Raw genomic sequence first — 68,191 nt, forward strand, 5'->3', positions numbered from 1 at the left:
TTAAAAGAGTGCTCAGCTTCCTTTTGCCCTGTGGTATGTCTGGGCTAAGGACATTAGCGGAGACTGTAGAAAGACTGGGTGGTACAGAGACCAAAAGCCTGGTGTTCTTTACAGAGATGTGTCACTAAGGTAGAAAAGCAAAATGAGGAACAGCAAAATTACCAACCTTAATTGTATTCACTTTCTCCTGTCTAGTTCTATTTTTTTATATTATTATTACGACTACTACTATTATTATTATTGCGTTTTTGAGATGGGGTATAGCCCTGGCTATCCTGGAACTAGCTCAGTAGACCAGGCTGGCCTTGAATTCACAGAAATCCATCTTCCTTTGCCTCCAGAGTACTAGAACTAAAGGTGTATTCCACCATGCCTGCTCATATTTTTTTTTTTTTTTTTGAGACAAGAACTCACTGTGTAGTCTGCCTCTGCTTCCCGAGTGCTAATATTAAAGGCATGTGCCACCACTGCCCAGCCATTAGGAAAAATATTATTATTACTTTGTGAGACAGGATCTTGCTATGTAACTCAGGCTCTCAAACTCAAAATCCTCCTTAGCTTCTATGTGGTGCATATACATGGAAGAAACAAAAATGTAAATATTTTGGTCTTTTGTAGTAGTAGTAGTTGCTACAAAAGTGGGTACACACATTACGCGAAGTGTTTATACAGTTAAAATGCATACAAAACAGTTGAAAGCATTTATTAAAACGCTGATGGCCAATGACATTAGGGTAAGAATAATGCAATTTTTACTCTACGTGGGACTGAAGCTCCTAAAAATCCACATTCTCTAGGGAGTGAGTGCGGAGTTTTCCTTTAAAAACAAAAAAACCTCAGAGGTTCAAGTCTGGTAGATCTTCACTCAGCAGCAGACACGCAGAATGGGAGGGGGAGGAAGGGGGCGGAGATTCCTAGAAATCGCCGCCTTCCGTGGTTCACACTGAAAAGACCTGGGAGAAGCAGCAAAGGACATTGGGGAGGAGCCGACAACAAGCCTGGGATCTAGGGCGTGTGCGTGCGCGTGCGTGTGCGAGCGCGCATGGGCGCATACCAGTTCAGGCTCACTTATGGACACTAGCTCCTCTTCCGGTTTGTCTAGAGACTGCGCATGCGCCTCGCTGGCCTTTAAACGTGCATCGCCGGTTCATCCGGTAAAAGGTTCCGGCAAACACATTACAGTTTTGTTCCTCCGCCAATTAGATGAACTATTTTCTTTCAGCCTGAAAAATGTTTTTAAGAAACCACTTTTAAATCGGGGACATATCCAACCCGATTTGTTTCGGTCATCATAGGGTGAAGGCTTCCTAGGGTTTTTTTCTGACTCAAAGTAAACGAAACTCGGAGAGACACCTTGCGGAGGGATCTGGTTTGTTGTGGTGAGGTACAGAGGTGTGGGGGAGGAGACGCTGACAAACCAAGATGGCGGTGGCAGCGGTGAAACCTGCCGCGACTGGGACTTACCTGTAATAGTGAAGGCTTCAATAGTTGGGAGTTAGCGGTTGGGTGTGGAAGAAACGGAACAGGACTAAGAACCGGTAATCGGAACCTCAGCTTGAGACTTTTAGAGCACGGCACCCGCCCCCCTAAGCCCTAGACGGGCGGTGGCCGTCCTGCTTAGGGCCTAGACTCCGAGAAGTGCCTCGGTTTCAGACAGCGGCGGCGCCATGAGTCCTTAAGGGCGGCCTGAGACCTCCCGATCTCTGGCCCAGCCCTCGGGCCCACCATGGAGCTGGGGTCCGACGATTTCCTACCGCCGCCGGAGTGTCCGGTGTTCGAGCCTAGCTGGGCCGAGTTCCGAGACCCTCTTGGCTACATCGCGAAAATCAGACCCATCGCCGAGAAGTCCGGCATTTGCAAGATCCGCCCACCCGCGGTAAGGCCGGGAGCTGATGGTCGCCAGCGGCGAGGTTGTGGGTGGATCCGGGTAGCCAGTGGTGAAGTCCCGGGCGGAGGGCAGCAGGTGTGGGAAGGATATGGGATGGCTGATATTTTGTGGGTGCCTCGCGAAGCGGAGAAAGGGTGCTGGGGTCAGGGGTCCTCTCGTTTTGTGGCATACAAGTGACCTGGGTTCTGAGACCCACTCCCACCCTGCTCTTGAGAATTTTTCTTGATTCAATATACAGATGCTTGGGGAGAGTTCGCAGGGAGGCACAGAGAATACCTTCTTTTAGTTAGTATCACCCTGGTCTAGGCTATTACAAAGCAACAACTACTATCATTATTCCCTTTAAAGCAAGCTGTGTGGTGTAGTGGAAAGATCACATCTTGAAAAGGAGTCAGACCTGAGTTTAAAAGTACTCAGAAGGTTAGCAGCTGTATGACCTTGGGCATGTAAAGTAATCCCTGAGCCTGTGAATTGTGTGCTAGGAATAATTAGATTAAACCAGGTAACGTAGTACACTCTGGGAAGTGGTAATTACTGTGACTGTGAAGGTGCTTGATGTGGTCATTGGTTTGCTTCTATGTGTGTTGACTCATATTTACTCACGCTGTCAGGCCAATTCATCTCTGATAATATCCTGGCCTGATGGACCAGTCAGGAAATCATTCTCAGAGGGAGTGCTCTTTCTGGCTCCTCAGAGAGGAGTTTAAGAAATTGTTCCGTTTTCTAGTTGAAGGCAATGTTAAAACCTTCCTGCACATGGTCCCCACAGCTTTTCTATGGAGAAGTTTAGACCAGTTAGCTTGGTATGTCCCTCTCAGAAGCTTTCTATTCTACCTCTGGCTCAGAATGTAGATGATCCTATAAAGATTAGACTTTTTTTTTTTTTTTTTTTTTTTTGGATCTCCAGAAACAATAGTGGAGATAGGGAAATCTTCCCTTGATTCCCAAATGTTCAGCAAAAAGAACCGTGTCATTGTTTCTAGTCCTGAGTAGACCAGAAGTTTTCTAAAGGCCGTGAAAGACAGCTGCCTTGCTGACACGCTGGAGGCCACGTGGGATTCCTGGGCCTGTTTGAATTTGCGACAACGTATCTTCGAGGAGGTGATTGAGGATGTGGAAGCCTTGTTTCCAGTTGAGGAGAGCTCCTCAAGTCTTCTTACCCAATTCACTGCTTTTGTTGCCCTTCCATGGGCTGACTTTAGGTGGATCCTCTAGTTCCTAGAGTCTAGAGTCCTTGTTGGAGCCTGGTCACGGGTTCTATTGTGAGGGAGTCATAACTGCTAGTGACCGGCCAGGAAGGCCAGCAGAAAGGAAAGGTTGGATTCCTGGATGGCCTTAAGGAAATCTTCCTTGAAGTGGTCAGGAGAAGCCTATCTGACATGGGGATAAATGAGGTCTGAATTTCCCTTTTTTTCCCTTGGGCTTTTGGGCAGGTTGGCCTTATGTAGGTGCTCTGACAAGTACATCTGTGTGTGTGTGTGTCTCCCCATCTGTCCTTAGGGGACTGTTCTTTGGTAGGCTTTTTTTTTTTTTTTTTAAGATTTCTTTTATGTAAGTACACGGTAGTTGTCTTCAGACACACCGGAAGCAGGCATTGGATCCCATTACAGATGGTTGTGAGCCACCATGTGGTTGCTGGGAATAGAACTCAGGACCTCTGGAAGAGTGGTCAGTGCTCTTAATCGCTGAGCCATCTCTCCAGTCTGGTAGGCTTCTTTTTCCTATCCCAATAGCATGATTCTTTCTAGTCAAAGAGACCTGACTCTTGTTTATGTTCATGATTTTGTGGGCATGCGCACACTCTTAAACCACCTTTAGACCCTAAAGTAGTTGGCTTTCTTCTGTTTGGAACTTAAATTACTCACCTAAGTGATTCTTAGCTCCACAGTGCAAACCTGTGTGTGAATAGATATTGGAGTTTGTCTTAAGAGGGTAGTTTTGGGTTTGCATTTCAGAGCATGTGGCTACTTGCTACATTTGGCATAGGTGGATGGAGGGCAGGGTAATATAGGGTATCTATCACACACTTCCTGAATTAGCCATCCTATTTGTCAACACGTTCTAAATGCCGTCATTTTGAGCATTTGTACTAGTATGGGACTGAGGTTTGTTGAACCTTCCCCGTTGACTGTTGCACCTATAGCTCCTGCTGTAGCATTTCAGTTCAATCTCCTGTCAGGTTCTTGATGTTGCATTGATTGTTTAGAACTTGGCTGAGCAGGGAAAACAGGTGCCTAGAGTTTGGGGTTTGAGCACCTTTCTGGGTTATTTGTGTTGAGAGGAGTGTTGTCTGACAGGAGGTAATACGGTATGGAGGGAGAGCTTTACTAGGCTTAAGCCATACCATTTTTGCCTAAATGTTTTTTACCACTCCTGCTTCTACCAGCCTTGAGTGTTTTCTGTCTACTACTATGAGTTGGGGTAGTCCAAAGAACCAGCAGTTAGAGGACTTGGATTCTAGTGTTGGCTCTACTGCTAACTAGCATGTGATAGCCTCTCATAGCCTTACTCTCCACATTTGTGGAGTGAAAACATTGATCTAGGTTATTCTAGGGTCTTTTTTTTTTTAACCATTTCTTAAGCACCAGAGCTCCAGGGGAGAGAGGACTCTCTGAGGAAGTATTCCTGAGGCTGTTGGGAAGGAGAGTCTTCATAGCTATCTTTTGGTTAGGACAGAAAAGGCTCCAGCTTGGCAGAGTAAAGCTTTCCCTGCTTTCATTATTTTCCTGGCTTCCCCTCCGTAAATTCTTGTATCCTTTACCACCACCTTTGGGCTTTCCACTCACTCCCGGACTTCCTTCCCTGCCTCTTATACCAGGCAAGTATATGACAGGATCCACAGGAAGCCTTTCCGACCTGGGGAGTGAATAAGAGATGTAGATTCATGTTCCTTGGTCTTCCCTGCAGTGTCTTCTATGAGCCTTTAACATTGCCGGCCTAAAGTGTTAATCCCTTCCAGAATCAGAGCTGAGCTACCCTGCATGTGTAGTCACTGGTGGGGTCAGATTTAGAGAGCACATGTCTTGTGAGCAAGAATTCATATGCCCGTCCACCTTACAGATGAGAAAACAGATTCAGAAAGGTAAGATCACGTAGCTAGTAGGTAGTAGAGCTATAACATGAACCCACATCTCCTGACTCCAGGTCCTGCGTGGTTGCTAGCTTCTGTGTCCTGCCTAGGGAAGGGTGACAGTGCGGATGTGAGGAGGGTTTGTGGTTAACTGTTTTGAGCTTTTAATATTTCTCAAAATCCTAGTACTGTACTGTTGAGAAAGACTTAGAAGTTTACCAGGTCATGTACATGAGGCCTTGCATATGGGACTGAGGGGCGTTTATGCCCTATTACACGCCTTGGGGAAAATTGGGAGTGGGTCCATTTGGGTGTTTCCCAGGTTGATAGATCTAAGGTGGCTAGAAGTTTTAGGAGGTATTAATGGAACATGGAACTGCTTTTGATGCTGTCTGATCTTGCATTAAAGTGGGATAACCCAAGTTCTTTTTCCCCTTTTTATTCTCCTAGGACTGGCAGCCACCCTTTGCTGTTGAAGTGGACAACTTCAGGTTTACTCCCCGAATCCAGAGGTTGAATGAGCTGGAGGTGAGATTAGCAGCTGGTGATGGGCTTTGGAGAAAGGATAAGTGTGCCCAGGACATAGTAGAAGCTTAAGAGCTCCAAATATAAGGGCAGGAATTCACTTTTTTGATTTGATAGCCCAAAGGCTGGGGATGCTCTTTTCCCTATCAAACTTTGTTACTTAAGAATTTTCCCTATCAATACCTATCTTACCTGGATTAGCAAAAGGTAGCTACATGGCTGGCTGAGACCTTCCTTCCTTGACTAGCTCAGTGTGGTCTCATATATCTAATTTTTCCATGGCTTTGTGCTTCTTACCTTTCTTCTTTGATACTTGGTAGAGTGGGTAGTAAGGTACAGGAACACAAGAACTGGTCTTTGTAGAGGCTGGAATGGTTAGAGATATGGGCAGGGGTCAGGCTTGAGACAGTCCTGGGATGATGAGAGTAGGTATCCTAAAGCTGGCTTTAGGTAGAGTTCTAGAGTTTTTCATAGAAGATACAAGTTAGATGCATGTTGCTTTCCCACTGGTTAATTCCCATTAATATGTACCTTTAAGCCTTATTAAATATTCTAGTAGAGTACTGGGCTCAACTAAATACCAGTACTCTTAATATATGTGTGTGTGTGTATTATATATCTCATAGGGTAGGTATGTGGGTAAACATGGAACATAGAACAGAATTGTTCCCCATTAAGAACTACTGCTCTAAACTCAAGTCTAGATATTATTCAAGTCAGAACCAGAGTTATCTGTTGTATATGGTGTGAGTTCCTTGGAGAAATAAATGTGACCAGGTCTGTGGCTGGTACAGAGATTTCATGATAGTTAATAAGGGGAGGAAGGAGCAAGTTTAGAAAGGTAAGGGGTTCAGATGGAAGGTGTTCTTTGCCCTTTAAGGGTTTTCACAGCCAAGGAGCTATAATTTATTTCTTACCCTGAGTAGACCTTAATTCTACTCAACTAAGACTCAAAGAACTCTACAACTAACCTGCTTCTCTAGAAAAGGGCCTGGGACTCAAGTGATAAAAGGTACAGACTTAGGACCTTTGGGAACCCTTCTTAGGCCAGTGAGATTTCAGTCAAGTATGGACAGCTTTGCTTTCTTCCATATCAGGTCTTGAGTTAGGCAGTGTGCCATTTTAGTTCTTCAGGCCATTCTCATAATGCAGCCACCACGAAATACTTTGTGTGGTACAAAAGGAGATGAATATGCTCTTTTGGAGCCCTATGTACAACTTAGATATAATTCTGAAGTTTCCAGATGGTCCTCACTACTCTTCTTAATTAAGTCCATATCTCTGGGGTAAGTGTACTATTTTCCTTTTCCCATTGTTGGTTTTCTGAGACAGTGTCTCATGTAACCCAGGCAGGCCTCAAATCTCCTATGTAATAGAGGCTAGACTTGAACTCATTTTCCTGCCTCTCCTTTTCAAATGCTGGGATTATGGGTACGAGCTACCATGCCTGGCACTTATATTCCCCCCACACACCTTTTAAAGATTTATTTATTCATTTATAAGTACACGGTAGCTGTCTTCAGACACACCAGAAGAGGGCACCAGATCTCATTACAGATGGTTGTGAGCCACCATGTGGTTGCTGGGATTTGAACTCAGGACCTCTGGAAGAGCAGCCAGTGCCTTTAACCACTCAGCCATCTCTCCAGCCCCCACTTTTTTTCTAATAAAAATGATGGGGATGCAGTGAATAGTGCTCATTTGTTCAAGTGTAGCAAGTCAGTAGCAGCAGAGAGAAAGCAGAGCTTAGAGGTATTTGCTATTCATGAATCTTGGGGCTTGTTAGGTGGATTAACTCTTTTGGCCCTGATTTTTCATCTGTACAAGATACATAGAGAACCTTGTCACAAGAATGAGAGGAAAGATGTATAAAAACTATTATGACCTTCTCCTGGGAAATGAGAGAAAACTGGGGCCAAGGACTGTCTATAGAGTCCAGAGTTCATTTCATTGGGAGAAGTCTACTTTGTTCCCTTTCTATTCCTCTGAGTTTAAGCCAGAAGACGGGTCACTGTGGAGTGTTGGGGGGAGGGATGGGGTGGGGTGGAGTTTGATGGTAATGGATGGGTGGTGGTAGGAGGTGGTGGCCGGTGTTTTTGAGCCATTTCTCCTTTAGGCCCAGACAAGAGTGAAACTGAACTATTTGGACCAGATTGCCAAATTCTGGGAGATCCAGGGCTCATCCTTAAAGATTCCCAATGTAGAACGGCGGATCTTGGACCTCTATAGCCTCAGCAAAGTAAGAACAGGTTTTTCTCAAATATTCAATAAACCTATGCTACTCTAGGACCCCTTTTGGTTTGTTTACTGTGTCTCTGGGCTCTAATGGAAGGGGTAGAGTGGTAGCACATCAGCGTGTTTTGCCACCTCTTACAGCAGTTTGACATTGGGAGAACGGGTAGCTCCTGGTGAAGTGAGAGGCTGCAATTGTCCTCCTTACCCTTCCTGTAGGCCTACTTCTGCATAGTCACATACACAGTGCATCATGTCCCTTCCTGCTCTTCTTTTCAGATTGTGGTGGAAGAAGGTGGTTATGAAACTATCTGCAAGGACCGTCGATGGGCCCGTGTGGCCCAGCGCCTCAACTATCCACCTGGCAAAAACATTGGTTCCTTGCTACGCTCTCACTATGAACGCATTGTTTATCCCTATGAAATGTACCAGTCTGGAGCCAACCTTGTGGTAAGGATGCCAGGCTATGGTGAAGTAAAGAGGTCTTTATCTGTGGGTACATATTGGCATACTTCTTTTTTTGTTTCTTTTTATTTTTTTATTTATTTTGACATAGGATCTTAGTATGTGCCAGGCTGGCCTAGAAGTTACCATGTAGTTAAACCACTGACCATGTAGCTCACACTAGACTTAAAACTCCTATTTGGTGGGGAGTCTGAACATGACTTTGTTATTTGTAATTTATTATAGTCCTTCAGTTCCCCAAGTATGGATTTCAGCTACCATGCCCTGTTGTCTTAGATTCTCTTTTCTTTTCAATTAAGAGTCCTATAGCCCTGGCTGGTCTGACACTTTGTAGGCCAGGACAAGCTTAAACTCTAGATCCTCCTGCTTCCACCTTCCAGGTCACTGAGATTAGCGACATGTACCACCATGCTGAGTTTGTCCATGTTAGGTACATACTAACTGAGCTGTATCCCCAGATCTTGAACTTTATAGCAGGTATTCACTGAGCCATGTTGCTGGTCCCTTATAGCCTTGAACCCTTGGTCCTCTTTTTCTCAGCTTATTAAGTCCTGAGACTGTTAATAGGACTGGTTCCATGGATTGGCAACTGGGAAAACTAGACCTTACCTTTTCCTGGTGATACTTTCTTATCTTCTGATAATGTGTGTTGTCAAAGTCCTATAGTTATTCATCTGTAGAACCCTGGGTTCAGTCACCAACATACACATACACACTCCTCCTCCACCGGAGGGAATGGGGGAAGAAAAAGCCTCATTAGTGGCAGGCAAGTGACTCATTGGGTTAATGTGCTAGCTTCCAAGCTTGATGACCTGAGTTTGACCAGGAATGTACATGGTGGAAGGAGAGAACTGACTCCCTGGGGTTCTCCTATGCCCGCTGTGGAATGAATGCCACATACATAACACACACACACACACACACACACACACAGCTGAGTAAATGTTTTAAAGAAAAAAAAAAAAGAATGAAAGTGGAGGAAAAAGAATTCCTAAAGTATGTAAAGTGTCAGGGATAAAGACCAGTTGAACGGGGACTATTGGTGTTGGTCAGGGGTATGGGCCACAACTTTGTTCATTGGCCAAAGGAAGGTTTGGGGGCTGAAGTTCTGTACCCTGGGCTTATCCCTGTACTTTTCCCTAGCAGTGTAACACACGCCCATTTGATAATGAGGAAAAAGACAAGGAATATAAACCCCACAGCATCCCCCTTCGACAGTCTGTACAGCCTTCCAAGTTCAACAGTTATGGACGACGAGCAAAGAGACTACAACCTGATGTGAGTACTTTTCTTCTTGCCACTTTTAGGGGCTATGGGGTGCAAAGAATCATGTTTGCTGACCAAAGCCTTGTACAACACTGTTGCAATTCTTTTGTGCTCTTAAGCATTAGCATGCCCTTCTTCTACTCAGTTGAGTTGGAGATCTATTAAAACTATACTTCTTGTATGTCTGACCTGTGTGACTGTTTGTTCCTTTTTTCAGTCTGCTCATAGAGTAAAAATCCTTTTTCTTTTCTTTTTTTTGAGATAGGATTTCTCTGTATAACTCTGGCAGTCTTTGTACTTGCTTTGTAGACCAGGCTGGCCTTGAACTCAGATTTACCTGCCTCTGCCTCCCAGAACTGGGATTAAAGGTTCACGCTCAACAATAATGTTACTTTATTTATTTAATGTTTTTAATTGAAATAGACTTAATTACTTCATTTCCTACCTCCCTTTCTTCCATCTGCTCCCAGTTACTCTCCCTCAAACCCCTCTCATAGGTAGGTAGGTAGGTAGGTAGGTAGGTAGGTAGGTAGGTAGGTAGGTAGGTAGTTTCAAAGCTGATCACTCTGCATTGGACAACCAAATAAAGAGGCTTATCCATGGGAGAAGCTAATTCTTCTAGCAATCAATATTTGCCTATAGTTCTTTATTTAGGTATGAGACCTCACAAAGTCCCCTCCTACCTCGTGTTAACATTTTCATTGACAATACTATTGTTCTGGTCTTATTTATGCAGCTATTTTTAGAAGAGACTTTCACAGCAGACTTCTTGGTATTCTGGCTCTTTAGAATCTTTTCAGTTGCCTCCATGGTATTTCCTGAGCCATAGATGCAAAAGCTATGATACAGATTTATTCACTGGGGCTGGGCTCCACACAATCCATTGATCTCTGCATTATGTCCAGTTGTGGTTTTCTGTGATGGTCTGCATTTGCTGTAAAGAGAGGCTTTTTCATGAGGGATGGTAGTTACATTTATTCAGGAAAGGTGCCTCAAACACCATTTTACTTCTTAAAATATATATTATCCCTAAGCTATAAGGTAGAAGTTAATATTTTTATTTTGTAGTTGGTAAAACTGAGATTCTGTTTTTAATTTCTTTTCATTTTTCTTTTAAATTCTTTAAAAGCTTTTTTTCTTTTAGAGTTTTACAACCTTTTATGAGTATGGGTGTTTACTTTCATGTATGTCTATATATCATGTATGTGCCTGGTGCCCATGGATGCCAGAAGAGGGTGTTGGCTTACCGATGCTTGTGAACTGCCATGTGGGTGCTGGGAATTGAACCTGGGTCCTGGAACAATAGCTCACAGTGTCCTTAACCACTGAGTCAGCGCTCCAGCCCCAGACTTCTTTTTTTAATTATGTGTATGCCATGTGTTTCATAGAGGGTAAAGGAAGTTTGATTCTTTGGAGCAAAGTTACAGGTAATTTAATTGTGAGCTGCTTGCGTGGGTGTTCTTTAATAATTCAGCCATCTATCTTTCTAGCTCCTGAAATTTTTAGTTATTTGAAATTTTCATGTTTGTTTCAAGTGTATCTTGTTCCATATACACCCTTCACCACCACCCCTTACTTCCTCCTGGATCCTCCAATTACATCTCCCAACTTAGGTTTTTTAAAATATTGTTTAGTTAAAGTTTGCTCTACTGAGTTTAGTTTGTGTTGCTCCTTATACACGGGTGTGTGGAACCCACCAGTAGCCACTCCTAGCCCTGGCAATTGCTTATAGCTCCTCACCTAGAGAAGGGACCTTAGGAACCCCTAATTTTTTTTTATTGTTATTAGATTTGTTGTGTGGGTGTGTTCCTGTGTGTATCTGTGTTTTTGCTTTGGTGAGCATGTAGTAAAGGACAGTTTAGTAGAGTTGACCCTTTCCTTCTACCACCTGGGTTCCAGGGAGTCAGCTCAGGTTGTCAGGCTTGATGGCAAGCAAGCATCTTAGCCTGCTGAGTCATCTTGGTGGCCCTTTAAAGATAAGACTGAGGACTTACCTCTAGTCTTCGAAAAGCAGCAGCTCTGAATTCTTGCCCTGGCCCATTTGTACATGAGTTCTTGGCATGAACTTGGTGATGTGTCTGTGTGTGTTTGTGTGTGTCTGTGTCCATGTCCATGTCCTGAGCTTTTTATCTTTTAGGATTGGGCAGTCTGTTCCAAATACTAATCTTGACTCATTATATTTCATTTTGTAGCCGGAACCCACAGAGGAAGACATTGAAAAGAATCCAGAACTGAAGAAGCTACAGATATATGGAGCAGGCCCTAAGATGATGGGGCTGGGTCTAATGGCCAAGGATAAGACTCTGCGGAAAAAAGGTGAGGCCCAAGATACTAAGGTTGGCTTCATATGGAGGTAGGAGACAGGACTGTAAATGTCTCAGATTTAAATTTAGAATCACTTTTCTCTCCTACAGATAAAGAAGGACCCGAGTGTCCCCCCACAGTGGTGGTAAAGGAGGAATTAGGTGGGGATGTCAAGATGGAATCAGCCTCACCCAAGACTTTCCTAGAAGGCAAGGAGGAACTGAGTCACAGCCCTGAACCCTGCACCAAGATGACCATGAGGCTGCGAAGGAACCACAGCAATGCCCAGTTTGTAAGGACCCAGCCCTGACTTCCTAGAGCTCTGCTTCTCATCCCTTCAGTGAGCATTTCTCCAACATGGCACTGGACTAGGTTGCATTAAGTAGAAAAGTGGATCTAGAGGACCCTGCCTCCAGGCAGTTTACTTAATTGGGGTAAACAAGGGCAGCTAATTTGGAACAAAAAACAAAACAGAGCAAACAGTTACATGACATAAAGTGCTAGGGGGAGACTCCTATTGTCCAGTGCTTCAGGATAAAGGCTAAGATCTTCATTATTTTCATTATCATGCATGATCCAGTCCCTGCTGGCCTCTAACCTCATTGTCCAGGACTGCCTACCTCACTTTTCAGCTATTGTTGTTCTGAACTACTTGTTGGTATATTCATTTTTTTTCTTCAAGAGATGTACCAGTATTTCTTTTATAATCTTATATTCCTTGCACATAGGATTTTTTTTTCTGCTCCAAAGAATTTCTCTTTGTGCTCTGCTCCAATTGTCAAGTACCAGTATGCTTTCAAATTTCAGTCATTCCAAGTGTCCCCTTCAGAATGAAGTACTTCTTCTCTGCAGTCACCCCTCATCTCTAAGTAATACAAGTGCTGCTTCTTTCTCTGGATACCCACAATATTTCTTATGGGCTGTTTGTTATGGCAGTTTTTAATTTTTATGAGTATTCTAGAGTACTGTGCGCCCTTTGAAGGCAGATACCAGATTTTCCTCATCTTTGCTATAGAACACTGTTTATCGAATGAATAAAACTGAGAAGATTGAAGTCTAATAGACTTTTCAGATGTGTTTTTATCTTGGGGAACAATACATGCATGCAAATGAACTCCAGGCTTTGAATGACTAGCCTGTTTAGGGCCATGAACAACTCAGACAACAAACACCTCTGGCTTCTAACAGAACTCTCTGGAATAGGATATTGTCTGGAGGGGCCTGGTATTTGAAGATCAGGTAGGGCCTGTGTTCATAACCCTTTGCTTTTCTCTGGCAGATTGAGTCATATGTGTGCCGAATGTGTTCCCGAGGAGATGAAGATGACAAACTCTTACTGTGTGATGGCTGTGATGACAATTACCACATCTTTTGCTTGCTGCCTCCTTTGCCTGAAATCCCAAAAGGTGTCTGGAGGTGTCCAAAGTGTGTCATGGCGGTAAGGCCTTCCCAGTCCCAGTCCACATGGCTTATCTTTGCCTGCCTTTCTATAGTCTAAGGGGAGCCGTCTACCTCTGCCATAGTATTACTTGGTTTGAGACCTCAAGCTCTGCAGAACTTTGTGAAAAAGAGGAAGAGAAGATATAATTTATGCTCCTGTCTTCTGGGAGCTCCCAGACTATCTATAGGGTATTACAGTTAGATGGACTGTGTGTGATGAGCTATGTGTACTGACATGTAAGTAGATAAATGTTAGAAACCCTGAGTTGTAGTTGACCAGATAGGAAAGGTGGTTGGTTTGTTGGTTAGTTTGGTTTGTTTAGTTGAGATAGGGTCTCATTCTGTAGTACAGGGTAGCCTCAAAATTCCATCAGTCCTTCTTTCTCAGCTTGCCAGAGCCTGAGATTATGGGTATGAGCCACCATGCCCAGAATTAAGGGTACTGATTAGAAATGAGCTTTAAATGATAGGATTAACTAGCTATAGATAGACCATCTTTCTATTTATTGAACTTAGGGTTTTGAGCATGCTAAAGAAGTGCTCTCTACCACTGAGCTGTATCTCCAGCCTGTGTTTTACATTTTTATTTCTGTTTCAAATTCACTTTGTGGCCCAGGTCCTCCCTCAGTCTCGCAAGTAACTCAAATTGTAGTCATACACCATCAGTCCTGGCTAGAAATTTTTAAATGTTTTTTTGATTCCCAAGTATTTTCTTTTTTTCTGTTTTTCATATAATTATCTTTAAGACACTTAAAAATCTTGTTCTATAGTTTACAAATATTTATGACTTCATACCTTTTCTGTATTAAATGAATTAAAGATAGGAAGTTTTATCAAATAGATATGATTACTTGCTTTCCTCCTATTATGATATTTAGATTTGGTTCATGTTCCAGGTAGAAAAACAGGATTTTTCAGGAAAGAATTTGCCTGGAGCAGGTAAGTGAGGGCCAAGTACCCAAGATGTCTAGGGTTACAGATGGTTGTGAGCACTGTGTAGGTGCTGGGAATTGAATCTAGGTCTTCGGCAAGAGCAACAAGTGTTCTTAACTGCTGAGCCATCTCTGCAGTCTCTGAAACAGTTTAAAGCAAAAAACATTTTGGCTCACAATTTTAAAGGTTTCAGCCCATCATGGTGGGGAGGTGCTTAAGGCTCAACTCACATTATGACAGCTAGAAAGCAGAGAGAAAGACAAAGACAGTGTGAGACTGGGCAAATATACTGCCTCCAAGGAACTCAACCCACAACCTACTTTCTACAACTAGGCACCACCCCCTGAAAACTGAACTTTCCAAAATAGCACTACCATCTCTTGCGGCCAAGTCTTTAATACATGAACTCTTTGGGAAGCATACTTCGTATCCAAACCCTAACAATGAGCAGAAGTATGAGAGAAATGTCTGTGTGGCATGAATACATGCGATAAGCTGATGGGAGAAGGAGGAAAGGCAGAGCTTTTAAAGCAGGGCTTGCCCTACGATCCTTAAAGGCAGACCGAAGACGGTTCTTCCTCCCTTTTTTTTTATTCCATATTTCAGTTCCACTTGAAATGATTTTTCCTTTGCCTCTATTCTTATGATTTGATCTCTTTTGGGTTTTAGGAATGTAAGCGGCCCCCTGAAGCTTTTGGCTTTGAGCAAGCTACCCGGGAATATACTCTGCAGAGCTTTGGAGAAATGGCTGACTCCTTTAAAGCTGACTACTTCAACATGCCTGTGCATGTAGGTGATGGAGGGCTGCGGTAGTGCTGGGGCTAGGTTCATAGCTACTGATACTGTACAGGATAAGACGTCATTTACTATCCTATTCCCCCAGATGGTACCCACAGAACTTGTAGAGAAGGAGTTCTGGCGGCTGGTGAATAGCATCGAGGAAGACGTAACTGTGGAGTATGGGGCTGACATCCATTCCAAAGAATTTGGCAGCGGCTTCCCTGTCAGTGACAGTAAGCGGCATCTAACCCCAGAGGAAGAGGTGAGTGGATGATTCTCATGGTTATATGTCAGTTACATGAACTTGGGCAAGTTATTTAATGTCTGAAAGACACTGAAATCCCTTTTTATGCCTGCCTCTAGTAGTTTGAAGTGTAGATGAAGTGCTGTAGAGCAAAGAACACAGCCTAGATAGTATCTGGAATGTGCATGCACGAGATGCTATTTTAAAAATTATTCTCTCATACATTTTATTCCAACTACTGTTTCCCTTCTTCCCAGCCTCCCCACCTCATGTTCTTCTTCCCCACATCCACTCCTCTTCCATTTCCCTTCAGAAGAACAGACCTTCCAAGAATATCAACTGACCTTCTGAGCCCCTTTCCTTATGTGTAATACGGAGATATTCCTGTCTTGATTTTCTTTTCTGGTTGTTTTGTTTGAGTTTTTGGCTTTTGTTTTTTTCTAGTAGCTTTCTTTTTTTTAAAAAAAAAAAGATTTATTTATTTATTTTATGAATGTGAGTACATTGTCACTGTCTTCGGACACACCGGAAGAGAGCATCAGATCCCATTATAGATGGTTGTGAGCCACCATGTGGTTGCTGGGATTTGAACTCAGAACCTCTGGGAGAGCAGTCAGTGCCTTTAAATGCTGAGCCATCTCACCAGCCCTGGTTTTTTGTTTTGTTTTGGTTATTTGTTTGTTTGTTTTTTCCAAGACAGGGTTTCTTTGTGTAGTTCTAGCTGTCCTTGAACTCACTTTATAGATTAGGGTGATCTCAAACTCACAGAGATCCTCCTGCCTCTGCCTCTCAAAGTTTTTTGGGGTTAAAGGTGTGTGCTACCACCACCCAGCCTGCGAATTTTTTACAAGAATTATGTGAGAAGTAGGTAAAGTGACCTAAGGAGTGCCGGGTCCTCTCATACATGTTCTGTGAGGTGGATTGGCATATACAGAGAGTCCAGGCTTAACCGAATGCAAAAGTGCATTTGGGTTCAGATTTTTGTTTTGCTTGGGTTTTTGTTTGTTTTTGGCTTGTTAGGTTTTAATTTGAACATCTGAAAAATTGGTGCAAAAATATTAAAATTGTACATATTGGGGCTAGAGAGATGGCTGCTTTTGCAAAAGACCCAAATTTGCTCCAAGTACTCACAGGGAGCAGCTCACTACTGGCCGTAGCTCTAGCTCTAGAGTAACATTCTTTTCTGGCCTCTACGGGTACTTATGAGGAACACATGCATACACTTAGTTAAAACTAAAAAATGATCTCAAGAAATAAATTATTTGCATTTATGGCATACCATGTAATGTTTCTAAAACATAAATATATTGTGTGAGCCAATGCATATCTTCTGAAACATTTTTTTTGTGAAAACATTCAAAAATCTTTTCATAAAACGTAAAAGTGTTTAGTACATAATTTTTGTATTTAGTCATCTCACTGTGCAATAATATGCTAGAATGTCCTGCTTCTGACCAACTTTAACTTAGTATTCATTAATCAATCTTTTTGTGTATCTCTCCCTCCCGTTGCACTTCCCTGTTTCTAGGTACCAACCTTTTACTTTAAATATCTTAAGAAATCAACTTTTTGATACTCCACATTTGAGTTCACATGGTACCTGGGTTATTTCACTTAATGTAGCGATCACCAGTTCCATCTGTGCTGTCACAAATTATAGGATTTTATCCTTTTTAATGGCTGAGTAGCATTCCAATGTGTATATTCTACATTACATTTCTTTAGTTGATAGATATCTTGGGCAGGTTTCATTATCTTGGCTGTTTAGTAAATAGTGTTACAGTAAAAACGGGAGTGTGACCATCCTTTCAAAATGCTGATTTTGATTTTGTTTCTTTTTTTTTCCCTCCTTTTTCTTTCTTTCTTTTCTTTTCTTTCTTTTTTTTTTTTTTTTTTTTTTGAGACAGGATTTCTCTACCTAGAACTGAGTGTCCTGGAACTCACTGTGTAGACCAGGCTGGCCTCAAATTCAGAGATCTGTCTGCCTCTGCCTCCTGAGTGTTGGAATTAAAGGTGCATGCCACTGCTGCCTAACTATAGTTTTAAGACTTACATTTAAGTTTTCATCTGTTTAGAATTTACTTTTGTTACTGAGATAGGGGTCTATTTTTTCTTTTGCGTATAGCTTCATCAGTTTATGTAGAATTATTTATTACAAAGTCTACCTTACCCCAGTATGTGTTCTTTTATTTATTTGTTGTATTGTTTTGGTGAGATAGGACTTCACTTTGTAGCCTTGGCTAGCCTAGAGCCCACTATGTAGACCAGACTGGGCTTGAATTCACAGAAGTCTATCTGCATCTGCTTCTTGAATGCTGCAATTAAAGGCATGTGCTGCTGCATCCAGTTTCATTTTGTTTTTTGACAAAGGCTATTTCAATGTAGCTCAGGCTAGCCTCAAATTTGTGAACTTCTGTCTCAACCTCCCAGTTGCTAACTGGTATGTATTACTTCAAGTGCCTAGGACTTGCTAAAAAACAGTTGGCAGAGCAGGCCTTAAGGGTAGATACATACCCATAATCTTTGTGAAATTAAAGTGAATTGAATTGGAAATTTCTGTGTGTGCATTTGAGGGGGAAAGCAGAGAAAACTTATAAATTGTTTGGTATGATGCCAATATTAAGACTTCCTATATAAAAGCAAATAACTAAGTTTTTGTTGAGTGCAATCACTCAGCATCTGTAATCTCAGCCTTTAATGGGCTCAGGTGGCTTACTGTGACATTGATGTTGGCCTGAGCTACAGAATGAGGTTTTGTCTTAAAAAACATGAGACAGAGGAAATGGTTTAATTGGCAAACTTCTGTAAGCACAAGGACCCAAATTTGGATCCCTAGAATCCACATAAAAGCCAGGTGTAATTGTTTGCTTCTTTAACCCTAGTGCTAAGGGAAGGCAGACAGAGCCAGATTAGACAGTTGCTGAACTCTGGGGTCAGTGATAGGTCCTCTCAATAAAATGACGAAGAGTGATAGAGGAGAATACCTGATGTTGACCTCTGACTGGCACGTGTATGTTCACACATGTGTACCCACACAAACATACACTGAAAATACACTATACTCATACATGCACATCATGCATGTTCAAGTAAATAAAACAAACAAAAATGTTGGGCTTGGCAGTTTTTACCTATAATCCTGGCTGTTCTGGAGGTTGAGGCAAGAGGATCATAAGCTCAAGGCCTGCCAGGCAGCTAGTGAGACCATGTCTCAAAGTAGAAAGAACTCAGGTTACAGTGACAGAACATTTGCCTAGCATTTGTGAGGCCCACAGTTCAAGTCTCAGACCTGGGGGGAAAGCTCAGTTCCTTAGTCTAATCCTCATCCTTCTGTACAAACATTTGACCTGACAGGAGTATGCTACAAGTGGTTGGAACCTGAATGTGATGCCTGTATTGGAGCAGTCTGTACTGTGCCACATCAATGCTGATATATCTGGCATGAAGGTACCGTGGCTGTATGTGGGAATGGTCTTCTCAGCCTTTTGCTGGCATATTGAGGATCATTGGAGTTACTCTATTAACTACCTCCATTGGTAAGTGGGTCTATGGCAAGCTGGGGAGGCAGGCAGAGTCATCTTCCTATATGACTATGCATATGACCATTCTGTATCCCCTTTAACTTGAATAGGGGTGAGCCAAAAACATGGTATGGAGTTCCATCGCTTGCAGCGGAACACTTGGAAGAAGTAATGAAGAAGCTGACACCTGAGCTTTTTGATAGCCAGCCTGATCTCCTTCACCAACTTGTTACCCTCATGAATCCTAACACACTCATGTCCCATGGTGTGCCGGTGAGTACCAGAGAACCATAAGCAAGGTATAGGAATGATGTACTGATGACTTTTCTGCTGGTAATTGTACACTTGTGATTTATCCCTGATTTTTCTTATTCCTGTTCTGCTTTGATTGGGCTGTAGGTAGGGTTGTTTTGAGATCTGTGATCATCATGGTTGCTTAGATATGCAATGTGGTAGTAAGTTCTTTGGGCCGTAGGTTTGAGGGAAGTACCTTAGGGATAGCTTGTTATCTCTACATTCTAGCTAGTAAAAGAAGGGAAATGGAGGAAGGACGGGGCTAAAAAAGTCTTTTTACTTTTCTTTTTAATTTTATATATTTTTTGTGTGTATGTGTGTGCCTATGTTTTTGTATATGTACCACATGCGTGCTGTGCCTATAGAGGCCAGAGGAGGTGTTAAATCTCCTAGGACAGAGTTAGAGGTGGTTATGAGCCACTATGTGTTAAGAATTACACTTGACTCCTCTACAAGAGTAGCAAGTTCTCTTATCCAATGAGCCATGTGGGTGCTGGAAATTGAACTTGGGTCCTCTGGAAGAACAGCCACTGAGCCATCTCTCCAGTCCTTGTCCTCTTCAATATCTCTAGTCTCTTTGGATTGACAGTATTCTAATCTAAATCAACACTTTTTTTTTAAACTTGGCAGATTATAACTTTGTGTGATGATTTTTATTTGTAAGTTTTTTATAATAAAGTTTTAGTAAATTAAAAAAAAGACAAATAGACAAGGGATGAAAACAGGTGGTAGAGCACTTGCCTAAGATGCACAAAGCCTTGGGTTCAGTCTCAGTACAGCAAAATGATAATAAACACTAGCAGTGATGTGGGAAGCCACAGATATTGTAGTGAAAACATCAGTCAGTACAGCCATGCTGGAAAACAGTATGGAAGTTTTTCAAAACTTTGGAAATAAAACCACCATATGATGGAGCAGTTCTATAATAGGTTATATAACCAAAAGAAACAAACGGCATTTTGAAAAGATGGCCGCACTCCCGTGTTTACTGTAACACTATTTACTAAACAGCCCAGAAACCTGCCTAAAATATCTATCAACTAAAGAAATGTAATGTAGAATATACACATTGGAATGCTACTCGGCCATTAAAAAGGATAAAATCCTATGGAACTGGTGATCGCTACATTAAAGCTTTAAGTCTTTGTGTCATGTCTGTGTGTGTCCTTCTCTCCCCTTCCTTTGGGAGAGTCCATTTCTTTTTTAAAAATTAGTCACATGGCCACTGACCATTTCAAATGTGTCTAGTCTCACATCAGATATACTGAGAGTATAAAATGGATGTTGTAATTCAAGATTAATGTATTGTAATGATTAATGTAAATCAAGTATTAATGTAAAGTATAAAGTATCTTATGAATACTCTTGTATACTACCTCAAACACTGAGACGGCAATATTCTGACTTTTTAAAATAAAATGCATTACAATTATTTTACCTTTAAAAAATTTATTTACATTTTATTTTTTTAACATGGCTACTAAAGATTTTAAAATAGCCAGGCTTGATGTAATGTTCCTTATAACGTGAGCTTTTTGAGAATCTTAGTCAATAGGCTCCTAAGTTCAATGCCTGTAGCTCAGTAGAACATTATCTAACATTCACAAGGGCCTGTGTTCAGTATCCAGTACCAGTCAAGGAAAGAAATTTTTTCTAAGTACCTTTTGTACCTGGTATATCTCTCAGGACAGTGCTGGTCTAGTGTGGTTTTATAACTATCATTGTATTTTTTAAAAACAACTTTATTGCGATATGACATGCATTCTGTAAAATTCATCCATTTTAATTATATAATGTGGATGTTCTTATAGAGAACTTTGCTGTCGTCACTGTAATTCAATTTTAAGACATTTTTTTTGCCACACCAGATAAAAATCCATATTCACAGTCACACTCCATTCTATCTTGTAGGATTAGGTGACCTTTTAATTTAGTTTCTGGTTCTATATTTGCCTTCCTTGCTTGTTTATGCAAGTAGAATACTGTTTGGTCTTCGGGGTGGGGGGCTTTTCTCAGTTGGTCTTACAAACCTGAGTTTGGTCTCCAGGGCCCATGTGGTAGAAGAGCCACCTTTTTTTCCCCCCCCATTTTTAATAGCTGTACAATAGAATGACTACTACTTGTTGTTGAGTTACTTTTTCTATTGTGTAGCCTAGGCTAGCCTTAAACTTGTTAGGTAGCTCAGGGTGGCCTCAAACTTGTGATTCAGCCTTCCAGATGCTGAGATTGTCAAAATGTACTACCACATCTGGATAGGGCTGCTTTTTTTTTAAACTACCACAAAAGAAACAAAAGTAACACTGGTAAAATAAGCATAAGACGAAATTAGGAACATTATTTTTCTGGTTTGCTACCTGAGGTTTCTCTGGAACTTGTTTTTTTCATCTATGAAATTACAAAATAGATATTGCTAAAATATTTCCTATATCAGTAAAGTTTCCTGTCTTGGGTGTGTACCCACACTGAAGAAAGAAAATTAATAAGTTGGGGTACGCCATAGAACAGCAGAATGAGCCATTTAGGACTGGTGTTATCTTGACCAGGTTTATCATAGTATTTATATGTTTAATTTGTTTCTTCAAACAAGAAGTTTCACACATTTTTTAAAGATTTATTTATTTATTATTTATTTATTTATTTATTTATTATAAGTACACTGTAGCTGTCTTCAGACACACCAGAAGAGTGCATTGGATCCCATTACAGATGGTTGTGAGCCACCATGTGGTTACTGAGATTTGAACTCAAGACCTCTGGAAGAGCAGTTAGTGCTCTTAACCGCTGAGCCATCTCTCCAGCCCCCATCACACATTTTTAAAAGATGAACATTTGATTTTATCTATTGCACAGTCCCATTTAAAAGAGTAAGAATTTGCCTGCTAGACTTTATCTATATAGCCATGGAATTTATTCCAAAGGGGCTTGGGTAAGCATGACATGGTCAGACTTGTTTTTATTATTATTATTATTATTATTATTATTATTATTTACAAAAAAATTCTGGTGATTGGAAGCCATAGCAATAATAAAGCAGGAAATGTTTTGAGACTGACTCATTTAAGAAAAAAATGTGATTGTGATACATCATTAATGGGAAGATTTATGTTAGTGATATGACAAATTATTCTGGAATTCTAGTAGATTTACTGAGCTGAAACAAACTATGTTCTTGATATGTATTAAAAGGTTAGTAAGATGGTTATATAGCTCAGAGATCATGACTTTAATTTCTAGCACCAAGTAAATAAATAATAAATGAAAGAAATAAAATGTACTTTTTAGGGAGAATTTAATTCTTAACCTGGCACTTATCCTTTCACTGTGCATTCACTAGCACTGAATGTTCATCTTTAAATGATTTATAAAACTTCTTGGTTAAAGAATCAAATTAGGGCTGGAGAGATGGCTCAGTGGTTAAGGGCACTGACTGCTCTTCCAGAGGTCCTGAGTTCAAATCCCAGCAACCACATAGTGGCTCACAACCATCTGTAATGGGATCTGCTGCCCTCTTCTGGTGTGTCTGAAGACAGCTACAGTGTACTTAATACACAAAATAAATAAATCTTTTTTAAAAAGGAAACAAATTAAAATGTAAATAGCTACTTCTACTCCCTACCCAGTAAAATGACAAAAAGCTATTTAAAAAGATAAGTCATAGAGATGGAAAAAATAGGACACAATAATAAAATTATTTTTTTAATCGACATTAAAAATTATTTTTAGGTTTGGGCATGAGTGTTTTTTCTACATGTATATATGTGTACTATGTGTGTACCTGATGCCTGAGAAAGTCAGAAAGCATCAGATACCCAGAATAGACTGTAGTTACAAATTGTTGGGTGCCACCATGTAGGTACTAGGACTCAATCCTGAGTCTTCTATAAGAGTAACAAGTGTTCTTAACCACTGAGCCATCTTTCTAGCCCTAACAATAAAAGTCTTGATCCTAAAAAGCAGATATTATAAATCAGTCTTTTTTTTTTTAAAGAAATTAGATTTTACTTTTATCTATATGTATATGTGAGTGTGTGTGTGAGCATGTGAGGCATGGATGGGGTGTGGGAGAGCTGCCCTTGGAGGTCAATAGATGACTAATCCCCTGGTCCTGGAGTTACAGGAGGTTATGAGCTGCCTGATGTGGGTACTGGAAACCAAATTCAAGTCTTTTCTAGAGCAACACGTGTTCTTAACCACTGAACCATTTCTCCAGCCCTAATCAATTGAATCTTAAGCCAGTACTGAGAACACATAGGAACTTTGTGATCACCTGGGATTCTGGGGGGTAATGGTGGTTGGTTTCATGTCTATATAAGAAACTGAGATTCCTATCATTTTATCTGATACGTCATATTGCCTCCCTCTCAAAAGATTTCTTTCTGAAAAGAATTAGAACAGAGGATTGAGATCTCTATGGTACAGCTAGCATAGTTAAAACAGTAGGATTCATCTTTGTGTACATACTGGATACCAGCCACTTTCCTCATTTGGCTAGTAGCTTGTTGACAGCTGGGTGTTTCCTACAGACAGAAAGTATGAGTATTTTTTAAAAGGGAAGGGGAATTTGGGAATCTACTGTAAGAAGAAAACAACTCTCTAGAATTTCCCAAATTAAATGATTTACCTAGATCATCCTGCAGTGAAGCTCACAAGTGATACATGTCACCTATGTACTTTTTGGAGTGGAGATTTCATTCGGGTTTTGTTTGTTTTTTGTCTCTCTCTTTTTTTTTTTTTTTTTTTTTTTTTTTTTTTGGTCTCTTGCGAATCTTAAGTAGGGAGGGCTGGACAGATGGCTCAGTGGTTAAGAACACTGACCTGCTCTTCCAGAGGTCCTCAGTTCAATTCCCAGCAACAACATAGTGGCTCACAACTGTCTGTAATGAGACCAATGCCCTCTTCTGGTGTGTCTGAGGACAGCTACAGTGAGTCACATACATTAAAAAAAAAAAAAAAAAAAAAGAGTAAGTAAAGAACCCCAGATTATCAGGTAATCAAAATGAAACAAGCAAAAAACCGTAAGAAAAAAAAATGAGCCAAATAGTAAAAAAGCAACTTGGAGAAATAGGCTTGACAGGGAGGAGTAAGCTTTAAAAGGGAAACATACCCCATTAACATGATCACATATTCATTATTTTGCTTTCATTGATTGTTCTATGGTCAATTGCAGCCCAAAAAGATTTAGTAAGAAATTCCAGAAATGAACAATTGCTTTAAAATGATATGCTATTTTATGTAGGGTGGTGAGCTCTTATGTTACTATACTCTGTCCTAAGGTCCTTCCTGGGGCATTAATCAATCATTCGTTTGTTCATTGCAGCATGCCCATATTGTTAGGCACTGAGTCTGTCTTGGTTAGTAGATTGACTGCCAAGGTATGGTAGTGTTTGTTGTCAAACAACTCTTGACCTACATAATATCCTTAAGTGTAAGAGTAGTGATGTTTGGAGATCAGATATGACAAAGAGAAGCTGTATTTTTATTTTTCTGTTTTTTTTTCCCCTTAAGTTGAAACTTAAGGAAAAAAGAAAAAAAGAGTATATGCTAGGATCTATAAAAGGGGAAAATGGTGCCAGGTTTGCCACACTGCAGACTGCAAAAAGTACATTGTTAAGCTGAAACAGTCCTCATCAAATTCCCATTACATGTCTGTAGGAAAAGCAGTGTTACATACAGGGTTAGGTTGTTTCTGGAACTTCCACAGAGAGTCTTGAATAAGAGGGACTGCCTATCTAAAAAAGGTATGCTGTTTCAAAATGCACATAGAGAACCTATTGAGCTCTTGGGACATTGAAACTTTGATAGCAAAGTGAAATGGGGGGGGCAGAAAATAAGTACTTGAAATAATAGGATGAAAAGATAAAAATGAAGAAAGGTAGGAAAAACGGTACCAAATCTGTAAGTATCATAATAGAAATCACAAAGAATAGATAAATGGTAGAGTTATTAATAAAATTTTAAAAATAAGGTTCTTATTTTATATGTATGTCTGTCTTGCCTGCATGTATGCCTTTGTACCATGTGCATTACTGGTACCCGTGAAGGCCAGAAGAAGGCATTGCATCTCCTGAAAGTAGACTTGCATAAATTGTTAGTCACCATGTAAGTATTGGATCTGGATCCTCTAGAAAAGCAACCAGTTCTTTTAACCACTGAGCTTCTATAGCCTTAAAAAATGTTCCTTTGAAGGAGCCTACCTGATATAGGAATAAAAATAGATCCACACAAGATGGATCTGGTGAGCTCTTTTTGTTAAACACTGAGAGCCGAAGAATCGCATAAACATTTCGAAGAAGCAGGTTTAAATCAGAAATCTTGTAACAGCACTGAAACCTTTTAAAAGACTTCAGAAAGAGTTTAGGATATCTATAATCTCAGTAGTTGTGAGAATCAAGTAGGATAATTGCCTCAAGTTCAAGGCTACCCTGGCCTGTATACCAAGTACCTGGCCAGCTAGGGCCTAGAGTCTTAAACAGCAAAAACCCTTTGAAATGATTTTCATTTTGGAATTCTATATGCAGTCAACTGTAAGAATTAGACTAAACACCTCCCTCCCAAATAAGCTTTCTGACTATGTTCAGGTACAGCAAAGTAATAAATCAACAAAGAGAAGAGCATAGGATCTAGGAAATGAGATCTGTCACAAGATTCAAGGAAGATACACGGTACAGATGAGAAAGATATGAAATCTGCATGAATCTGGATGTGTTGATACACATCTATAATCCCAGCACTAGAGTGGCTGAAATAGGGTTGTGGGTTCAAGGCTTGCCTGGGCAACACATGTAATACTACCTTATTTTCAAAAAGCAAATAACCCCACCCCCCTAAAAAAATAAAAGCAAAATCTGACTTACAGAAAGGTAAAAAATGTACAGGAACAAATGTTTAAACTCTTATCAGAAAGTTATGGCTCAAGTTAGTATATGTATAGAAAACTAAGCAAATTGTAAAAGTGGATGTTGCTTTAACTTTATTTTAAAAAACAAAAATAAAAGAAAAATTTTTAAGCATTTTTGCATAAATGTATACAAATACAGTTTTGTCAGTGCTTGGCTTTTTTTTTTCTTCTTTTTTTTAAGGTTTGATACTCTGCATTAAGGTCTTACTAGTTACAATGAGCAAAAAGTACATGTAAAACAGGATGTAACCCAGAATTAGTCAACGTTTTCTTGGTGTGTAAGGATTGAGCATGACGGGGGTTTTTTTTGTTTGTTTGTTTGTTTTTTTGTTTGTTTGTTTTCTTTTTTTCTTGAACTTCACACAGTCTGTGAGTTGTTTCTGGGGCAGTCCGAGCCTCTGGGGTTAGCATCCCACTATCAGTGACTGCATATTATGTCTGTTCTTTTGTGACTGGGTTATCTCACTCAGGATGATATTCTCTAGATGCAACCATTTTCTTAAGAATTTGGTTAAGTCATTGTTTCTGATGGCTGAGTAGTATTCCATTGTGTATATGTACCACAATTTTTGTACCCATTCATCTACTGAAGGACATCTGGGTTCTTTCCAGCTTCTGGCTATTATAAATAGAGCTGCTATGAACATTGTGGTGCATGTATCTTTGTTGTATATTGGAGTGTCTCTGGGGTATATGCCCAGAAGTGGAATAGCTTGGATGTTGCTTTTTTTTTTTTTTTTTTTTTTTTTTTTTTTTTTTTTTTCTGTTTTAAAAAAGATTTTTGTGTGGGTGTGTGTTTGTGAGTGCAGTTGCCGAAGTTATAGGTGGTTATGAGCCACCCAGTGTGGGTACTGGGAACTTAACACTGGTCCTCTGCAAGAGCAGTGTACCAGTTCTCAACTGCTGAGCCATTTTTCTAGCCAGCTAATGCTGCTGTTAATTTAATCCAGATCCATATTGGGTTGGTTAAAGCTAATATTCAAATAATCAGAAGACGTGAATATGATTGGCCCTGGGAAGGAGAGAATAGGAACACCTGATGGTTTTATAATTAATATTACAGATGTGTTGACTCTCAACTATAGTAAAATGAATATTAAATGGAAAATTGTAGCCATCTTAGTAAAAAGTTATAATTTTATTAAAATATTACTAGGAAAGTTGAAGTGATTAAATGCATATATTTTCTGCCACTTGTGACTCAAACTACCTTTCAGAGCAGAGGCCTGGGGTTTTGTTGTCATACTGTTTCCTGAAGCATTCCCTTATCTTGTTTTAGGACCCTTCTTTTAGGTCAGGTTGTCTACAACTTGAAAGCCTCAATTTATTCAATGGTCTAACCCTTTATTCCCCTACCCCCACCCCCTCTTAGGTTGTTCGCACAAACCAGTGTGCAGGAGAATTTGTCATCACTTTTCCTCGTGCTTACCACAGTGGCTTCAACCAAGGCTACAACTTTGCTGAGGCAGTCAACTTTTGCACTGCTGACTGGGTGAGTCTAGAGTGTGGTGGGCTGGTAGGGAAGAGCGGAATGGTGGGGAAGCCAATACACAGCTTCCTTCAGGCTTGGTCAAGTTCAACTTTGAACCTGTCCACAGCTGCCTGCTGGGCGCCAATGCATTGAGCACTACCGCCGGCTACGGAGATACTGTGTCTTTTCTCATGAGGAGCTTATTTGCAAGATGGCTGCCTGCCCTGAGAAGCTAGACCTGAACTTGGCTGCAGCTGTACATAAGGAGATGTTCATTATGGTGCAGGAGGAGCGGCGTCTACGAAAGGCTCTGTTGGAAAAGGTGAGTGATGGTGCTTTTGATCAGGGATCCTAGCCTGGTAAAGTTTGAGGTAAAGTAACTTCCAGGGATAGATGTAGCCTTTATTCTTGACGTGTAATGAGAAGAGCTAGGTACACCTAAATTGAAAAGCACGTTTTATTCTTAGTCTTTACAGTGCCTGACAACTTTACACCGGTCAGTTTACTTCACCAAGGGTGAGCTTCCACATCTGAAAGATGGGAATTCTGTTTGTCTTTTTAGGTAGCTGAGTGAGTTAAGAGTATTTGTTCAGTAATTTCAGGCTGTAGCTTAATAGCTATTACCTTTATGCAAAAGACCCACTAAAATAGACAAGTATATGAAACCCCTGTTGCTAATCATTTTGGTCCTTTCAATTTACTTGAAATGTAACTGATAGTGTCACTTTCCCACCTTGTAAAATGATAATAAATACTTAAGCTTGATTTTTTTTTTGTTTGTTTGTTTGTTTTGTTTTTGAGACAGGGTTTCTTCATGTAGCCCTGGAGCTCACTCTGTAGACCAGGCAGATCTCAAACTCAGAGATGCTCGTGCCTCTTCCTCCCAAGTGCTGGGCTCAAAGGTATGCGCCAGCATGCCCAGCTTAAGCTTGGTATTTGTAATTGTAGTTGTAAACCCTAAATGATTGGCTATTTGTAAAAGAATCTATTAAAACCCTTGCAGGATACTAGCTGCTGGTGTCCATAGTACTAATGCATGAAGAAAGTGATTAAAATATGGAGTCTTTCTTAGGAACTTCTATTTTATTTATTTATATTTATTTATTTATTGAGACTTGGTATCTTTTGATCCTTCTTTACTGTTTCCTGAAGTCCTAAAATTAATAGGCATGCTCTATCATACCTAGCATTTTTTTTTTAATTTTTAAAGATATTTGTTGTTATAATTTATGGCTGACCATAATGGTGCAGACCTTTAATCCCAGGACTCCAAAGGCAAAGGCAGGTGGATATCTATGAATTTGACAACAGCCTGGTCTGCGTGATGAGTTCCAAGCAATCCGAGAGTATATAGTAAGACCCTATCTCAAAAAGGAGGGAGATTTTTATTTACTTTTTGTATATGAGTATTTTGCCTGCACATATATACCCTGTGTATATGTGTTTAGCCAAAAGATGGATGTGAGATCCCCAGGAACTGAAGTTACAGTTGTGAACTGCCATGTGGGTACTGAGAACTGAACCCAGGTTCTCTGGAACAACGACAAATGCTCTTAAACTGCCTTTTTAGTACCCTCAGCCATATTCTTAATTTTCAATTGTCCTTTAACTTGGATAGAACAATGCTGTCAAGTAGAAAGTGACCCTACTTCAATAGATTTTCCATAAGTATATATAAGTTGTGTGTGGCCTAGTGGCTATTATTCTACCTGCCTAGCTAAAGAACGGCTATAATGAGGATCCTCCATGAGATGATGTTAGAAATTTAGTATTATAGCTCAATGGCAAAGTGTCACCTAGCATGTGGAATATACTGGGTTTAACCCCCAGCGTCACAAAAGAAAGAAAAAAAAATATTACAAAGAATGCTGTTCCTAAAGGATCCTGAGTGGCCTGTTTTTGGGGGCAATGTATTTTTAGTTAAAAGTTCATGTACAGGCTAGTTATGGTGGTGCATGCCTATAATCTCGGCATTTAGCAAGCATATAGAATAGGATTGCCCTAAGTTTCAGGCCAGCCCAGACTACATAGCAAAGCTTGTCTTAAAACATACACACATAGACACACATTCACAACTTTGCTGTGAGTGTCAGATCTAGGCCAAGTTTCAGCTATAGTAATGTTGGAAGTCTGGGGCTTCTCATTTGTTGTATTAGTTGGTAAATTTCTTGGCTTTTCCATGTATCATATCTCTATATATTACTAAATTATGGCCCTGTGTTATGCCACAGTATGAAAGGAAAAAAATTAGGTTTGTAAGAGTAGAGACCTACCTTTCCATTTGGACAGAATTCTGAACAATTGGCACTTAACTCAGGGATGAGTTCTGAACACCTTAATCATGAGATCTTTAAGAGATGATATGTGTTTTTTGAGTATTTTTATAGAGATGACTCAGTATGTACCCATGTCTGTGATCTGAAGAAATCTAGGTGCTTCATCTTTCTAACATTCTCTAGCTTTTGATTAAAAATTGTCTATAGTCAGATCCTCAGTTTGACAAGTTGCTGGTTTTCTTCTGTTATCCTTTAGTAAAATAAGACATGCTTATTAGATGCATATTCTTACCTAAGAACTAGAGTAATATTTAAGTACTTTCTAATCCATAGTGTTAGCACACTAAATTCTTAATTGAAATACTTAAAACAATCCAGCAAAGGCGATAGTTAATTAAAAAATAAAAAGATATGGTAGCTTCCTCAGCACCGGTCATGAGGTTTAAAACTGGTGTGTAAGACAAAGCTCAGAGCCAACATTTTTTCTTAAAATTTCTTCTGAGACTCCAATATATTTGTATATTTGGCTTTTTATTTTTAGGCATGGATTGTGGTTTTTTTTTTTTTTTTTTAAGTCCAAAACAACAAAAAACAAAGCACAAAGTTAGTTGTTCCTCTGTAAGCCCTGTCGGTGCACAGTGTTTTCATTTGCTAAACAGGGACTGTAGAGGAACTGAAGCCATTGTCTACTAGGACATACCTCGTATTTCCACCTCTCTACTGCCTAAGTCTACAGTCTTCATCTCTCTCACTAAAAGACCATTTGTTCCCATTTTAATCTTTTTTTTTAAACACTTTAATTATTTTTGGGTGGGTGGTGCATGTGCAATAGTGAGCCTATGGAAGTAAGAAGACAACTTTGGGGAGTCCATTTTCTCCTTCTACTTTAACATGGGTTGTGGGAATTGAATTGAGGCCACCAAGTTTAAGCAGCACCAGCCTTTATCTGCTGAGTCATGTCGCTTGTTTTTGTTTTTAGTCTTGAGAACTATCTAGCTACATTACCCGGGCTGGCATTGAGTTCACAATAATCCTTCTGCCTCAGCCTTCTGAATGCTGGAATTACAAGCATTTGCCACAGTGCCCAGTTTTAAATCTGAATCTAATCTAATTTAATCTAATCTAATCTGAATCTCACCCAGATTTTTTTTTCTTTGTCCTGAAGTTCACACTGATCTTGTCTGTTGTGATCTATCTGAATCCCTGCTTTGAGATTGTAGACTTGACAGAATGCAGATGTGATGTGAAGCTTGGCTTTCCCATCTTCACAACCATCATCAGAGATTTAAGTTACTCTGATAATGAGATAGGATTTCTGCCATCCTGTCTGGTTCTGAGTAATGTGTGGGTTGTATGCCCCAGGGAATCACCGAGGCTGAGCGAGAGGCTTTTGAGCTGCTTCCAGATGATGAACGTCAGTGCATAAAGTGCAAGACCACATGTTTCCTATCTGCCCTGGCTTGCTATGACTGCCCAGATGGCCTTGTCTGCCTTTCTCACATCAATGACCTCTGCAAGTGTTCCAGTAGCCGCCAGTACCTTAGGTAAGTGTAGGGCCTATATGGAGGAAGTAGGGGGGGTGTCAAGTTGGGCTAAAGTGTACTATGCCCTGTCCTTTTCCAGGTATCGGTACACCTTGGATGAGCTCCCTGCCATGCTTCATAAACTCAAAGTTCGAGCTGAGTCCTTTGACACCTGGGCTAACAAAGTACGAGTGGCCCTGGAGGTGGAAGATGGGCGGAAGCGCAGTGAGTGATTGGGGGTGGGGTGGAGGTGGGGGTGGAGCGGTTGAAGGGACTCTACACACAAGTTCTATTCTTGTTTCTTCTATATCCTTGGCCTTTTTCTTCTAACTTGACTTAATATCGCCTAATCCTTCTTACTCTCTTTCTTTCTCCAGGCCTGGAAGAACTGAGAGCACTAGAATCTGAGGCTCGTGAGCGAAGGTTTCCTAACAGTGAGCTTCTGCAGCGACTGAAGAACTGCCTAAGTGAGGCAGAGGCTTGTGTGTCCCGGGCTCTAGGATTGGTCAGTGGCCAGGAAGCTGGGTATGTTGGTGTGAGGTGTTGCAGCACCAATAGCTTGCTGTTGCTGAAGAGTATGTTACAAGGGGTGGATTCTGAATACAGTGGGGTCCTTGGAACATTAGCAAGAAGTTGCCAATGTGAGATGGTAGCCTGGGAAGTACTGCAGAGTACAAGTACAGTCAACTTTTCATGGAGAAGGAGAGCCTTGGCAATAAGAAAAGTTAGAAGTGTTTATTTTATAATCAGCACCTATAGATTTAAGAGGCAGGTTGAGGCAGTTTGTGGGCAGGGAGGAGTGTGGGAGGTTTAGGGGCTACAATAGGACACAAACAAGAAAAGCTGAGCATAGTTGTAGTAGACAGTTTATTGTAAAGTCTAGGGGCTTGTGATGTAACTTCCTCTTTATCTAGTATATGAGGCTTGGGGGTTCTATCTCCGGCTCCATGCAAGTTAGTAGGGATGTAAGAATAAAGTCTGGCTTCTGTTAGCATCACTAGCTTATAAGCTCCTTCACCCTCCAACTGTTTCCCTCTCTCTAATCCCTTCACCCTCTGAATAGGCTTAGATTTAAAAACCCTGCCTATAGCCTAGGCAATTGTGGGAACATTGAGACACAAGATCGAAATTGAACACATATGGTGAGAAGTAGTTTTGGCACACATGAATGGAGGGACATGGGTTTGCATCTAAAATCTCATACATGAAACTCCATAGCCCCGACAGGGTGGCTGGTCTGCAGATGACCCTGGATGAGCTACGAGATTTTCTGGGCCAGATGAGCAACCTGCCCTGTGCCATGCACCAGATTGGGGATGTCAAGGTGAGATGAGTTTAGGTAACACAGGGTGTATGTGTGAGAAAATAGTGCAAAGTATGAGCAAGGTTTTATGTTTGGGATTTGGGACAAGGAGCAGAGATAGATATGAATCCATGCTGTTGAGACAAGGGAAGGTTTACCTGAGGAAGTAACAGGGTGCTTGTTGGGCCTGAAATGATGAATAAAGTTTAAAAAAAATAGAAGTAGGATGGAGAAGGCAGGGGACCCCAGAATGAGCATGAGGGTTTATATAGCATAATATTTCTTAGGGTGGGAGATCTCTTAGTCCTTTGAGAACAGAGTCCCATGTAGACATAGGTAAAGTACAAATTTATGATCAATCATGAATAAAACTGCCTAGGAATGTGCATTTTAATACATTCTGTAGGGCATTGTAATGAGCAATGAAATGTTAACAAGAACTACTGTTTCAGAGTTCAGAGAATGAAAGTTCAGTCTATGTCAGATTTCCATTTCTCAAAATGTTGTATTAGGAGGTGCTAGAACAAGGATGTGTGATGGGTCCTCTTAAGTGGCCTCATCTGAAGGGTTTATTCTTCCTTCATTCTGGTAGGGTATTCTGGAACAGGTGGAAGCCTACCAGACTGAGGCCCGTGAGGCCCTGGTCTCACAGCCCTCTAGTCCAGGGCTGCTGCAGTCCCTGTTGGAGAGAGGGCAGCAGCTAGGTGTGGAGGTACCTGAAGCCCAGCAGCTCCAAAGGCAGGTGGAACAGGCACGGTGGCTGGATGAGGTAAAACGCACACTGGCTCCCTCTGCCCGAAGGGGTACCCTGGCCATCATGCGGGGGCTATTGGTTGCGGGCTCCAGTGTAGCCCCTAGCCCTGCTGTGGATAAGGCCCAGGCAGAGCTTCAGGAACTGCTGACCATCGCTGAACGCTGGGAAGAGAAAGCTCACCTCTGCCTAGAAGCCAGGTAAGTCCAGCCCTTCCCCTCTGTCATTCTTGATTTTCAAATTTTAATGGAGAATCTGAAGAAAATAGCTGTGGGTGGTCTTGGGCATCACACCCCTGTATAGGTATATTGAGTTTCTCTGCTCTTTTGTTCCTTGTATATAGACTGATATTGTGTGTGTGTGTCTCAGAACCAATAGGTCAGCATGTAAACATGCTCAGAAGCACAGGAAACAAGCAGATGAGTGGGTATTTATAAAAAGATGCCACAGGATGCACAAATGATCAGTATGTAAACTTCCAGCAGGCTGACAGAGTGGCAAACAGGTGCAAGAGCTATGGTAGAGGATATATGGGTGCATGCAATCTGAAATAAGCAGAACCTGGCAACCATTTTTACCAACATAAAAGCACAAAAGTGGCAGAAAGAATAACAAGAGCATAGCTGTGTACAGCTATTGATCAGGCTGACTCTGATCCATAGACCAAACTGGCCTGCTTCCCCGTTCTTTCTTTTGTTGTTTTTAGGCAGAAGCATCCACCAGCCACACTTGAGGCCATAATTCATGAAGCAGAAAACATCCCCGTTCACCTGCCCAATATCCAGTCTCTCAAGGAGGCTCTTGCTAAGGCCCGGGCGTGGATTGCTGATGTGGATGAGATTCAAGTAAGGACCACACCTCTTTCTATGTAGCTGGAAGAAATGATATACAGGCTTGTGCTGTACTGCATGGCTGTAGAGAGAAAGATAAGGTACCACCTATTGTGAGGAGGTAAAATGTTTGCAAAACAATATTAAGGGAGGGTCTTCTGAGGCTGGCCTGAAGGATGTGGGGTGCTGGTCGGGATGGGGATGGTAGAGCAAGGAGACAGATGTCACAAGAGTAGAAAGGGTAGAAAGGGTACCTGGCAATAGGTAGAAAAGGAAGACCACAAAAGCATAGTCCAGTTTTCCCAAAGACTGACTGGCTATCTGAGCTGAGCCAGTTAGTAGATGTAAGTGTCGTGCATGGTAGAGGGTACTCCTGAGGACAGTGTCAGTTGTTTTTGCTTTAAAACTATGGGGACAGACCATCTTCCCAACTCAGACCAGACATGGAGAATTAGTAGACATTTGCAAGTTCAACTTGACTTTTTTTCTCACCTCTGCTCAGAATGGTGACCACTACCCTTGCTTGGATGACTTGGAGGGCCTCGTAGCTGTGGGTCGGGACCTCCCTGTGGGGCTGGAGGAACTGAGACAGCTAGAACTGCAGGTACTGACAGCACACTCCTGGAGAGAAAAGGCTTCCAAGACCTTCCTCAAGAAGAACTCCTGCTACACATTATTGGAGGTGAGACCTAGCACTTTTACCTATGGCCTCTTCTTATCTGACTGGCTATTGTGAGGTAGTTTATATGAGAATATGAGTTTTTGAGGGGGCATGGGTGAGGGGAGGAAAGAATATGGGGAGGTAGGGAAGCCTGGTCATTTGCCTCTGTCTGCCTGCCTCAGGTGCTCTGCCCGTGTGCAGACGCCGGCTCAGACAGCACCAAACGCAGCCGGTGGATGGAGAAGGAGCTGGGGTTGTACAAATCTGACACAGAGCTGTTGGGGCTGTCTGCGCAGGACCTCAGGGACCCAGGCTCTGTGGTAAGAAGCTTAGATACAGATGGGTAAAGAGCCTGGTGATGATTGTCTGAACCCTGTGACCATGGGCAGACCATTTGCTTCCTGAGCTCAGTTTTCCTGGTTTGGGAGTGTGGGGTATTGAGTCCTGAGAAAGAAAGGCTCAGATTGTTTACCTTTTCTTCCCCCTTTCCTGGGCACGGCAGATCGTGGCCTTCAAAGAGGGGGAGCAGAAGGAAAAGGAAGGAATCCTGCAGCTTCGTCGTACCAACTCAGCCAAGCCAAGTCCACTGGCATCATCGACAACAACCTCTTCTACAGCTGCTTCTATCTGCGTGTGTGGGCAAGTGCCAGCTGGGGTGGGAGCTCTGCAGTGTGACCTGTGTCAGGACTGGTTCCATGGGCGCTGTGTGACAGTACCCCGCCTCCTCAGCTCCCAGAGGTCCAGTCTTACCTCATCCCCACTGCTGGCCTGGTGGGAATGGGACACCAAATTCTTGTGCCCTCTGTGTATGCGCTCACGGCGCCCACGCTTGGAAACCATCCTGGCACTGCTGGTAGCCCTACAGAGACTGCCTGTGCGGCTGCCTGAGGGTGAGGCTCTACAGTGCCTCACAGAGAGAGCCATCAGCTGGCAAGGTCGTGCCAGACAGGTTTTGGCCTCTGAGGAAGTGACTGCTCTGTTGGGACGACTGGCTGAACTCCGCCAACGGCTACAGGCTGAATCCAAGCCTGAGGAATCCCTGGCTTACTCTTCAGATGGTGGAGAGGGCACTGGCAATATGCCTAAGGTAAGCTTCTTAGCCTGCTCTTAACTTCAAATTCCTGTCTCCCTAGCCTATCCATAGGCTCTTGCTCTGCCCCTGTTCTCTAGTTTTAAATCTCCTTTGACCCAGCCTTTTTGTTCCATCCTATTATCTGTCCAAATTCCTCTCTGCTGACACCCCATGTTTGCCTTCCTCCAAGAGATAGAGTCTTCCAGGTTTGGCATGGGTGAAGGAAGAATAGGGACTGGCTCTTCAGTTCAGTTACCCCTTGCCTTTTCCTGATCTTGATATTTGATAGGTCCAGGGGCTGTTGGAGAATGGGGACAGTGTGACCAGTCCTGAAAAGGTAGCCACAGAGGAGGGCTCAGGTAAGAGAGGTAGGTCTAGCTGTAGTGTGAGTGGGATGTTGAATGGATATTATCAGTGTGGCCCCTGATGTCCTCAGCTCTGTTATAGTGGTGTAGGATAAGACCAAGGGCAGCCTCTAATCCAGCCTTTGTCTCCGCATCTTCCAGATCTGGAGCTGCTATCCTCGCTATTACCACAGTTGACTGGCCCTGTGTTGGAACTGCCTGAGGCAACCCGAGCCCCACTGGAAGAACTTATGATGGAAGGGGATCTACTTGAGGTGACCCTAGATGAGAATCATAGCATCTGGCAGCTGTTGCAGGCTGGGCAGCCTCCAGACTTGAAGAGGGTCCAGACACTTCTTGAGGTAAGGAGAGGAGTCACTATTGATATGGCTGGGTCAGGCCAAGTAGGCAGAGAGCTCTCAGGCCCTGACTACTACTTACCTGTACTTGTGTCTTGGGAGTGGGGAGGTGGGATAGGATCTTGCTATATGGTCCAGGCTGGCCTCAGAATTCATGGCAGTCTTCCTGCTTTAGCCTTGCAAGTGCTGGGATTGTAGTCATCCACCACCACATCCCACTTACAACCTATCTTTTTGCCTTCGGTGTTCGCAGCTGGAGAAGGCAGAGCGCCATGGGAGGACACGAGGCAGAGCCCTAGAGAGGAGACGGAGGAGGAAGGTGGATCGGGGTGGGGAGCCCGATGACCCGGCACGAGAAGAGCTAGAGCCAAAGAGGGTACGCAGCTCAGGACCAGAAGCCGAGGAAGTCCAGGAGGAAGAGGAGCTAGAGGAGGAGACTGGGGGTGAGGTCCCTCCTGTACCCTTCCCCAACAATGGCAGCCCCAGCACCCAGGAGGACCAGGATGGCTTAGAACCAGTGTTAGAGCCTGGTTCAGACACCTCAGCCCCTTTCTCTACTCTGACTTCCCGGCTGTTGATGTCCTGCCCGCAGCAGCCATCTCTGCAACAATTGTGACAGTGGCTGAGCCTAGCACAGACCCCAACAAAGATCCTTCCTTGGCCTCAAGGATCCTTTCTGACCATCAAGCCTGCTTCTTGGAGGTGGGCGGGTAGGTGGAGAGACTTCCCCCCTCACCACCATCCCCAAGACCGTGACTTTTATATTCTGACTCCAAGGTATTGTTCAGACCTCAGCTCCTGGGGGCCGGCCCCTGGAGTCCTGCGTCCCTGGTAACCTCTAACCAGCATTCCCAGACACCAGAGGCAGATAGACAGGTGGGCAGGGGATCTACTGGGGCTAGGCCAGCACCATTCCAGAGACAAATCCAGGGCACGTGCAAACTGGGGACCTCTCCATTATCCCCAGTTCTGACCCTGGGTCAGGCCATGCTACACTAACCTTCCCTCCCCACCTCACACTTTTGCCTCCCCCTCCATTTTACTTCTTTCCTCTCCCCTTCATCTTTTCCCTTCCCCTTACTGTTCCACCCAGGAGGAGGAAACTTCACATAGCTGTCCTCACCTTTTTATTTTAAATGAATTTTGTTGGGGTTGAGCGGGGCTGCCTATGGTCTGAAGGCTTTTGGTGCTTGTCCACACACCCACCTCAACCCTTCCTGCCCATCCTCCCCTATCTCCTTTCCTCCTCCTGGGTTCATGCTGTAATAAAGAAGATTGTTGGTGTGTAATTAATTTGTTCAAAAGGAGAAAAAAAAAAAGCAAAACAAGAAACTTTGTTTCAACTAAAGCCTATTTTAATTTTATTTTATTATTTTCATTAGAAATAAAACCCTTAGGATTTTTTTTTTTTTTTTGAAACATGTTTCTGAAGTGCATTTCTCTTCAAAAAGAGAGCAGAACCTTACTCACCTGTTAATGGAGCAGTTGCAGTGCTAGTTAGTGGTAGTGCCAGGGCCAGGGAAGCAGGGCTCTGAATTTGAATCTTACCAACTTCTCTCTAATTTTGGAAAACATAGCCTGTTCCTCCCCCAAGCCATTTCCCTGTCTTTAGACTGGTGGGCACTGGTCCCTTTTGATAATTTGCACAACAGCTTCCCCTAGCTCTGTGCTCTTAATTTTCTGTTCCCTGGGGGACTTTTTCTTCATGGCTTTATCGAGGTAGAGTTTCCATGCTATAAAGTTCAGCTGTTTTAAATAGGTAATTTGGTGAGTCAGAACATCCTTGATGTTTCTCCATTAGTTCTTTCTGCCCTTAATGAATGTGTGGTTAATTTGTAATTTCTGCGTTACTATTAAACTGCTCTATTGAGATGAAATTTGCATAGCATACAGTTCATCCACTTAAAGTATATAATTCAGTGACTTTTAGTATATTTCAGTCATTGAATCATCACTGCAAAAAATTTTAGAATGTTTTTACAACCCTCAGAAGAAACCCCACGTTGCCTAGGTATTCCCTCCCTACTTCCATTTGTCTCTTCTGGACATTTTATATAAATGAAATTATACAATATGTGATCCTTTTGTGTCTGGCTTCTTTGACTTGGCATAGTAGCATCAAGCCTATTAATAGTCCTACAGTAGTTATATTTTCACCCTTCTGAGCCTGAAACATGAAGGGACTATGCTTGATCAGAGACTGACCTCCTGAAATAACTTTATACATGTTTTTGTGGGTATCTTTATGCATTTTGCTCAGATTAAGACCCACCAGATTGCATCATATTTATAAAGGAACCATAATTCTCTAAAGACTAAGAAACATTCTTGTGGTTCTGAGAGTTCTGTGTCCAGAGTTTTACCAAGGAGATAGAGGAGGAAGCAAAAGCTTGGAGGCTCTGCTTCACTAGCTAACTCCCAGGCATCCCTGGCTTCTCCAAGGTTTTCCCTCTTCTCAAGGTTGTATAAGGTATTACAGGCTAAAGTTAAATCTTGATCCCTAGCTCAGGAACTCAGCACACCAGCACTCTTACTTTGCTCTTCCTCATTTATATGTTCAGAAGGATTATTTTGCGCCATTTCAGCCCCCTTCCCAGGATTTCCAGTCGCTAGAAATCTAGTTATATCTCACCCTCTGGGTGGCTTTCAGGGGTGGGAGCATGGCTTAGACCTACCTGCCTTATGCAGTCTTTTTAGTCTATGTTGAAAGGTTAACACCGGTAAACAGTGAATACCCCTGCCCTGGGTCCATTTTGATACTAAGTTTCAGTCAAAGCCTGGCCTTTGCCCAGCCATTGGAATTAACCATGGTTTTAAATGAGAGTTGGAGGTAGCAGAAGAGACACTCAGTGTGATCTTGACATTTTACTACCACTCTACTCCAAGAAGTCAGGCACAGGAAGTGGCCAAAGAAAAGGTAAAGATGGTGCCTACAACCTACAGCAACTCCTAGGCTAGTGAACTGCTCCGGCCAAAGTAGGGGTCCTTTGTGGTATGGGCCTGTCCCTTACCAATTTTCAGACATCCTTCATCAGCTTGGCACTTCCCTGCCATATTTTATACACTTCCTGCCCCTTTCACAGTATACATGTAGCCATTATTGATGCAAAGCTGTATTAATTAGGTTTCTGTTGCTGTGATAAAACACCACGACCAAAAACAGCTTGGGGAAGAAAGGGTTTGTTTCATCTTACAGCTTGTAGTCCATCCAGGGAAGAAGGCAGGAGCTGATGCAGAAGTCATGGAGGAGTGCTGCTTACTAGCTTGCTCATCATGACTTACTCAGCCTACATATTGTACCCAGGACCACCAGCCCAGGGATGGCACAGCCCACAGTGAGCTAGGTCCTATAATATCAGTCATCAATCAAGAAAATGTACCCTGGGCTCGCCCAAAGGCCAATTTGATAGAGGTATTTTCTCAATTGGATTTTCCCGCTTCCAAGAAAGCACCAAATGAGTGGGCAAGTTTTACCTCAGTCATTTAGTTTACAGATACCATCTTGCTGCTACATCCTACCAGACAGTTCCACTCCTGTCGGGATAGCACCTGAGTATGCAGGGATGGAAAGAGATGGTGTTTCTATTAAGGATAAATCTTCCTCCTCCTCTGTTCTCCATTCTCTCTTGTTGAGACAGGATCGGTAGCCCTGACTGTCCTAGAACTCCCTGCCTCTGCCTCCTGAGTGCTTGGATTAAAGATGTACCACCACATCCAGAATCTAAATTCCTCCTTTGGCTCAACTGTGGATTCTTCCTGTCTCTAGCTTTTCAGTGCCTCCACTGTGCCTTAAATCATGTCCAAAACACTAGGCTTAATGTGTCTTTTCCCTGCCTACCTGAAAGTACTTATTCTGAGAGTTCCTGGAGGAGAAAAACAAGAACCAGGTCTGAGTCCTCTGCTACTTTTAGGTGGGAATCTTTATGGTCAGTTCAGAAAGGCAGATTAAGCAGCATTTCCAAATGTGCACTGCATGTAAATTCTGTTCCTTATGCACTGTATGAAGTGTGCTGATCCAGGATGACACTCTGGATCTGGACCATGATCACCAGAGCCCTGAAAGAGAAATATTAACCATGTGTCCTAGAAGACCTGAAATTAAGGGGTGCTTAAATCCTGGTTGCCACACTCCATGTAGGATACTTGGCAAAGTTCTTAGTAAGTACACAAAAATAGGCCCCAGGATAATATGCTGGGCCCAGCCAAAACTCTGCAGGGTTGTGATTCTCATTTTCCATGCAAAAATATTCAATAAAGCCCTATTTGTATCAGAAGGGGTCTAAGTAATTGGCGTGCCACCAGGCTATTGTTCACAGTGGAACTTAATGTTGGTAAACTGGGACATCGGCAATGCTGGCTAGGTAGGTAGAAGGCCGTATTGTTATTTTTGTGGAATCCCATGCCTATCTATGTTAGGTATGTATTGCCATAGACAGTAACATGGCTGGCATATTACTCTAAAACCAAACCTATGGATATAAGAGCAGGAAGACTGCAAATTTAAAGCTAGCCTGAGTTGTAGAATGGGACCCCATCTCAAGCAAAAGCCAAAACTGCCATATAGCAACATTTTAGCTGACTTCAAGGTCATTAACAGACGTCAGTCAAGATGTCAGCCAGCACAGCTCTCATCCCCAGGCTTACTGAGTTAGGATAATTTTATAAGTTCTGTAGTTGGCTGTTTGCAGGATTGTTTTTTTATTTTTAATTTTTATCGGATATTCTCTGTATAGGATTCAGTTTCTTTCTGGCTGTTGAACAGGTTCAGTCATTCAGTTCTTGCATGCAGGTTGGATCTTTTCATCAGGCAGTTCACAATATGGCTGCTTTCTTCATGAGATCAAGATTCACAAGAGACAGAAATGACTATAATCTCAGAAATGACATTCCATCGTTTTTATAATTGACAATATTCATTAGGAGGGGGGAAGGCGGAAAAGGTCTAGACCATATTCAGAAGGAAGAAATTAGGAGGATGGGGTTCGTTGAGGGGTCATCTTGGAGATGAACTACGATGGTTCACACTGATTACTCATGTCCCTTCCATGTACAAAATATATTCACTCATTAAGTTCTCCTAAATCACATCCCATTACAACATAACCTCAAAGGTGCTAAATATGAATGAATTGCCTTGGGCATAATCCCTACATATGGCTCAAGTACTGTTTTTCTTCTCTATGGATAGAGCTGTGAAACTTAAAGACACAAGTTACCCATTCCTACCACTTCCTAATATACAATGGTGGGAAGGCATATACAGACATTCCAGTTCAAAAAGGGCAAAGGGTATGTGTGTGCCTCTGGCAATTGGACTGTTACAAGTTAAATCCAGCTGGGCAAATGAAGTTCCTTGAATAGATTCTAAGACAGGGCGATTTTTTATACTCCTGTCTCTGCTTTCTGGGCTCTTGCTGTCACCTGTGCTTTTTCATGAGAGGTAGCACATGTTTGCAACTGAGATTTCTTCTCTGTTTTCCTGCCAGAATTTTGGAGGACCAGTGACTTCTTGCAGTGCTTGTGTAGTCAGTTACCATAAAGACAAAGGGCTTAGACTTTTTGGCGTGGTGAGCATTTAGCAGATAACCAGAATGAGATTGGCCTTCAGGGCAACCCTGACTGCCGTCATGGTCACTTTGTTCAGAAGCCTGTTGGCAAAGATAAAAGTAACAGGATAGAGATTGGCCACACCCATAGAATGGAATATCTCTTTTGAGAATTTCCATAGTGGTGCTTGTTTATGTGGGTTGTGAAAATTCTCACACTGCTCATTCCAAGATGGACAGCCGTTTGTATAGGCCTTTTCCCTCAGATGTCTCTTCAGCATTTCAGTCTTGTTATTTCCAAATCCTTGACTGTATGAGCAAGCTTTTGACTGTTTCTGTGATACTAATTTTAATCAACCCAAAATGGGGCTGTAACTCTGAAACTAGCCACTTAGAGCAGATGCTAGCATGTCCTGAAGAACATCTATAAGCCAAGCTTGAATATTGTATCCCTTAGTTGTCTGGTCTCAAGGGCGCCCCCCATGGGGTCTCAGATGACTACAAAAGGATGACAACGTAGCAAGTGTGAGTTTCCAGACCTGCACACAACTGAGCAGACCTGATTAAATAGTTAACGGAAATTACTATTTGATGTCATGCACTCATGTTCATGAGAAAATAAGTCCACTTTTATTTTTCTTTGCTTCTAAGATCTTGCTACTGCAGTTTTACCCTCCATTTTTGTTTTGTCTTATAAATATGTTGTATCTTGGGCCAGTGAGATGGCCCAGTGGGTAAAAGCACTTGCTACACAAGCCTGGTGGCCTGAATTCAAACCCAGGGATCCACATGGTAAGAGAGAATCAACTCATGCAAGTTGTCCTGAACTCCGTGTGCGTGCACACATAAATAGATGTAATAAAATAATTTTTAAAATGTTGTATCTCTTTATTATTTATGTTAATTCCCAGAGGAGAAATGACTTCCTCCCCAACCAGAGCCCTTCTCTTTATGTGATGTATATTGTGTATATATTTACATAATGTATCCAGAAACTGGAAAAATCTGGTATACAAAACATCATGTATAATCTAATTTCACTCTAACTGATGGACCATAATGATAGTCTGGGCCAGCAGAGATTAGCACTTACTCAGAATCGATACTATCTTTTCTGTCACCAAAACAGAGGTGAAGTGGGGGGGGGGGATTTTAACCATATACACGTAAGGTGTGAAGTTTTCCTTTAAAGGGGCCCTTTCCCCACATATAAATGTTTTTTGTGAACTTAAGGAGAAGCTGGGACTCTACGCTTTAGTACCTAGACAAGCCTTCCTTAGCAATAGTAGACTTTGTTAAATAAAGAGTAGGTCTTTTGTTTTGAGACAGGATTTCTCTGTGTAGCCCTAGGTGTCTGGGAACTCAGTCTGTAAACCTCTAATTCAGAGATCTAGCTGCCATCAGTTTTGGTACTAGGAAACCATACTAAAATAATCATTACAGGTCTACACAGGTTAATAAAGTTCTGGTTACTGCCATGATTCTGTTATCCATTATTATAGAAACCAAATCCAACCTATGTTCTCCACTGAAATCTTCAAAGCATGGCATCACTGTAGTCTGTCATCTATATTCTAGTCAATTAAAGGTGAAAATGACTAAGAGGTTCTTGGTATATTAAAAAGATGGAAGTCGGACACTGGGCATACTCGATTGCAAGGAATACTGTGAAATGCATGAATTTATCAGGAAGGAGAGGAAAAAGGCTACCAGGCCACTGACTACCAAGCCAGTCTCAACTATACTTTGTAATGTACTTTGGAAAGTTCTTATGAAAGGAATGTTAATACAGTGAGTTGAATGGTTTACTATGGCTAATCAACTCTAAGATTCTGTTGCCTTAAACATTTACACTCTGTCTACATTGCCCCACAAGAAGTTCTGGCAATATGACTTCACTTTGTAATTTACTGTTGGACAGTTGTAATCTGTCATGTGGATGCTAGGAACTGAATCCGTGTCCTCTGCAAGAGCAGTAAGTGCTCATGGCCACTGAACTATCTCCCTTACCCTCTCTTTTATAAACAACTGATTGAGTATAATTAGTCCTGCCTGGATGTGCATGGGTATGGGGCCAACCACTGGAGCATGGGCAACCTACAAGTGGCTGTACCCCTAAAAAAATGACTCATCCCCTAGTAGGGCCCTTCTTTTATGCCATGTATAGTGTATATATTTAAAAAATGTATCCAGCAACTGGAAAAAGTCTCCTGGGCCAATAAAATGACTCATGTAACAAACTTATTGTTGAGCCTAAGTTATGGATAATCAATAAAACAACTTTTAGAAATAGCTCAGTGTGTGGTAGTACACACCTTTCATCTTAGTGCTCCAGAGGTAGACGAAGCCTTATCTACATATTGAGTTCCAGGATAGCAAGATACATAGACCCTGTCTCAAAAAAAAAAAAAAAAATTCAAAACAAAAAACAGCTGTTTCAACTAATAAAGTATAGTTAGCATTATGTGTACTGTGTGATTGCTAATGCTTATCCATGTTGAAATGGGATTTTAAAAAAAAAGCACAAGGAGAGATGATTATAGAACATTTGTAATAAATATGAACAAAATCTTCAGCCAAATCCAGCAGCAAATTTAAACACAACCATGACAAGAATGCAATAGTGATTCATCATAAGAAAAGTACATTAATAGAAAAGGAAGAAACATGAGCATCTCAGTTCATACAGAAAATACTTTTCAGATGTAATGCTGATGCCAAAAAGTTGCAGAATAGAAGAGCAATACCTACAAGTCAGTTTTTTACACATTTATGATTCAAAATGAAATTTAAAGCAATTCCATTTACAGTAGCAGCTGAAAGAAAATAGGAGTAAACTTAATTATGGAGAAGTTCACATTAAAAAAATCTGTTAATGGGTGAAGAGAAGGCTCGGTGGTTAAGAGCACTCACTGGCAGCTCTTCCAGTGGACTTGGCTTCCATACCCACGATGGCTTATCCCCCTGTAACTCCAGTTCTAGAGGATTTCAACTCCAAAGGCACCAGGCATGCCTGTGGTGTTCAGACATACGTGCAAGCAAAACACTAAACTTATAAAAATTACTTAAAAGTTGCTGAAACAAAAGGCCTAAATTAATAGATACTCATCCGTGGATTGGAAGACAATGTTGTTAAGATGGGGTACTAGCCAAAGTAAGCCACAAATACAGTGCAATCCCTTTGAAAATTCAAGCAGCTTTTTAAAAATTGTTTTATTTAAATCCCAAATGTTGCTCCCTCTTCCCAGTACTCCTTCCGAGAGTTCTTCGTTCCCTCCCCCATCTCCTTTGCTTCTGAGAGGATGCTCTTCCCCAACTGATTCCCACCCTCCCCAAATTGTTCCTGTCTAAAAGAAATACAGGGAAAATGGAGCAGAAATTCAAGGAAAGGACATCAAGTGACCGGCCCAATTTGGGATCCATCCCATGCGTAGGCACCAAGCCCTGACACTATTACTGATGCCATGTTGTGCTTGCAGCCTGGCATGGCTGTCCTTTGAAAGGCCCTACCAGCAGCTAACTCGGACAGATACAGATACTTACAGCAAGCCATTAGACAGGTCAGAGAGACCTCTATGGAAGAGTTAGGGGAAGGATTGAAGGGGCTTAAGGGGATGGTAACCCCAACAGTATCAACTAACCTGGACCCCTGAGAGCTCTCAAACAGCCTTTTTTGTTTTTAAAAAAAAAAAAAATAGAAAAGCTAGTCTTCAGATTCATGTGGACTTACAAAGGACCAATACAATAAATAGCCCAAATAATCTTGAAAATAAGATCAAATGATATTGGAGATTGAACTCATCTAAATTCTCCCAGCCAACCAGTTAGTTTCTGACAAGGGTAACACTATACAGTAAGGAGAGAACAGTCTACCTCACGTACTATACTGTGAAAACGGAATTTCCACATACAAAAGAATAAGATTAGATCCCCTACCTTTCATCTTGTATCATTTACTCAAAATGGATCAATTATGTAAATTTAAGAGATAAAGCCAAAAATCTCTTTAGGAGGAAATGTAGTTGGTCATGACCTTAAATTCAGCAATGGATTCTTTTTTGTTTTTGCTTTAAGCCAGGGTCTCACTATATAGCCCCGAGTAGCCTGGTGCTTACTATCTAGACCAGACTGGCCTCAGACTCACAGAGATCTGTCTAGGTGTGTCTGCCTCCCAAGTGTGGGCATTAAAGGTGTGTGCCATCATGCCTAGCCAGCAATGGATTCTAAAATGTAACATTGAAAGCATGAGCAACATCAGATACACTGTGCTTTATCAGCATTTTGGTTCTATATCAAAGGACATTGCAAAAGAAGTAAAAAGGCAGTCCATAGAATAGTGTGTGTGTGTGTGTGTGTGTGTGTGTGTGTGTGTGTGTGTGTGTGTGTGTGTGATTTTTAAAGTTTTATTTTAAGTCTGCATCTGTGCTATGCATGGAGATGTTCACATGAGTGCAGGTGCCTTTGGAGGCCAGAAGAGGCCCTCTGATCCATCTGGAGCAGGAATCACAAGCAGTTATGAACCATCAAATAATAGGTGCTGGGGACTGAACTTCAGTTCTCCACAAGGGCACCATGTGGGGGCTCTTAGCTGCTGAGCCAGCCCCTCAAATATGTTTTTTTTTCAATGTTTATTTAATGTATGAGTGCTCTATCTGCATGTACACCTGTATGCCAGAAGAGGGCATGATTATAGATGGTTGGTATATATAGGTGGTTGCTGGGATTTGAACTCAGGACCTCTGGGAGAGCTAGCAGTGCTCTTAACCCGGGGCCATCTCTCTGGCCCTCAAATATGTTAATTCATGTATCTTGTAAGAACATACTGTTTTTACTATAAAAATAATTTATCAGCAAAAGGATACTACAATTTAAAAATGGACAAAATGTGGGTATGGCAGCATATAACTAATCCCAGTACTCAGGAAGAAGAAACAGTAAGATATCAAGTTAGAAGGCAGCCTTGTCTATATAGGGAAAGAGTAAGGCCATGCTAAGCCTTATGGTGCACACCTTTATTCCCAGCATTCAGAGGACTGAGGCAATTAGAGCCCTATGACTTTGAGGTTAGTCTGGTCTATATAGCAAGTTCTAGACCAGAAAGGGCTACATGGTGAGAGACTGTCTCAAAAACAAAACAAAAATAAGTAAAAGCAAAACTAAAAAGGGAGATGAGAGCTAGAGAGATGGGTTAGTGGTTGAGAGCACTTGCTGCTTCTGCATAGGACCCAAGTTTAATTACTAACACCTACGTGGTGGTTCACCATCTGTAGTTCCAGTTCCAGGCAATCTGATGCACTTCTAACCTTCACTGGCATCCAGCACACACATGAAACACTTATAAACATACAGGCTGTGCGGGTTTGTATATCTTTGACCCAGGGAATAGTACTATTAAGAGCTGTGGCCTTGTTGGAATAGGTGTGTCACTGTAGGTGAAGGCTTAAGACCTTAGCTGCCTGGAGGTCAGCATTCTGCTAGTAGCCATTGGATGAAGATGTAGAACTCTCAGCTCCTCCTGCACCATGTCTGCTTGGATGCTGCCATGTTCTTGCCTTGATGATAATGGACTGAACCTCTGAACCTGTAAGCCAGCCCCAATTAAATGTTGTCCTTTACGACTTGCCTTGGTCATGGTGTCTGTTCAGAGCAATAAAACCCTAACTAATACACAGGCAAAACACTCATACACCTATATCTGGGGAAAAAATGGGGCTGGAGAGGTGGCTTGGCAGTTAAGATGGCTGTTCTTCCAGAAGACCCATGTTCAGTCCTCAGTACCCACATAGTGGCTCACAACTGTCTGTAATTCCAGTCACAGGAAATCCAATACCTTCTTCCAATCTCTGCAGGAAACAGACATGCACATGATGCACACATACATGTTGAAAAAACACCATACACGTACACTTACATATGGTACATAAAGAGCAACTTGAAGTTTTTTTTTCTCCAAAGAAGATATGAAAACAACCAAGAAACACATTAATAGATTCTCTCTTTTTAAAAAAAGATTTATTTACCTATTTATTATGCATACAGTGTTCTGCCTTCATTATTTCTGCAGGTGAGAAGAGGACACCAGATCTCATTACAGATGGCTGTGAGCCACCATGGGGTCGCTGGGAATTGAACTCAGGTCCTCTGGAAGAGCAGTCAGTGTTCTTAACCTCTGAACCATTGCTCTAGCCCACATTAAGAGATTCTTAATGTTTTACACACACACACACACACACACACACACACACACACACACACACACACATTTTTTTTTTCTGAGATGAGGTCTTTCTGTGTATCTCAGGTTGCCTAAGAGCTTGCTATATGTCCCAAGCTGGCCTTAGACCAGGATCTTTCTGGTTCAATCTTCCAAATGCTGGTATTAAATATCTACTTCTAATAAACATTCTTATTTTGTTTAAATAAATCATTCTGTGGAAATTTCTTTCAGCTTTACTTTTTAATGATTTTTTAAAATTGTATGTGCTTTGTTGTTTTGCATGTATGCATGTCTATGTGAGGGTGTTAGATCTTGGAGTTACCGACAGCTACAAGCTGCCATGTGGTTGCTGGGAATCGAACCTGGTTCCTCTGGAAAAGCAGTCAGTACTCTCCACTATTGAGCCATCTCTCCAGCCCTAAATACGCTTATTTTAGGGGGCAGGGTTTCACTGTGTAGCTCAGATCCTCTCTTCCAAGTGATGGAATTATTATGAGCATATGCTTGACCTGCCTGGTTATAATACATTTTAAAAACCAGAATATAGTAAGTACTGGAGGTGATACCGAGTTTGTTGGTGCGAATATAAAATGGGCAACCACTGCATAAGAGAATAATTGTACTCGTAAGTACACACTTAAAATAACTGAAAAGGGTAGCGCAAATAGCTATACACTAATGTTCGTTGTGACATTGTACACAATAGCCAAAAGGAGAAAACCACGTGTTATCAACAGACACATGTAAACAAAATGTGGTAAAACAAATGCTGGAATATTACTCAGGCATAAAGAGGAATGGGGAATGGAATTCAAGCACAAATCATAAGGTGGATGGATTATTATTAATCAGCTGACTGGGTCCTTTTGTTCTACCCAGTCAGTCATTGTAAGTAGGTGAGAGATTCTAGTGTTGACAGCCTTTAAGTGCCTGAAGCCTACGAGACGGACCAGGAGGACTCAGATATATACCAAATAGATACAGTGCCAATGTCTAAGATCTAAATGCTCACTGCTCCTAGTTTCAGAAGCTAGAGGTTTATAGTTATAGGTTTTCGGGTGCGGAACTTATTACTCTGTGTTTTAACTACCAACAACCCTGGTACTTCACAGCTATTTCCCTCAACGTCCAGAAGCAGTGAACATGCTATTTTTAGTTCCTGGGTGGGTGCTGGGGCCCTCAGCTCTTATAGTGGCCAGTGTTGGGGATTTTTCAGGCTTGTTCAAGTTTGGCTGCTCCCTTGCACTGTTTTAGTGATCGAGACCCACGGTTTGTCATCTCTGGTGTTCCGCAGCCAAATCGTTCAGCACTGACTCTCACTCTTCAATCACTTCTATATTTCTACTTGGTCTTCCTCATTGCTCCTGCCTCTCCTATTTTTTTCCCAAGCCATTTTGAAATTCTTGAGCTGTCCTGTTACAACGGATACTCCTCCCACTGCTGCTAGGGCGGCAGCATGTGCTTTGTCACTGCCATGACTCTCCTAACTCTTCCTTCTACTGTCTCCTCTTCATGCTCCTACTTTGGTTGCCCCTTTAATGATAAAGATCCAAAACAATATACCACTACCTTTGAATGTTGTGACACTAGAGGGACAGCACGGAAAGGTTTCTTCTGCCAGGAAATTTGAGAAATGAGCCAGTTTGCAATAAGCACCAAGGGGGTGTGTCATCAATCAACCACAGGCCTCCAGAGAAGGGATGGAGGTGTTCCCTCTCTGGGTGTATGCGAAGATAACTGCTGGAGTTCACGAAGGCTCGTGATAAAAATGAATAATCAAACCGGCCAGAACCAAGTGTTTGAAAGCCACTGGTCAAAAGGGAGCCTTCTGGGGCTCGAGTTGTCCTTTCATAGCAAGTAGCTGTGGCTACAGTGTAGGTCCCTCTAGGCACTCATGGAGTATTCAGAGCACGGAGGCTGAGGGGAGGGTAAAATGTCTGGCTGCCAAAGGGTTCAGTTGACTCTGATTACCATAGCTAGGTATAAGGGAACGAATGGCCTCTCAAACAGCCTGATTTCGAAACTTTTAACAATTCACAAAACATTAAACATGAAAGGTTTTGAAGGTGGAGATTAAATGTGAGAATCAACCATTTCTAATAGGATTTACCAATGCTTAACATCACACCTGAAGATTTCAGGGAGAGATGGATCTACCATAGATGAGCCTTAAAATCATTCTAAATGCAGTACTCCCTATACAAAAGGACACAGATTTTGTGATTTAAGTGATATTATTTGAACTTGCATATTCACAAAAAACAAAAAGTAAACTGGAGGTTGTGAGAGGCTGGGAATCTGGTGGAATGATTACTTGGTACATAGTTTCTGTTTAGGGTGATGAAAAGGTTTAGAGATGACTGAACAACTTTTTAAACTATAACTATTGCCATGTAGTAGAATCAAAAATGGCTAAAATGCCACAAAAAATTCTGGGCTCAATCCAATATGATTCTTTTCTTCTGATCTGGAGTCATTTTCCAGTCGTGTCACGGAGGGCTCTTTCAGTCTACCATTATTTGTGTGTGTGTGTGTGTGTATGTTCTCTCCCTCATAATTTGGGTTCTACATCTTAAACATTCAAGACTCAATCTAGTAATGAGTCTGGACATTGTGAAAGATTACCAAATCTCTCGTTTTCCTTTCATAATTTTTTTTATTAATTTTTAATCATTCTAATTGTTTACACCTCAAATGATAACCCCCTTCCCGGTTACACCTCCACAACTCCTCCATCCCATCTGCCCTCTCCCCCCTCCCCTTCGTCTATATGAGGGTGCTCCCCCCACCCATCCACTCCCACCCCACCACTCCAGCACCCCTCTACACTGGGGCATCAAATCTCCACAGGACCAAGGGACTCACCACCCGTTGCTGTCAGACAAGGCCATCCTCTTCTACATGTGCATCTGTAGCCATGGCTCCCTCTCTGTACTCTCCTTGGTTGGTGCCCTAGTCCCTGGGAGCACTGGGTGGTCCAGCCAGCCAACGTTGCTCTGTTATTCTTCCTAAGGGGTTGCAATCCCCCTCTGAAGAGCAGGAGTTTTTCTTTTTCTTTTTAACTTATTTTTTTATTGGATCTTTTCTTTACTTACATTTCAAATGTTATCCCCTTTCCCAGTTTCCCCTCTGGAATTCCCCCTATCCCATCCTCCCTCCCCTTGCTTCTATGAGAGTGCTCCCCACCCACCCACCCACTCCCTCCCACCTCCCTACCCTGGCATTTCCCTACTCTGGGTAAATGAGCCTTCACAGGGCCAAGGGCCTCTCCTCCCATTGATGCCAGACAATGTCCTCCACTGCTACTACATATGTGGCTAGAGCCACGGGTCCCTCCGTGTGTACTGGATGCTCTCAACCAACCACTAGACTGAAAACAAGGTCTCCAATGGAGGAGTTAGAAAAATGACTGAAGGAGCTGAAGGGGTTTTCAACCCCATAGGAAGAACAACATTACCAACCAACCAGCCCCCGCCCCCCAGTGCTCCCAAGAGTTTTTCATGAAAGTTTATTTACCAAATTGGTGTATTGCTAAATAATATTTTGTTTCATTTTGAAAACATAGGTAACATGCACACACCTACCTAGTTGGTTATGGAGGGGTTGAGGAGTTCCAGGTAAGGACAGACAACAAATCTCTCCATAAAATGTACACATGCTACTTTTAGGGAAATTCAGAGCATAAGGGTGCTGAGTGAGTCCAGGGTAATCCATCCGTGGCTGAGCAGAGCTGGGGAACGAGTAGGATTGGTGTGTGGAACACAAGCTGGTTTTCTGGCAACTGTGGTTGGTGAGGAACAGGCTGCTCTGGTTTTCTGATTATAATCTTCCCATGACTAGCTCTCATCTTTAAGACCTTGCTACCAGTGAGTACTGAGGGACCTGTCTACACCTGTTCCATGCAGCTGCAGAACTGGAAGAAACAGTGGCTGACAGCTGCAGCCACATAATGGTCAAGACTATAGAATGTCTCGGGAATTCTGGCTGCAGATTAGCAGATTAGGTTGGTCTGCCTCCTCTTGAGAATAGAATACTAAGGGGTAGAAAGGTGGCTCAGCGGTTAAGAGCACTGAGTGCTCTTCCAGAGGTCCTGAGTTCAATTCCCAGAAACCACATGGTGGCTCACAACCATCTGTAACGAGAGCTGATGCCCTCTTCTGGTGTGTCTGAAGACAGCTACAGTGTACTCATATACAGGAAATAAATGAATAAATATTTTTAAACAGTTTATTTACTTTTATGTGCATTGGTGTTTTACCTATATGTATTTCTGTGTGATAGTGTCAGGTCCCCTGGAACTGGAGTTACAAACAGTTGTGAGCCACCTTTCCATGCTGGGAACTGAAAGATATTAAAGGCCGATACAGACAAACTGGTGGACAGTCAGTCATGTTAGGCAAACTTGACAATAACTTTTAAACAACTACCAGATTAGCATGTCAGAGGAGACCACAATCCTGCATATCTAAATTTTTATATGTATCAAAGTGTGCTAGTATGTTCTCATAGAAAGAATGCTGAAATGTTAGCATAGCGAGTCAGGTTGACCTAGTGTGCTATTTTCTAGTTATGTATCATTGCATATAATGTGCCCTTTGCCCGAATTACTCCCCTTTCACCATTATTTATCAACTAGAGAGGAATTATCAACTAAAAGTTTATCAGCTAGAATGGGATTTCATCATTTAAATATCCCACCTCTTCTAAGGAACCTCCGTGGTCTCCTAAGCAGAACTGAAAATTCTGTAGGGATTCTTGGTGTTCTGTGACCATCACTGTTACCACACTGTTGATCCTGAAATTAGGGCATTATATCTAAATTACACTGTATTCATCTTGGTGTTGTCAGTGCAGAGCAGGAAGCCTAAAATGTAGTAGGTGGCCAGTCAAACTTTATACAACTACTTATCTAATTAGATGATACAGCTCAGTGTGCTAATGGTTACTCAGCTGATATTGGCCTGGAAGGCATGCTCTAGAATGACATGCCACATGGCCGTGTATATTAACATTTTAAAAAGATTAGTGATGACAAAAACGTGTGTGTGTGAGGGGGTTGGATGGAGCATAAAGGTTGGTAGCTGGTAGACAACAGCCCTAGTATCCAGAGCCAATGCACATGCAGAAACACTGGAGCCAGCCTAGTACCCACGTGGGTTAGGGGAAAAGTAGGGACTAAAACGTCAAAGCCTGTTGGTACCTTGACAATAGGGGAGGGACATCCTTTTGATCTGAATGTAGACTTTACATGTAGAATGGTACTGGCTAAAGACCAGACATTGTACACCATCCTCTCCACTCAAGGACCACAGATAAAACCTAATGGGAGTGACATCCGTGAACTGAGAAACAAGAAATATTTGCTCACAAGGCAAAAGAGCCCGTGCCTTGTTCATACAAAGTAACAGGAGGGTATGACAACATACGAACACAGGGCTTTGCATGATCCCGATTGTGAACTTGCTATTCCAGAAAACCTAGAAGTTGTTCTCAATGTTTCTTTCTACCCAGTACCCTTGTGAAAAATGGCATTTATGCTTCCTAGCATAACAATAAAGGCCTTTATGCTGACCCTCGTTCTCTGAATATTTTTGTCTGTGTTTTTCATATTAAAAAATGAAGTCACACAGTCATTCACTTTATTCCACAAATATTTTATTGAATATTCACTGAATATTATTACACACTGTTCTTGACACTGGAGTTACAGCAGTAAACAACACAGAAATCTCTGCTTTGAGGAGCTTACAGGTTATTTGGTAGAGAAAAACACTAACCACAATAAATAAAGATATATCAAATAGTGATCAGTGCTTTGTAGAAGACATAACATAAAATAGAATAAGACACAACATGGAGAGGAATAGGGCTATCTTATATACGCTGGTTAGGAAATACTTCTCTAGGGAAAACATAATAGAAATACTTAAAGTCATCAAATTATTAGGGAAGAAGGATGTCCCAGGTAATGAAAACAGCAAATGCAGAGGTCCTGCAGTGGAAGGTCCCTGGCATGCTTGAGGAATAGGAAAAAGGCCAGGATAGCCAGAGAAGCGTGAGGCTGATTGCAATGAGATGAAGGAGAAGGATCTAGTCTGTATAGGAACATCTAGGCCATGGAGAAGACTCTGGCTTATGCACTGGGGGAATTGGGGGATATGGGAGAATTTTGAGCAGACTAGGGGCGTGATCTGATTTGGATTCCAGAAATAATTTCTAAGAAGAATTTTTAATTCTTATAGAAATACTGAGAATTAGTAGCAAATGCTACAACACCAGGAAAATAACAACTCTTAGGACACTGGATTTAGGAAAACAAAGAGGCTCATGGTAGAGATGATGTACTCAATGTGCCGTGTAGTTCAGATGTGAACATTTACAACGCCATACACAAAAACATGAATTCTGATTTAACAAAAATTATATTTAAAGAACTAGTAGATGTAATCAAAATTTGAGCAAGCAACAAATGACTTAATTAGGAATAAGAAAGACTAGAAAGTAAATGAACCTTTTACAAAGAAAAACACAAAAAACAGTGGAAAACGCAGAAGACACATTAAACACAGCTGGAGAAGAGAATAAAGTAAAACATATACCCGATGAAATGTCTCCAAAGAAGACATAAAATATCAAAGAATTGTTATGAGTTATGAAAAATAGGAGGTACAAAATATGAGTAGCTGGATTCTGAGAAAAACAAACAGAAAAAATCTAATAGTTGAGAATTTTCCAGAAATTGTAAAAAAAAAAAAAAAACAAAAAAAACACATGCATCTACTAAGCAATGAAACACATTTTAAAAGTAGAATAAAAAAGAAACAAGTATAAACACATTAGAATGAAAGCACAGGATTCCCTGTGTGGCCCACTCACTAACCAAATGAAAGTCAACCACAATTAGACTGATGATATACTTTTTAAAGGCAACAAGGCATATATACGTATTTTAAAGGTTGAGCAAACTCTCCTAAGGATGGAGGTAAAGCCTTTAACTCACAGCAAAGATTCAGGGAGTTTAATACCGGGAGAGCTGAACTAAAACAATAAACAAACACTATATTCACAGGAAAAGAGAATAATGCCGTAAGGGGGTCTGCAATGTAAGAATGTATGCACGTACATCCAAACAAATACTGCCTGTATATATAAACAATACCAATACTATAACTACAAGATTACAAAATAAATAAGCAAAAAACACGGAAAAGATACATACTTGAAAAGAAAATCAAGTGCTCATGAAAGGAATGACTAGAATTGAATTTCTCAGTTTCCCACATTTTTCAAGAAACACTGGAAACATTGTTCAAACTTTGAAAGTTTTAAACAATCATGGTAGAACATCAACATCAAGAATAACCAAACCAAAGAGTAGAAAAATCGAAGAAAAAAAAAAACTTAAAACTTAAAAAAAAAAAGCAGGTAAAAAAAGAGAAAAGGAAGCATACAAAAAATAGCAGAAAATCAAAGTAAGAAAGTAATGGTAGAAACAATTGCAAACACCCTGAAGGAATGTAAACGAAACTTGCTAAGTTTTAAAGGCAGAGGTCATTAGATACTCTTTTTTTTTTTTTTTTTTTTTTTGTGAGACAGGGTCTCACCATATAGATTTGACTGGCCTGGAACTCACTATGTAGACCAGGCTGGACTCAAATGCAGAGATCCACCTGCCTTGGCCTCCCAAGTGCTCGGATTAAAATCGTGCACCACCACGCCCAGCCCAAGATTAGTATTTTTTTTTAAAGTTCAGCCATATGCTGTTTTCAAGAAATATAATTAAAACACAAAGGTGTAAAAAATTCTTAAAAGTAAAAAGATAGAAAATTATATACCACCCAAACACTAGTAAGAAGAAAAGCTTGTGCTGTTACATTACTACAAGATAACCTGGCAGAATTCCTCTATCATCAGGACTAGAGAAGGATATTACACTTTTACAAGAAATATAACAATTCTTAATTTATGTTAAAAAAGGAAACTATACGAAGAAAACAGAGAATTCCACTGTCAGAGTTAGCTTTAAAAACTCGTGGTAGATCATAGCAAAAGCAATCATCTTAGATAAATATAATTTGAATAAGATAGTTGCTAATAGACACACATAAATTTCTATATTCAATAATTAGAGGACATACATTCTTATAGAGCACATAGGAAACATTGATAATTATCAATCATGTACCAAGCAATAGAACAAGTCTCAATTAATTTTAGAGTTACTACATAGACCACATCATCTAAACATAATAGGATAGATTTCAATAAAAGAGCAAACTAAAAATCCCCCAAACATTTGGAAACTTAAAAACACACTTCTGTATAATTCATGAGTCAAAGAAGTAATAATAATAGATATACTGAAGCACTTGGAACTGAACAACAATGAAATTACTACCGAATATGATCATGTTTGAGAGTAGTATTAGTGGGAGATTTTCATAGCTTTCAAATTAATAAATCAGAAAACAAGAAAGACTGAAAGCTAAGCTCAGTGCCTCACACTGGTAGTCCCTGTACTTGGGAGGGTAAGGGAAAAGATCAGTGGGAAAAAACAAACATTAAACCAAGCAAACAGGCAAAAAAAAAAAAAAAAAAAAAAAAAAAAAAAAAAAAAAAAAAAAAAAGGCAAGACTGAAAATGAATGAACTTAACATACAATTGAAGAAATCAGAAAAAGAGCAACAGAATGAATCCAAAAAATGTGGAAGGAAGGAGATCAAAAAAGATCAGAGCAGAAATTAAAGAAATCGAGAACAAAGACACAATGGAGAGGAGCAGCAGTGCCAGAAGTTGGTTCTTTGTGAAGACTAATAAAATAGACAAACCTCTGCTGAGATTGATCAAGAAGAAAAGGGAGAAGGCGCAGATAACGAGGATTAGCAACGAGAAAGGAGACATCGCTACAGATTAGATGGAACAGAGACTTAAAACGAGAACTTGATACCAGTGAATTTGAAAACACAGACAAAATGGACCAATTCTTAGGAAACTATAACCAAAGTTTACTCAAGAGGAAAAGTAAGTTCTTACTAGTATTACAACTACTGATGGGACTGAAGCAAAATAAAACTCTTCTCACCAGGAGATAAAAGAAAACAAAAAACAAACAAACAAACAAAAAAAAAACCAAAACAGTACCAGGCTATGGATTAGAGCTAGGTAAAGAGCTAGCTGCTGATATCTGCCCTACAGGTGCTCAGACGGGACTCAAGGCAGTGCAAACCCTACGAAGACCACGTCTTTCTACTGGAGCCTCCTCTAGAGAGATCGCTAGAGAGTGGCCCTTAGTAAAGTGGGGGCCTGAAAAAATCTCTCGGTAATCCCTGCGCACGGTCAGCACTCAGAGACTGCTCTGTGGTAAAGATGCTAAGCAAGGCCAGTGAGGTGCTCTGCTATCTGGACAGCCTCTTCAGTAGCCAGCTTCTGTGGTCTTCTGCTCATTGAGGACACAGGGCCTGGAGAGGAGTCGGAGCAGTCTGTGTTCCAATTTCCAAGAAACACCATGCACAGCCCAAGTTGTAACTGGTTAGGAGGGGCTGGGTGCAGGGGAAGCCAAGCAGGGGCTCCTGGAGCAGAAACCCTGAAACTCTGTCTTCATGAATATCAGATACTTCTGATGAGCCCTTTTAATGATGTCCAAGCTAGCTGCAGGGTGATGGTTCTAATAATGGTGGATGTTCTGAAAATAAGAGCTTCATCATTATTTTGAAATAGCTAGCAAAAAAGAGAGATAGTGGGTTTGAAATCTACTCACATTATCATAGAAATTCCAACAATATACTTGTCAGTTAAACAAAATTAAAACTTGCATTATTTTAGCTGTTAAACATCTTTGCACATTTTAAGAGCCAGTTTTAAGTATCTTAATCACTTATCCATATTACAAAAGGTTTTGTTGGTGCTGACTGTTAAAACTTTGATAGACACATCATTATAAAGTCTTGGTTAGAATTTGTGTATGCCCATCTCAAATATAAAATGTTACATAAACTATATGCTGTGGAAGCACATTTCAATATTTTTCATTAAAGAATTTGAAAAGGGGAGCTGGAGAGATGGCTTAGCTGTTAAGAACACTTGCTGCTCTTGCAGAGGTCCTGGGTTTCAGTCCCGGTACCTACATGACAGCTATCAACCATCTGTATCCAATCCAGAGAATCCAACACCCTGTTTTGGCCTCTGTTGCCACTACATGACATAGTGTACAGACACACTAAATAAATCTTTAATTTTGTCTGTTTGTTTGTTTATATTTTACATTCACTAAGTGTGATATGGGAAGGATGAAGAGAGTGGGGGGCATATGGCCCATGGAGGTGTGGCAAGGCCTGGGGGCAAGGGAGATGCCTCTGAGGGGTCCATGTTGGGAATCCCTTCCCCCTGAGGGACCAGCCACATGATGGTAAAGAATAGAGTTTATTCAGGTCATGGGAGAGTTCAGAGGGTGGTAGAGGCACGGGGGGGGGGCAGAGAGAAGTAGAGGCCGGCCATGAGCATGTGGAGGGAGAGGGGGGAAGGGAAGGGGAAGAGGGGGGATAAGGGTGAGAGAGCAAGAGAGCCAGGAGGCAAGAGAGGCCAAGAGAGAGAGGAGGGGGCAAGCAGCCCCTTTTATAGTGTTAGGTCACTGGGACGGAGCATATCTGGCTACTGCCAGGTAATTGAGGGGTGGGGTTTACAGGATCCCAACACTCCCCCGTTTTGGTTTAATTAAAAAAGAAAAATTAGAGGTGATGGTGGACCAGGAATAGGGTCGTTGTGATCTCTTGACTGCTTCACACATGTTTGGGGCGACATTTCTAGAGAGTCCAGAAGAGTGGGGGTAGGGATGTTTGTCCAGTCTTAGAGTTGGCTGTTCCCTACAGAATCCCAACAAAGTGTTTTGCATGTCTGTGTATCATGTGCATGCCTGTTCCCTGTAGAGGCCAGAAGAGGGACTTGGATACCCTGGAACTGGAGTTCTGGGTGATTGTAAGCCACCATGTGGGTGCTGGGACTTGAACCTGAGTCCCCTCGAAGGGCAACTTTGTTCAAAACCACTGAGCAATCTTCCCAGCACCCATGTATAAATTTTAAAAAACAAACAAACAAACCTCACAAAATTGCTCTAACACAAGAAAAGTATAAATATATAATTGGTATCAGACTATTTGAGACAAAACAGGATTATCTTAAGAAACAAAAAAAAAAAAAAAATGGTTTAAGAAAAAAAAAAAAAAAACACCCTTGGGCTGGAGAGATGGCTCAGTGGTTAAGAGCACTGTCTGCTCTTCCAGAGGTCCTGAGTTCAAATCCAAGCAACCACATGGTGGCTCACAACCATCTGAAATGAGATCTGATGCCCTCTTCTGGTGTGTCTGAGGACAGCTACAGTGTACTCATATATAATAAATAAATCAATTTAAAAAAAAAAACTCAACTCTTTCATGGTTTAAAACAATAAAAACTCTTAGTATTGAAACATAGGTTGAAATTTGCTTAACTTTCAGAAACCTGTAGAAAGCAGACAACAGATACTGTTCTAAAGAAGGAAAACAATTTTGTTGCCTTGAAAACACACAACTGGGGAGTGCCACTGTAGCCTTTCTATTCAAAAATTGTACTAGATGTCCTGGACATCCCAATAAAACAAGAAAAATATATTAAAGAATTCAGAAGGAAGAAAACTTGATTTACAGTTGACAAGGTTGTCAGTATAGAAAACACAAAAGAAGAGAAGACATCTTAGAGAAAACCAGGTCTTTTGGAGAAATGGCTGATTCAGGGGCTTCCTTGGGAAATGACAAGATGACTGTGGAGCATCTTGTAATACCAGAAAGCAAATGCGGTTGTGTGAATAGGTATGACGGCCATGGATTCATGTGTCTGAGCAGCCCCAATTATGAAATTTAAGACTGGGATAAAAAGACTGCGTGGGGGCAGGCTTTGAGGTCTCCTCTGTTCAGGCTCTGTCCAGTGAGGAGTCTCCTCCTGGCTGCCTTCAGATCAAGATGTAGAACTCTTGGCTTTTCCGGCACCATGTCTGCCTGCATGGTGACATGCTTCCTGCCATGACAATAATGGACTAACCTTCTGAAACTGTAAGCCAGCCCCAATTAAACTCTTTATAAGAGTTCCTGTGGTCTTGGTGTCTCTTCAAAGCAATGAAATCCTCACGAAGGCAGCAAGGCAAGTCCTTAAAAACACTGAGTGAGGGGCTGAAGCGATAGGTCAGCAGTTAGGAGTGCTTATTGCTTTTGCAAAGGACTCAAATTCAGATCCCAGCACCCATATCAGGTGGCTCCCAACAGCCTGTGATTCCAGTTCGAGGGGAAGCAGTACCCTATTCTGGCCTCCATGGACGCCTACACCTGTGGCATATATGCACACAGACACACAGAAATACATATAAATGCAAATGGCCAACAGGAATGAGAACATGGCAAAGGGACACAGGAGCCAATTGGAAAGAGTTGTCAGTGGGCAAAGGTGAAACAATTTGGCATCAAACCAAAGAACAGAGTACTGGATTTATAACTTCAGTTATTAAAACAAATATGCATAAGCTCATACAGATACAAACAAGTGACAGAATAATAAAAGACAAGACATGAATCATTACAGAAGGATTCCAAGTAACATATACATAGATGCATCTTATTTTAGGGGCTGGAGCTTAATCATTCCTCCTCTCTGTAAGAGTCGATTAGATTCCTCCAAAGAACAAAATATTAAACCGGAAAAAAAAAAAAACAGCAACTTTCCCATGCAGAAACATAGCAAATAGTAACTTAAGCAACAAATAGTTCACATCACCAGCAATGTCATGTAGATACCACACACTCCTTTATATATGTGATGAGAAGAACATTTAAATTCTGTATTATTCTTTTTTAATAAAACATTTACTTATTTATATAAGTATACTGTTACTGTCTTCAGACACACCAGAAGAGGGCATCGGATCCCATTACAGATGGTTGTGAGCCACCATGTGATTGCTGGGAATTGAACTCAGGACCTCTGGAAGAGCAGTCAGTGCTCTTAACCACTGAGCCATCTCTCCAGCACTGTGGCATTCTTTCTAAAAAGAAGCACAGCCTAGTTACAACAAAAACTTCAGACAACTTGTGATGATTTGTATATGCTCAGCCCAGGGAGTGGCACTAGTAGAAGGCCTTCTGGAGTGGGTGTGGCCTTGTAGTAGGTGTGTCACTGTGGGCGTGGGCTTAATACTCTCATCCTAGCTACCCAGCAGTCAGTCTTCTACTAGCAGCCTAGATGAAGATGTAGATCGCTTAGCTTCTCCTGCACCATGCCTACCTGACTGCTGCCATGTTCCCACCTTGATGATAATCCACTAAACCTCTGACCCTGTAAGCCAGCTCCCAGTAAAATGTTGTCTAAGAGCTGCCTTGGTCATGGTGTCTGTTTACAGCAGTAAAACTCTAAGACACAACTCCAAATTGAGGAACATTCTACAGTACTCAAAATTGCTCATGTCATAAAAATAAGGACCAACATATCAGGGTTGTCTGAGATCCCCAAAACAATGTTGGCTATTGCCACTGCCTTTGGTTGCTACTCAGAGGCTGAAGTTAAGTCCCATATGTTGAAGACACAATATGCTTTGGACATAGACAGGATCTGTGTGATCTGAGCTGGATTTGACCTGAAAGTCTCCTTCCTGAGGACTAGCTTCCTTTAGGACTGGAAGGTGCTGTGCAAGCTTCCAAGGGAGGAAAGCAATTGACAGTCCTACCCAGTTGTGATGCCTATGAACCACAGCACTGACTGCATAACCAGATAGCCCTAAAAGTGCAATAGTGCCATTCATATGTTGGTGGTAACTGTAGCTGTCCCATTGGGCTTAAGACTGCAACAAGAAAAAAAGCATTCCTGATACTGGAAACCTACCAACCCTCCTAGAGCTAGTGTGGCTATGGGCATGGATCTTACCGGAACACTTTCTAACTCCAGATCACTAAAACAGCACAGTTCTAACTGCATTCAAAATATTTATCTTTATACTCACAGGTAAGTGTAGCTCTCATGCTAAATCACAGAAACTTTCCCTTGCAACACATGGAAAGCATTGCAGAAAACCACAACTGGTCAAAAAGTAGAGAACAATTGAGATGGGGTACCTGCCCCAACAGATACAGCAACAATTCAACTTGTGCACCTAGGGTTCAAAGAACATCATGGCAGAAAGATTCTAAGAGCCAAAGGACCAGGAAATCTGCTGTGAGACTGTGTCTTCTAGAACTCAGACTGAGGCTTCATCCATGAAGTCTCACCAACATGGCTGCCTAAACAAGGCCTGAACTAGTGCAAAACCAATAGACATGTTAACATAGGAGGGGGAAAATCATAAGTAAATAAATAAACAAACAAATACAATGACTAACTGCTGAGAGCAGAAGAAATATTCTTCCCCAGGGATGAGCTCCCAAGTGGTTATCCAATACCAACTGGTCAGCCCTGAAATTGTACACATACACATAGCACTAAATAGACTGAGCAAACTGTATTCATGCACATATACATACATGTATGCATATACATATTTATATAGGTAACAATAGCAAGGAAAAGGAGACCATAACTTGAGAACAATGGTGGAAGGAAGGGCTAGAAGGAGAAAGAGAAGGGGAGAATGATTTGATTACATTTTAATTTCAAAAAATAAAATTCACTGGAAGAAAAGGGGGACAAATAGAAGAATTGGCTTAGACCAGAGAACACTATGAAGATATCACAACTAAGTACAAAATAGTATTTTGAACTGAACTATAGTAAGAAAACTGGCAAATCCTTGTAAAAGTTGGATATCTAGTTAACAGGTATATATCGATGCTGCTTTCTTAGTTTTAAAAAATACACCACAGTGAGGTACGGGAAGCTCCTGTAGGAACTCACTCCTTACTAACTTTATGAACTTTTTTGTATAACTTGTAAAGTGCAGACACAGTGGCATAGCTGTAAATTCTAGTACTTGGGGGTTGGGGGTTGAGGTAAGAGGATCATTATTTGAGATCAGCTTGGGCCATATAGCAAATTATAGGCCAACCCAGATTATAGATCAACAGCAGCAGCAAGAATAATGCTTATATAGTGAATGATTATACTATCAACAAAATTCCATTTCATTTTTATATACCTAAAAAATGGATAAAAACATACTAAGTGAAAGTATCTCTTGGGTTGGAAGAATAGCTAGGTGGTAGAACATGTATGAGGCTTTGAATTTAATACCCAATACCATGAGAATAGAAATTTTCACTTATTACAGTACATATATCCACAAAATATGAAAGGGCATATCTAATACAATATGTAAAATATATTAAATGTTTTATATAAAAACATCATAGAACATCTATAGCCGGACCACCCCAAACAGGCTGATCTCTGATCCCAGAAGCTAAGCAGGGTTGAGCTTGGTTAGTACTTGAAATGGGAAATAATTCTGGGAATAATACTAAATGCTGTGAGCTAAACAAAATTATTCTAAAAAAATTATACTTAGACAAAAAGACATGAAAAAAATTATTTAAAATAGGAGGGTATGCCAAATTTATAGCTAAGACTAAATTGTATAAGCTTCAATTGTCTTCAAACTGGTTTATATAGGAACTGCAGTTCCCCAAACTCTATAAAATATAACAAGTGGATTCTGAAATATATTCATAATATAAAAAAGGTCTAGAGAAGGTTGGGCATGGTTGTATACACCTTTAATTCCAGCACTTGGGAGGAAAAAGCAGGTGAATTTGTGTAAGTTTGGAGTCTAGCCTGGTCTCAATAGTTTTGCCCTCCCCCCACCCCTAGTGCTACATAGTGAGACCTTCTTGCAATAAAAATAAAAATAAAGCAGAATATATGAGTAAAAAGGTGGAAATGTTTTGCTTTGTTAAATATCAGTATTAAGCCAGTCAACATCCCAGCATGGACGGAGAAGGGCTCAAGAGCTTCCATATCTAATAGAGGAGCTATTGACAGCTGATGGCTTCTGGAAGAGCGAATTTGTTTTCTGGTGTGGCCTCTGGCAGATTAACCATATTCTGGTGGATGGGCATGAATATATGGGCAACAGAAATTAGAACCAGTGAGATACTAAAGAGGACATGAAGTTGAAGTTGGATGCGGATGGGAATGGTAGTGGTGAAAATTAGGAGGAGTGAGGGGGGGCGAAATAATTGAAACCCATTGTATGTAGGACAAGCAGGGTTGTGCATACACCTCTCTCCTCTCATATATGTGATTCACACCCAGCAGATACACCAGAGGCATAAGATCCCATTACAGATGGTTGTGAGTACCATGTGGTTACCAGGAACTGAATTCAGGACTTCTGGAAGAGCAGCCAGTGCTGTCAACCATAACCACAGCATTCAGGAGGCAGTAGGTCTGTATGAGTTCTAGGCCAGCCAAGGCTCCAAAATAACATCTTCTTTCCAACAAAACACAAAGAAACAACTCCCCCAAATCCTTCTATACATGTGTGAAATACTTAAACAAATTAATAAAAATATTATATTTCACAAAAATAAACATTTCTATAAGTTGCTTATGTTGAAGCAATGTCATAAATAACTAACACAGAAGTGGGACAGTTCTCATCCTGAGCTAGCAGCGGAACTTGATAGTAATCACACGGTGCTGTTTTTAAAGGCATGAGAGATGGAGGACTGAAGGGAGTCACCAACTCTTGCACTATGGTCTGAGGCCAGACAATGCATGACAAGGATGGAAAGGCGTAGGAAGCTACTGTGTGAAGCTGTGGAGGTAAAGCCATGGGAGGTCTGCAGGCAGTAATGAGCCATTCCAAGAGTTATATGAACTATAGGATGCAGAGATGGAGAGGTGGGGATACTCAAGCCCTTTGAGCCCAGATAATTCTATCATGAGTTCCACCTGCTTAACACAGAACTGTAGGAGTTTGTGTTTTCTATACTATCTTTTTAACTTTGGTCCAATTATTCCTTGCTATGTTACCATGCTTTTCTTTTGGAACGGGAGTGTTTATTCTGTGCCATTTTGTACAAGAAATCTGTAACTTGGCTTCTATTTTATAGGAACTCACAACAACACATCTAAGAGATTGCCCTAAATCTGACATGAGATACGAACTTTGAACTTTTTTGAGACAGGGTCTCTCTGTGTGGCCCTGACTATCCTGGTATTCACTCTATAGATCAGGCTGGTCTGGAATGCACAGAGATCTGGCAGTCTCTGCTGCCACCAGCAGGCTTGACTTTGAAAATTCTAACACTGTTGAAACTGTTAAAGACGGTGAGGATTTTGAATACATTGTAAGATATCCACAACACTTTAGGGACAAGAGGTAGAAATTTATAGTTTGAAAGTGATATGCCTGGGTGCCACGTTGTCAGGGGATGGAGTTGAGATGATTAATACGAGATTAATCTTGTCACCCTGACAGGATCTCGAGTCTGGATAGAGCTGCTCAGGATTATCTAGACTCTAGATTATAGATTAAAAGAAGATTCGCCCTAAATGTTGGTGAGCATAGGATAGAAACCATACTACAAGAACACAAATAAGTTCATGGAAATTCACATCATGTGTGTGTGGGTTTTCTGTGGGGAGATCTTCAGTACAAACAGCCATTGTTGGCTATCCTAGACCATAAAATAATCCTGAGCATGGTGTGGCATTGCCTTTAATCCCAGCACTCAAAAGTTCTGGATCATTGACTAAGAGCATTGGGACTGCCAGGACTGTATAGAGACCCTATGAAAGAAATGAAAGAAACAAAGAAAGGAACCTTCCTTTTTTTAGTCACTTATTTCAGTAATTCTCAGAGCTACTAAAGAAGTTAAAAAATGGATTACATCTACATTTTAAAAGTCAAAGATAATAATGATTTTCATATTTCTAAAGGAAAAATTATGGTCACCACTGAACAATTGTCTTGATTAAATATTCACTGTTTCTAGTATTTCATTATTCATAATGGCAGTTATGAATCTTCACTGCATTCTAAAGGTCATGCATTCTACAGCTCTGAATTAAGCAGTTTAATATAGCTACCCTATTATGCCTAAACGATTAAACTCATCATGCTACAGGTACTAAAGGTACTCATTTAAGATTCAATATTCTTTGTATGTAATGTTGATTAAAATGTACCATGCACCATTAGAAAATGATTAAGTGCCTTGTAATAGAGATAAAACACGGATCAGTATGGGTAAAAAGCAGACATGTACTTAGTATAGCATATGTTACTAAACAGAGAAGGTACATAAACGTAGATGCATTAAAAACAATTCTGGGGAGAAAAACAAGTCTGGAGGGCTAGAGACAGCTCAGTGGTTCAGAATGTTCAGTTCTCCCAGAGGATCAGTTCCCAGCATCTATACTGTACTTCACCACTGTCTGTAACTCTAGCTCTAGGAGAGCTAATGCTTCTGTTCCTTGTGGGCTCTTCAACAAATGTGCTGCACATACATACACTCAGACACAAATCCGCACTCATGAAAGCAAATAAATACTTTTAGAAGTTTGATAAATCCTTATAAACGCATGAAGGAAAATCTAGATCCCAATTTTGGTATTTTGTACACTGACAAGAAAAGCCTTGTGAGTTTTATTTTACTTACTTTCCTGAGTCAAAGCTGTTCTGCAGCCTTTGTGTTTGTGCCTCAGTTTCTATGAGATTCACTTTGCCTATCAGATGTTCTGCTTTCTTTCTTTAACAGGTAAAATTAATTTTTTGATTTAATAGATTTTGGTTTGCATAGTATGTCTTTCTTCTTTAAGGGATTAAAGACCCCCACCAGTTTCTCAAATAACACAAAATATTTGTTTCCCCTTTAAGGAAATTCCTTATTAATAAATTAAACCATAAAACAGAGGCATTTTTAATGGGGTTGTGTTTCAGAGTTGTGTATGCACAGTGAATTAAATATAATTTAGTGCTAGTCTTGAGAATACTTATTGCTTGAGAGAAAGGTATGAAGTTTTAGTACAATAATCTTCATACTTTACATTTTTTCACTATTAAACTGTTAAGTTTTGGTCACTTAAATACTTTCATTTTTATTGGCTGAAAGCTGACATTTTAGAAACTTAAGGGTTTTCTCTTTCCCCCATTAGATAGCAAACCATATCACTGTTTGCGTCAACAACAGATGTGCCAGTGGAGAGGCAGTGGGAGGATAGAACTAAAGTACATAGAAGGTAATTTTTAAATCATTATTGTCTCTGTGTGCATGTATGCCCATGTGTGCATGTTTGTGTGCATGTACACATCACGGTAGGCACATGGAGATCAGAGGACAGCTTTCTTGAGTTGCTTTCTTCTTCCACCTTTTTGTAGATTCTAGGAATCAAATAAACACAGTCACCTGGGGCAATAGCCTTTGCCCACTTAGCCATCTTGCTGGGCCTAATTTTTTTGGTAGGAGATAAGTTCAAAGATCTGTAAGTGGACCTTTTGCACCGCTCTGGATAGAACCTGGAGCTTATGACTGCACGGCAAGTGCTCTATCACTTTACCACTGAACTGCATCCCCAGCCTTGAGAATATTAATGCTAGAAACCAAATACTTGCAAGACTCAATGATCAGCGGCTTAATGATGTGATCCTCAAAGCAAACCTGGAAAGCACAGAAACAGATTTTACTTTGTTTCATATGAAGAACTTGAAGATTACGTGGATTCTATGAAGAAAACTGTTTTTTGTTTGTGATATTTTTTCTTATTCTGGAGAAAGTCCTCTTTTCCCTCACTGCCTTCTTTGACAGCATTTTGCTATGTAGTACAGGCTCTTCTTGCTGACTTCCTGCCTCAGCATCACAGAAAACTTGATACACACTCAAAGTACATCGTTTCAAGTTGCAATGTTAATTGTTAACACCTAGAGTAATTGCTGAAAAATTAACTTAAAAATAGTTACAATGAAATAAAAGTACATAGTACATATTTAACACAAAAGAGAAGTTAGCTGGGTGGTGGTGGTGAATGT

General features: G+C 41.2%; 2 protein-coding genes across 8 annotated transcripts; one reads left to right on the plus strand and one right to left on the minus strand.

The window, feature by feature from the left end:
* Positions 1-1,426: 1,426 nt before the first annotated feature.
* Positions 1,427-37,859, plus strand: KDM5C (lysine demethylase 5C). Of its 7 annotated transcripts, none has more exons than XM_080910320.1 (26): positions 1,427-1,876; positions 5,409-5,486; positions 7,600-7,722; positions 7,995-8,165; positions 9,324-9,458; positions 11,639-11,762; positions 11,840-12,042; positions 13,030-13,188; positions 14,793-14,912; positions 15,007-15,165; positions 18,502-18,683; positions 18,779-18,941; positions 27,233-27,352; positions 27,459-27,653; positions 30,970-31,151; positions 31,231-31,355; positions 31,508-31,655; positions 32,349-32,454; positions 33,026-33,384; positions 33,891-34,029; positions 34,517-34,696; positions 34,858-34,995; positions 35,178-35,762; positions 36,037-36,115; positions 36,254-36,453; positions 36,704-37,859. In XM_080910320.1, exons 1-26 carry the CDS (start codon positions 1,727-1,729, stop codon positions 37,064-37,066), a joined length of 4,686 nt encoding a protein of 1,561 aa, XP_080766446.1. In that variant the 5' UTR covers positions 1,427-1,726; the 3' UTR covers positions 37,067-37,859. The 7 variants fall into 7 exon arrangements, with proteins under 7 accessions (XP_080766446.1, XP_080766448.1, XP_080766449.1 ...); XM_080910322.1 differs by having other exon boundaries at positions 36,037-36,106; XM_080910323.1 differs by having other exon boundaries at positions 11,861-12,042.
* Positions 37,860-56,883: 19,024 nt separating this feature from the next.
* Positions 56,884-57,114, minus strand: KANTR (KANTR integral membrane protein; the record flags this gene model as incomplete). Its single annotated transcript, XM_080911106.1, has 1 exon — positions 56,884-57,114. The coding sequence occupies one exon, from the start codon at positions 57,112-57,114 to the stop codon at positions 56,884-56,886; it is 231 nt and encodes a 76-aa protein (XP_080767232.1).
* Between the last annotated feature and the right edge of the window lie 11,077 nt (positions 57,115-68,191).

Source organism: Micromys minutus (genome assembly GCF_963924665.1).
Source record: "Micromys minutus genome assembly, chromosome: X".
NCBI lineage: Eukaryota > Metazoa > Chordata > Mammalia > Rodentia > Muridae > Micromys > Micromys minutus.

What these genes read in the sequence shown, in the direction of transcription:
- KDM5C (XM_080910320.1), top strand. Translation starts at nt 1,727, where the DNA reads ATGGAGCTGGGGTCCGACGATTTCCTACCGCCGCCGGAGTGTCCGGTG. An exon ending in TAAGACTCTGCGGAAAAAAG is followed by an intron (nt 11,763 to 11,839) that starts GTGAGGCCCAAG and finishes ATTTAAATTTAG; the next exon opens with AATCACTTTTCTCTCCTACA. An exon ending in CACCTCTGCCTAGAAGCCAG is followed by an intron (nt 33,385 to 33,890) that starts GTAAGTCCAGCC and finishes TGTTGTTTTTAG; the next exon opens with GCAGAAGCATCCACCAGCCA.